Source organism: Perissodus microlepis, chromosome 16, assembly GCF_051167445.1.
Source record: "Perissodus microlepis isolate ML-2025 ecotype Zambia chromosome 16, ASM5116744v1, whole genome shotgun sequence".
NCBI classification, from domain to species: Eukaryota; Metazoa; Chordata; class Actinopteri; order Cichliformes; family Cichlidae; genus Perissodus; species Perissodus microlepis.
The window spans coordinates 198,832-269,780 of NC_140476.1; the positions used below are offsets into that span (position 1 = coordinate 198,832).

Genomic DNA, 70,949 nt, shown 5'->3' on the forward strand with positions numbered 1-70,949 from the left:
AACACAATAGAAGTCAGTAGACTAAAATAGAATAGAAAGTCTGTGTGACGATGAGTGGAGCAGAGGGCTGAAATGAGAGTCCAGATGTTGGTCTCACAGATGTGCTTTGGGTGCACAGTGACATGAAGATGGAACACGATGATTGGCTGATTGCTGTAGCTCCATGACTCAGCTGAACTGTTCTGCACAGTCTCAGTCTGGCTAAGCAGTTTACAACCTCTGACACAGTTTGTGATTCAAAGCTGCCCTTCTTGTATACAGGCCTGTTATTAAAATACATAAAACAAAATACACAGCAAATAAGCACTAGAAAATATATTTTTCCTTAACAGCTTCAGCTGCCTTTGCTGTGGTCAGTTATCCATCCATACCTGTTCTTCCTGTTCTCCAGGTCTCAGGTGGCAGCTTTTTAAGGAGATACTTCCAGACATCCCACATCTTCTCTAAGCAACTCCTGGATATTTTCTGTGTGGACACACCTGAACTTTGACCTTTACTGTATCTGATGAAAGGTTTCTTACAGTGTGCAGAGGTGAAATGAGGACCCGAGCCTGCACATCCTTCATCCTGCTCACTCTGCTGGTATTAAAGAGGAGCAATAAGACTCTCCTTCTCCTTCACCACAGCCTGGCGCTCTGTCTACCTGCCGGGCTTTTCACAGGTACAAGTTAATCCTCCTGCAGGCTCCTGCTGAGCCGCTCATGCTAATTGAAAGTCAAAGCGTTTGAAAAGCTCTGCAGCTTTTACTTGGGAGGACAAAGTAGAAGAGGAGGCTACAGTGATGAAGGTTGGAGCCCAGACAGAGGAGGTCCATCTGTAAACCTGCTCAGGGATTAATGGGACTGATGATTGATGCTGTACACGTTAGATATCAGAGGTTTGGAAGGTTAACTCCTCGTGTGTTTTATACTGTTTTTACTTCCTGTAACCCTTGTTATTGTCTGACTGAGTTCACCTCATCATTCGCTTCAAGTCTTCAATTCAATTCAATTCAATTCAATTTTATTTTATTTATATAGCGCCAAAACACAACAACAGTCGCCTCAAGGTGCTTTATATTGTACAGTAGATCGTACAATAATAGATACAGAGAACAAACCAACAATCATATGACCCCCTATGAGCAAGCACTTTGGCGACAGTGGGAAGGAAAAACTCCCTTTTAACAGGAAGAAACCTCCGGCAGAACCAGGCTCAGGGAGGGGCGGGGCCATCTGCTGTGATTGGTTGGGGTGAGAGAAGGAAGACAGGATAAAGACATGCTGTGGAAGAGAGACAGAGATTAATAACAGATATGATTCAGTGCAGAGAGGTCTGTTAACACATAGTGAGTGAGAAAGGTGACTGGAAAGGAAAAACTCAATGCATCATGGGAATCCCCTGCAGCCTACGTCTATTGCAGCATAACTAAGGGAGGATTCAGGGTCACCTGGTCCAGCCCTAACTATATGCTTCAACAAAAAGGAAAGTTTGAAGCCTAATCTTAAAAGTAGAGATAGTGTCTGTCTCCTGAATCCAAACTGGAAGCTGGTTCCACAGAAGAGGGGCCTGAAAACTGAAGGCTCTGCCTCCCATTCTACTTTTAAATACTCTAGGAACAACATAACGCTTCCTTGTAACGCTCTGTGTTTCTGGATTTGCCTCCTGTTCCTATCTGTAACTATAACAGTATCTGCAACTGTAAATATAATTGTAGATGTACCTGTAACTGTAACTATAACTGTAAATGTAACTGTGATTATAACTGTAGATGTAACTGTAACTGTAGCTATAACTATAAATGTAACTGTAACTATAACTGTAAATGTAACTGTGATTATAACTGTAGATGTAACTGTAACTGTAGCTATAACTGTAAATGTAACTGTAACTATAACTGTAAATGTAACTGTAACTGTAACTATAACTAGAATGTATGTATATATATTTATAGAACTATAACTAACAGCATAACTCTAAATGCAACTGTAGATGTAACTATAACTGTAGATAAAAGTGTAACTATAACTGTAACTATGCAGATGCAACTGTAACTATATAACTGTAAATGTAACTGTAGATGTAACTATAACTGTAGATACAGTTACATCTACAGTTACAGTTACAGCTATAGTTACAGTTATACTTACAGTTATAGTTGCAGTTGTATGTGAATAGTTACATTTTATCTGAACAGTTACAGTTTTAACTATAACTGTAGATGTAACTATAACTATGCAGATGCACCTGTAAGTATAGCTGTAACTATATTCATAACAATGACTATTGGAGGACAGAGAGTTAGAGAGGTCCAAACACTTCCCAGGAAGTTATCCTGTCTGCATTGAGGAACTCAGGAAATCAGGAAGTCTGTCTTTAGCCACAGGTTGACTTACACCTCCCTCAGGGCCCCTGGGGGCCCGCGTGCCTCACTTTAAGCACCGCAGGTTTTTATGTACAGAACAAACAGCTCAAACCTTTAACAGGTCACATGACCTGATGTTCACCTGTTCTCGCTGCCATGCAGCTGCAGATGATAACTGAAGCCAGATGTGACCACGCTCCTGCTGTAAGCCTAATGGGACATTTACAACTGTGATTAGTGTAATACCCCTTTAATACCCCCACCCCACCCATACTCAAACCACAAACTGAGGTAATCCACTTCTCATCACAGATTATCACCCACCTGTGTGACTCCGCCTCCCACCCATCACATGACTAACTGGTGCCGGGACAAGAAAGGAAAGGTCAAAGTTCACCTGCAGGAACAGGCAGATGATCAGGATCAGGTGGGTGGGGGGGGTCACTGGAGAGAGAGTGTGTGTGTGTGTGTGTGTGTATACCATGTTTAGACATCTGTGTGAGGACCAAACACCGACATGCTCCTATACTTGTGGGGACCAGCAGTCCTTATGGGGACAAAGCGCCCGTCCTCACAAGTTTGAAGGTCATTTTAAGGCTCAAAATGTGGTTTTAGTGACAGAGTTACAGTTATGGTTTGGTTTAGGCTAAGAATTAGGGGTCTTTTTTGATGGTTAGGGTAAGCATTATGTCAATGCCCCACAAGGATATGAAAACACGACTGTATGTGTGTTGAGCACAAAGATTTCGGATGGATTTCTGGTGGAGCTGCAGGACAACGACGACGATGATGATAAAGAATCATTCAGTTCTGTTTTTATTTCTTTTCTATTTTTGCTTTTTTATGATTCTTTTAACAACTGTAAACAAAATGTTTACATCTTTATTCCGTTGCATTTTCATCTCTTTTAAATAAAGTAAGTGCATTTTTACCAGATAATATAAATGTATACAAATATATTTCATGTTGAATTTAGCATATTTTTACCGGTATTAAAATAAAAGACATATTTTATTATCGTTATAAACGTATTTTTAGATTTTCTTTCTTTGCAGTCAAAACTTTTTTAAAATATGATTTTACGAATTTAAATAATATTTTATTAACAAAGTTTATTAGGGTTTTTTTCATTGTTGAAATGTAACGTCAGCTTCTTTCATCTGTTGGTCAAACTAAAAAAGAACCACGTGACCACTGTTCCAAGTGAGAAACACCTGCGGAGTTCGGAGCAGTCTGCGCGTGCTTGTGATCTGCAGCTCAGTGAGCGCAGCGCGTGCCTCTGCATATAGCGACTTCACCTGTCCAGGTAATCTACCTGTGAGCCAATCAGGTGCAGGCTCAGGTGAGCGCGTATGGACACAGGAACCTGCAAATTAAAGTGTGTGTGTGTTGGGGGGGTCATTATTCCTCCTCGCGCAGATAGGTGGCGCGTGCTGCCGAGGCTCTCGCGCTGTTTGTGATGCGGACAGAAAATCGGTGACGGCGGGAGGAGCACGCGCACACCGGAGCAGCCCGACCCGCAGCCCGGACTCTCCGCTTCGACTCAGCGGGACTCTGTGGCCGGACTCTGGTACCGCTCTGCGGGAGGCTCTCCTGCCTCCCTGCCGCCTCCTCCCGGAACCGAGCAGCCTGCCGGTAGGTGGCCGTTCCTCCTCTCCTCCAATCAATGCGCTCTGCTCACCTGCCTGCTCTACCTGTCCGGACAGGTGAGCGCAGGCGGGCGCGCTCCCGCCACCAGGTATTATCCGGATGCAGGTGTTGAGCCTGCACTCCGGGGCCGGGAGCGGGTGGATGGAGGCAGGCTGGCCGGGGAGGATGAGGTCGTTCCCGGCGTGCCTGCGCTCCGCTCCCCGCTCTCGCTCCGGATGAGATGGGAAATGTTGACCTGCGCGCGCACGATTATACAACTGCAGGCCTGAATGTTGAGCTTATATAAGCGCGCTCTCGGCCTGATACTCTAATATTGATCATGTATCGATGAGTGATTGGTTTTAATTTTACACCTAAAATCAACAAGTTCACTGACAGGAGGAGGGACCGAGAGTGTATGTTTGACTTGTGTGTCAGTATGAGTGTTAGTCTGTGTGTGTGTGTGTGTGTGTGTGTGTGTGTGTGTGTGTGTGTGTCTGTGCGTGTGTGTGTGTGTCTCCTCCTCCTCTGTCACAGCGGCACACACTCCGCTCAGATCAGGCGGACGGGCACGCGGGGCGGAGGTGCGCAAACTCCCAGAAAGTGAGCGCAAAGTGTGCGCACGTTAGTGTGAGCGCGAGGTCCGCGAGGAGCTGCTGCTCCGGGATTTACTGTGTGTGTGCCGCCGTCAGCAGGAGCAGCAGGAGCAGCAGGAGCCGCGGACTCAGTGATCAATGAAGCCGGAGATCATGGCGGAGGGTCCCCGCTGCAAGAGGCGAAAACAGGCCAACCCCCGGAGGAAGAACGGTACGAATACACACACCGACTCACACACTGACTCACACATTGTCACGGCCCCGGGCACGGCGCGTCCCGCCGGCCTCAAACTTTCTGACGGGACCGGGAGGCGCTGCTCCGGGCGGGGCGGAGGTCTGCGCTCAGCCGGGCACGAGGACCGTTACCCGCGCGCAGACCTGCGGGTCCGCGCGGAGCCGTGGAGTTCATTTCCATGTTTGTTTATTTTATGTGAAAACAAACAAACGGACAGGTGAGAGGGACCGGAAGTGAAAGAGAGTTTGGGCTGTTTGAGTTTTTGTGTCACACTTTGTGAATTTTGGTTTAAACATTTAAACTTTCATTTCCTCGAAACACGTTTGAGCCTCACAAACGCAAAATCCGTGAAAATCAAATCATTTGTTTTCATTAGATGAGATACAAGATAACTGTTTACTGTCTCTGCACGGTCATGCACAGTGTATGTGTGTGAGTATATATACATACATGTACAATAGTACAACGAAATATTTTGTCTCTTGTGTTTTCACGCTGCCGTGGTTTGTCCCTGTCTCTGGATGTGGCTCGTCTCCTCCTCTCGGGGCCCTGGGGGGTGGGTGGGTTGTTGTTGATGGGCTGGAGGTCACAGTGACGGTTGGGGGGGGGGGGTGTAAGAGGATCTGAAGGGCCTCCTCCACCTCTGGCTGTCTCATCCAGCTGTGAGGCTGCAGCTGTTTGTCCCGCTGGTTTTTCTCGGAGTCTCCGTGGTTTCTTCTCCTCCTTCTGAGGAGAAGGAGGAGGTCACATGTCATAAAAGTGCACATGGGTTTGTTTTTGGGACACGTTTAAATTTAAACGGAGCTGATGTGGTGAAGAAATCACAGGTTTGAGTTCAAGTCTGTCTGTGTGAGTTGAGGATTCCTGCACAGCCGAGCCGCCGGCAGCAACAACTCTGTGTGTGTGTGTGTGTGTGTGTGTGTAGGGCGACCCCCCCTGCAGCCGTGTCAGGCTGCCTGCTGCACCATTCATGCCACATGTCTCACAGCCGTGTCATTGTGCCGGCGGTGCAGGAGCCGCTTTAAAGCAGCATCTGTGACACAAACACAGAGCAGAGCCTGGACCTGAACTTGAACCAGGACCAGGATCTGGAACAGGACCAGGACCAGAAGGTGGACCTGGTGGTTTCAGCCTCGTAGATGTGTGGACGCAGCAGTGTGCGGCTGATGGAGGTTTTTGTGGATTATGTGGCGAACGCTGAAGGCGAGCTCTGATAAACCTCGCCTCCACATGCGATCCAACATCAGCAGAGGCCATGCACACTCTGCTGTGTTTGTGTGTGTCTGCCGTCACAGCTGAGTGTTTCATGTTGGTAAGGTTTTTATTCAGAGACAGAGATGCTGTCAATTTACTGAAATGTGTCGGACACTGAACACGAAGCATGCTCGCCGCTCAAGACGAGCTGTAAATACGCACAAACACACAACTGAAATACTCAGAAACACGCTGAGGCTCAGACTGTTGGTCATCACTGCAGGCCCGAACACCTGTAACGTTTGGAGTCAGCTGATTCCAGCATTCAGGCGGATCCCAGATCAGCAGGTGACCCCTGACAGGTCAGTGTGTGTGTGTGTGCACTCAGTGCATGTGCCTCACCACTTCGGGGGGATTTTACTGACAGCTCTTCATCGTTCGGTCGTCAAACATTTTCACTTCCTGTGTTTTACAGTTTTGTGTGTGTGTGTGTGTGTGTGTGTGTGTAAACTGGCTGATGTGTTGACCCCCCCCTTAGGACCTGCTGTGTGCCTGTCCATTGGTGATGGTCCAGGTTTACGTCCCGTAAAGCTCCCTGGTCCGTTGCCGTGCCATCACTCTCCTCCTCCTCCTCCCTGACCTCAATGTCTTTCATATCTGCCCCCTCCTCAGTAAGCGCCCCCCTGGGGGCAGAACAAAGAAAGCACTGCTCTCTTCATCCTTAATCAGCACTCAGAGGCTGCAGCGCCGTCGGGGACGCTCGCTACGCCGCCTCACATGAAAAGAAAGATGGAGGGCAGAGAAAAGCAGTGAGGTTAATAAAAGAAAGTAGGAAGGTGGATGAAGGTGTGTGTACGGCCTGCATTAAGCCCCTCCCCCTACGATTTGCGCTCAGCTTCGTTTTCCTCGCCCCCGACTCATCCTCTGAACTTTATGGCGACCCTTAAACACGCAGCTGTCAGCTGACGGGGTCGGGGGATGTTTATTAAATGTGTTCATGATGTCACAGCTTTGGTCCCGCCCATCGCATTTGTTTCAGTCTTTCGTGTTTTGAATATTCACGGTGGGATGTCCTCCTTTTCTCACCTTTACTTTTCTGTGTGACACAAAATATATTTTATTTTAAATGAATCCTGTTTTTGTTTTTCTGGATTTAATTTTATTTTTCATGTTTTTCTTCTGGTTTTTGTTCAATTTTGATGATCAACACTCGTCAAAGAATAATTTCTACAAGAACGACAAACGAGGATTTAGAGAGCAGCTTTAATGTGTTTAAATGAACGTGTGTGCGTGTGCGTGCAAGTGCAGGATTGCCCGCCTGCCTCCCTCGTCCGTCCGCTGTGCTGCAGCATCAGCAGCTCCCTCACAGGTCAGGAATCAAGTTTAAAATGCAGCATGTGATATGAATCCCTCATTTTTGAGCCCGTGCCCTCCCAGTAAGCTTTTATTGTGAAAGACAGCAGATTATCCCCCCCGGCAGGATTTGAGCAAACACCTCTGGTGGGACAGGGAGGAGGAGCCCGGTTGGCTCGCCGAAGAACGGGCCCTTTGTTCAACTTGTATTAACAACACGGAGTCTGCTTAATGCTGTCCCGCCAAAATAAAACATCCCAATCACAGTGACATCACTGTCACATGACCAACAGAAACGGTGACTGCAGACTGATGCGTTCATCGTGGATGAGTGTGATTAAAGTTCATTAAAAATAGAAAGCACCTGATTTCTGATTTCTTCAGACTTTTGTCGTTCTGTCAGGCGTGAGTGACATTTTTACTTTAACATTTTTATTCAGATATCTTTCTTGTTGTTCAAGGCAGACGTGCGTTCTCCTGCATTTCTGTGGATCGTGTGTAAGTTGTAAAATAGGTCTTTACGAACAGTCCTGTGGACGTGTCTCTGAGCTGAGATCGGCCTCTCGGGTTCCTCACACGTTCTGCCGGAGTGCCGTCGGCCCGCTGTGGGCTGTAACTCCTGTCTGTGGTCGAGTGAAATCCTGATGAGGTCAGCGCGTCAGTTTCTGAGATGAAGTTGCGCTGCAGCGTTTCTTGTTCTGAGGCTGATTTCTAGAAAAGGAAGAAGTGGGAGGTGAGACGTGTCGGCTCTGTGGAGGCGTGTTCGCTCTGGTGATGTCATCGCTCCTGAGCTCACAGTGGGACTTCAACAGGTGACTGTGATGCTCAGGTTGGTGTGCAGTGGAACAGTGTTGGTGGTGAACTTCTCTGCTGTTTGTCGTGTTTCAAGGTGACTGACACGTGTGTGTGTGTGTGTGTGTGTGTGTGTGTGTGTGTCCCCACCGTGTTCCATGTGCACATTTTCTTCATGAGTGAGCGATGAGCCGTCCGGTGACGCTTTGTCGCCGTTAGCCTAAACACACGTTCACCGCCAAGGTCACGGCCGAGGTCGGCGTGCAGATAACACACAGACACAGACACACACACACACACACACACACACACACAGCTGGACCGGCCGGTGGACCGATGATTTTTTTTTTCTTTGTAACGGTATAAACAGTGAAAGGTGGTGGATTGGCCAGATGCTGGCAGATGTGTAAAAATAACTCAGTTGTTTGGTGGTGGCTATGGCGGAGCTACAACAGCAGGTGGATGAGGGAAGGGGAGGCAGGTGGAGCAGAGACCCGAGGCGGCCGCTGGTCCAAGTGTCAGGTGAACTGAACTTCAGGTAAGAAGTTATGAGCTGCAGTCTATTATTATTATTATTATTTTCGTTGTGCTGACTTTTTACAGTCAGTTACAAAAACTCGTACTGCTACTAGCTAGCATGATGGAGTTTCTATACAGCTGGGTGGGTGCTATGATGTTACTGATAGTGAACTTTATTTTATTCATAAGGTTAGTTAGTAGTTGCCAACCGTCCCCTAAAAAACAGAATCGTCTCGTATTCAGAGAAAATATTACAGGTTTCGTGTTGAGCTGAAAAGGAACAGTTTGTCCCGGACTTCAGCTACAATGAAAAAGACACAAAGCTGGAGTTTTTCTCTGTCTTTACGCTGCAGCTGCCTCTTCTTCTCTCATTCTCTCCCCTCCCTCTCCTGTTGCTACTTCAATCATGAAACTGATCAATGATCAGCTGATCGGCTTTTCTCTCTTGTTTGTTTATCGCCCACTTTGCGCCAGAAAGAGGAAACTAGCGGAGGTCGAGTTAAACAACAGCAGCACGTTTGATCAGCTGTTGTTAGAATTTATTTAATATTAATTTCTAGTATCAGCTGATGTTTGCTGGAGCCACAGCTGTAAAGCTGCTGGTCATGATGTCGGTTTGGATATGTGGTGAGAGGGAAACATGAAGATGAAACCAGGAGACGTCCTTACTGAATCATCAGAGCTGAACAGGTGATGGAGAAACAGGTTTACCTTTTAGGTGACAGGAATGAGTTGAAGGGAAGTTATGAACTGTTTCTGAGAGACAAATAACACCAGGATCCTTTTCTATGTAGCTGACAGCTGGTAACTGTGCAGGGGCGGATCCAGCAAAGTTTTGCCAGGGGGCCAGGTAGGGCATTAACAGGGAGAGGGGGGCACAAAGAAATACTTTCTTATTCTCATTTAAAATGTCTCGCTTTTAACAAATAATTATCTGAATCTTACAACCAAAGTTTTTATCTGATGTAAAATGTACAGAAATCACACACATACCAACAAGACTGTACATCACTGTCACAATGGGCAGTGATGTACGCTGTGGGCCGGTCTGTAGTCAAAATGCCCGGGCCAATTTTTTGTCCCAGTCCAGCGCTGGACACTCTCACACACACACACACACACACACACACACACACACACACACACACACACACACACACACACACACAGACTGTATAACAGGTGTGAGAATCATTAAAAGATTTAATTTTTTAATTTAATTTAATCTTTTTTAACATAATTAAAACACAAAAATCACAAAATTTTTGTTTTGGATGTTTTGACTTTAGTATTTTTTTATAATTCTGATCATTTGCTTTATTTGTTATAACTTTTATTTTTAAAAAGAAAGAAAGTTTCATTTTTGTAATGGTTAAACTTGTATTTATTTTTGTTTGTACTTCATATTTTTACATTTTTTTTTAATATATTTATGACTTTAAAAATAATTTCATGATTTGTTGCTGTTTAATTTACATTTATACATTTTAAAACAAGGTGTTATGTGTTTAAGATTTTTAGTTAGATATAATTTTACGTTTCTTCTTATAAACTTTGTGTGTTTCTCAGTTTTTCTTTTCTTTTTATTCTTCATTTATCTTGAATTTCACTTTTTTTATTTTTGAATGTTTACATTTGGTCGTCACATGATCAGAGCCATTCGCTCTGCTGCACTCACACTCTCATTGGCCCCTCCCTCACAGCAAAGGTTTGTTTGATTGGGTCCTGCGGCAAGGTCACACACACACACACACACACACACACACACACACACACACACAGGGGGAACAATCAATAACGGATGGCTGGATTAAGGTGTCAGGACATCTGTGTGTCCAGCCAGCGTACAGCTGAATAACTCTTGAACACACACACACACACACACACACACACACACACACACACACACACACACACACACACAAACCTCCATATCCAGCTTTAGGCCCCGCCCAGTTCCTATTGCCTGCTGTCCATCACCACGGCCTGCTCACGGTTCTGATTTAAACCACTGAGGCAACCAGAGCTCATCAGCACATTAAGAGATGGTACTGGTATGGTACTGGTATGGTACTGGGCCAGGTGAATCCTGAGGCAGTTCAGACTGACTGAAGAGGCAGTGAGTTAAATTGTGGGCGGATGCTGATCTTCAGCTGAGTGGGCTGGAGGTCCTACAGGGCCTCAGGCAGAGAGTGTGAGAGACGAGCCCGGCAGCCGTTTGGAAATGAAATACTGAACTACGACTACCGAATGTTTGTGACTCCGATGGCCCGTCTCTGACCTCTAAACAGTTTTTAAAGGGGCCTGGAAGGAGCACAGAGTTTGCTCTCCTGCCCGTCTCTCTGAGTTTGTGTCTCGCGAGGACTTGGCTCACTTTCACCTCCAGAGTTCAGGAGGATTTTCCGTCCACTCGGACAAACGTCCTCGGGCCACGTCCCGGTCACTGATCTGCCAAGAAAAGTAATGAGGCGCTGCTCGGTGCGAGCTCACTGCCTCGGGCCCGGTCCTGACGGATTGCCCTCAGAGTGTGAGATAATGGAGCTGACGCTCCTGTCAAAGCTGCTCGAAGAAGCTGGGCTGAGGGAAACTTCTCCACCTCTGCGGTGCTGTGAACACCCGAACGCAGCGAGCCACAAGAGGCGAGCCCGCTCAGTTAGAAGCACCGAGTGTGTAGGCAGGGCCTGGGTGGGTGTGCTGCAGGTTCATTACGTACCCCGAGCCTTCAGCTTCATCGGAGTCATCAACCTGGAGCATCGGGCTGAAGGTCATCGTCCAAACACACACAGACTAATGAACGCTCAAATAATAAATCTTTTACACTGTGTAAAAAAATTTGAACAGGAAGTCCACCAAGAAACACAGAACATGAGTCTGAGTCCTTACAGTTCTCACCAGCATGTTAAATGATTGGCTGCATGAGTGGGCGTGGCAGTAAAGGTGGGCGTGGCCTCAGGGCTCATCGGACTCTATGTGTGTGTGTAGTGCTGTGACAGCTGAAGGCTGATGAAACCTTCTCCTTCTTCTTCTTCTGTGTCTGAGCGCCGTGACGGCACAGTCTACGTTCGCCTCGCTGCTGAGAGGATTCATACAGCCACGGGTCAGTGTGACGCTGAAGATGAAACATCGTCGCTTACACAGGCTCTTTTCAGGTTTCCACTGGAACAGTCATTTGATTAAAACAAGACCATGTGATCAGGGTGACATCAGACAACTTCCTATTTAAATAAAGATTGAGAACAGGACGCATTCAGATCTTTTTGTAAAGTCTCGGTCTGCGTGTTCGCCGACACCACACCGCCTCCTCACACCGATCCCACAATGCCTTTCACTGATTTCTCTCCCGGCCTCGGTTCCCACGGTGACGGGCTGATCGGTCGTCCACCTTTGAGCCGAGAGGCTGTGAGAAGTCTCGTGCACGGCCTCTGTTTGCCGTGGGATTATCAGACTTTGGTGTGGGTGGGGGGCATAAAGGTAGCCATGGGGAGGACCTCATGTGGGCCAGGAATGCCGGTCAGGTCAGGGGAGGAGAGGCCGGGGCGGCGAGGGACACTCGGGGATGGGGCAGGTGCCTTTGTGAGTCTGTCAGCCATCAAAGGAGCAGGCGCAGCTGAAAAGGTTAGGGGGAGAATAATCCCCCTCCCAGCCTGACAGACGCTTCATTCTCCCTCAGCCCGCCACCTTTGTCCACGCCGCCTCATTACAGCTCAACACACATGTGTCAGAATGCATCGGGCGACGTACGGTGGCTCAGAGTCATTGGGACGACAAAGTCACAGCAGCAGGATACACATGCAAGCAGAAATAACCTGTCCTCATAGATCCTTTTATCATCGTCCACGGGATGTGTGTTAGTGATCAGAGTGTGGAACGGTCCTGTAACCACGCTGAGCCGCGGCGCCGTTACAGTCAGCTGTGACCTCTCTGGCAGCACGGGAGAGCAACAGGAAGTCTGGCTGCCGAGGAGGAGGAGGGCGATGGGGTGGGGGGTGTACAGGTTGCGTCATGGGACCCGAGGTGTCCCTCTTCTGACCCTTTTGTGCAGCCTGTCAAACGTGGTTAACATGCAGCCATGCCCCCCCCCCCTCCATATGTGTATATATATGTTGATCCTCGCACCACCATAAACAGCAGAAATCACAGGAAGCTTTCAGGCTGACACCAGATCAGTTCCCACTGTCTGCAGCCTGTTTCTGCTGCTCGGCCAGCTGAACAGTGGAGCAGAAAGCAGGTCGTCAGTCACTAAGTGCATTCTGGGTAAAGGTTCAGGATCATTTTTCCTGAGCTCGACTCAACTTCATCAGCTCACACTCATCAAAACGAGCTGAACCATCTCCATCCTCTGACGGATCTCACATCTTGTGTGGATGGATTTCCTGGTGAGGCGAGTGCAGCATCAGAAATAACAGCTCCTCTGAGGCTCAGTCGTGGACGAGTGAGAGGAAGCCGCGGGACAGAGTCTCATTGTGTCGGCGCCGAGCACAGGCGCAGCGGCTCGTCCTCGGCTGCTCGCCTCAGCCCTAATGTGGCAGATAAACCCCGGCTTTGATACGGCCTGCTCCAGTAAGCCCCTCAGCCTGCCAGCACCTGCCAGCGGGGAGGTATGCATTCATGCCCCTAACAGGATTACGCTGCTCTGTAATTGATTCGTTTGCAGTGAGGGGCGGAGACAGCACTTTGCAGGGCAGCGTTTAGGTAACGGCACCCCAGAATTCATCCGACTGCATGTGTCAATTTTATTACATCAGTCCAGATGAACTTGAAAGGCCGGCTTTGTGAGCGCCCACTGGCTGCATGCGCCCGGCTCGGTCAATAGAGGTCATTGATGTAAGCGTGCTCTTTCTTCCCTCGCCGCTCGCCGTGTTGTGTTTGCGATCGATCGCTGTGACACACATGAGGCGTGTTACAGTCTGGGTGGCTTCACACATGGATGGAGGTACAGCAGCAATGGTGTGACAGTACGACGGGCGTAACCGGGTCAGTCGATGAGGCGCTGTGATTGCGCCCGCATCCGGTTGCACATGTAGGTTAAAGCAGCACGCTGTGATGGAGAGCGTGCTTGGGGACCACCGGTGACTCACTGAAGGCACCTCATCATCATCAGTGCTCTGAACATGGCTGATGTTCAGAGCACTGAACTGTGGTGTGCGCCATCATTCGCCATCGGACAGTGCGTCAGCTGGCTCATGCTAACCCTGACGCTACAGAGGCGTTGGCACAGGAAGTGACATCAGACGTTTAGCCTGCTGCTAACAGCGTTGATGCTAACAGGTTGGCTGATGCGTGGCTCTGTGGGGACGCCTGGACGCGAGCTGAACCTGCAGCTGGGAGCTGCCTGTGGCGTGAGTGTGCAGCTCTTAGTGGTTATATTGGGAGTCTGTCCAGTTGCCGGGTAAACCAGTTCACCTGAAACTAATGATCCCACCAGGCTGGCCTCCCCACACAACCCCACCCCTCCTTGCCTTCACCACTCTAATGAGCCTGGGAAAAGCCCCTCCCCCCCATGGGGCCGAACTAGGTGACACAGTGGACACAGGCCGCCTCGGGGTATTGGGGGGGGGTCGCAGCAGCCTCTTTTGTCCTGGGCGTCTGGCACGCTGAATGTGAAGACGGTGATTTATGGCTGAGCGTAGACCAGCAGAGATGAGGCGCGCACAAAGACTGCGTTAAGACCGCTTCCTGTCCCCGTTTCTCTGACAGTCCTCTTTGGTCCCAGAATCTGGGTTAAATGCAAATTGATCTGAGCGATGGCAGACAATAATCGCCGTCGGACTCATGTATTCGTGCAACGGACCAGAAGAGAATTTAGTGAAGTCCCAGCTCGAGTCATCGACCGTAGCCAAAGAAAGGCCAGCGGGTCGATGGGGATGGGCAGCAAGATTCTCAGAGCAGGCCATGAGCTTTCTGCGGCCGCTGCGGCGAGAGGAGGAGGAGCTGGATGCTTCATGGTGGAGCTGTTTGAGCTTCACGCAGGATCACAGATGCCTCGAGTCGACTCGCAGCCTTCACTCTGCTGTCTGACTGCACAGAGCCGCCATCAGCCCGCCATGAGCTGTAAGCCGGGCTGTACCAAATCTGTCATGATCCATGTGTGACTCCTGTCTTTGACGGCGTTTACTGAGCGAGCTCAGTTGGAGCATGGCTGAGTTTTGGCATGTTAAAGTGAACCTGACCTGAGTCTGCCTGGGTCACCGCCTGCTGTGGGCCACATCTGGGCCATGCACTCACATCTGTGTTTAAAGCCTATGTTCTCCTCTCACCTGTGCAGACCGGGTTTGATGAGCAGGTTAAAGATGCTCCTGAACTCAGTGCTCACAGGAACTTCTCCCTCCACCATCCATGAATAACTAACATGTGGTCTTTAAACTCGATGGCGGTCTGCTCCCTGACTTCCTAAGCCCGAGCAAGAAGTGCTGAAGGTCTGTGTACTGCTGCTGGCCAGACCTGAAGTCTGTCATGAGCCTCAGCAGAAACTCTCTGTGAGTATTTGCAGTAGCTGAGTGCTCTGAGTATTCACTGGGATGGGTTGTGGCTATTTTCTGGTACGGCTGTGTGTGTTTGCAGTGTTTCTCTCTGCTCACACTCTAATTCTGCTTCTTCTTCTTCTGCTTTTGTTTTTCCGGTGCGGCGCGGCACTCGGACGTGTGAAAGCAGGTAAAAACGAGTGCAGATAAACAGTCACACGGCCGGCTTCCTCTTTCTCGTGTCGACACTCGGCTCGCCGGCCCTCACTTCCCTCTGCTGCGATGTGCTGACACACCGTTTCTCCGGGCTTTGGCGACCTCGTCACCGCACTGTTGCTTCTTCTTCTATTTCTGAGAACACACACACCTCCCGTTATGCCCTCACACTCTTCTTCTATTTCCTTTTCTTCTTTTACACTTCCCAATTCTGCTCCGCTCACCTCCGCGCTGAGGCTGAAGGTTTGAACCTTCAGCGCTGTGTGGGTCGTGTCTTAGAGCGCACTCAGTGAGTTCACGCTGAGTCAGCTGATGAAACCTCGTGTTTGTCCAGCTCCTTTAAGTTTGAAGTTTCTGCTCAGCTGTCCCGTTCACAGACCGGAGCCTCAGACTGGTTCCTGCTCTTGTTCTCGATCTGGTTCCTGGGTGGTGTTGGCAGTGTTCAGCCCTCAGTGTGTTCGGACAGTTTTCAGACAATAGTGTTCCTGCGGATCTGCATGGACAGCATGTGTTTGTCTCTTTCCTGTTTTGCTCGGACAGTGAGGTTGTGACCTCAGGACCGCTTGGCAGCCATAGGCCGCCTCACGTCCCTGGAGTCGGGGACTGAGGGACATTCGGGCGTTTGAAGCCCAGGAACATCTGACGTGGTGGCTCGACTGAACTTGCGCATGCACTCATTCAGTCTGTGGGACTTTACGTCAGTGAGTAAAGAAGAAATATGTAGAAGTTCCTGTGAGCGAGTGAGGATGCCACACGTTTGAGTTTCACACTGTGAGCATTTATTCATGTGTGCACTCATCAGTAAAACTCAGAGGCTTCACAGGCTTCTGCACTCAGCTCCAGCAGGAATACAGGAGGACGACTCCGTAACATCAGAACCATCTGAATCATTAGAAGCATCCGTATCTTTAGAGCCAATAGAACCATCAGAATAAACAGAACCACCAGAAACGTCAAACCTGCTGCCTCTGACTCTTTGCTGCAGATGTCGTTTTAAAGTTCCTAGACTCAAAGAGTAAAAATGGTGACATAAACTATGAAGCTGTCACCTGTCAGAGTGACCCTGAAGGAGTGGAGTATTAGAATGCTTGAATATGACACTAAATGTTTTCATCCATATTTACGAGTTTAACTATGAGGGTAAGGTGAGGCTGAGACGGAACAGGACAGGGAGGTGTGCAGTGAAGGTCGAGCTCCCTGAACAGAGAAGCCTGTGGACTCTGGGCGTACCTGGGCAGGCCGAGAGCAGAGCCCTGCGGGACACCACCTCAGACTTCACATGCTCAGATGGAGGCGCTCGCTCTGACTTTCTGTAAATGTGCTCAGAGCAGGAGAAGAGCTGGAAATAGATCAGTAGTGTTGAAGCTGGGGTTTCGGTGACACACAGGGATTCCCCCGCTATCAGAGGGCTGCGGTGGTTTCTGGGCACAGGAAGGAAATTTTCAGTTATTTTAGGTTTTGCTGACATTTGTTAGAGTTTCCATTCTCAGAGTGATGCCAGGGACGCACACAGGAACTGGGTTACCTGTGTGATGCCAACTCACCTGTCACCTGTCTCACCTGCTTCCTCTCTGTGGTTCAGAACTCAGCATCTCCTGTGTCCCTGCTTCTGATTGGTGGGTGTCCTCGGAGTTTGTGATTAGTGAGCGGAGCTCCTTCTCTCACAGCCTCTTCAGCTCGTTGACAAAGACAAACTCTTCTTCATCCTCCTCTTGTTAACATGGCGCTCTGTCACACGCTCCTCCTCTCATTAGTGTGCTGTTGTCTCACACTCGGGGTGCAGAATGAAACCCGATGACGTATCAGGGATGAAGTCGCTTTGGTTAAACGCTTTAATTCGTTGACAGGATAAAGGACTTTTATTTTGAAGAGCAGTGAGAGCGTGACTGGGGAGGGATAGAATGATGAAGGCTGATGAAGGCTTTTCAGCCTCAAACTGAGGACTTGAGGCAGGTCTGACCTGTTGTGAGCCTGCCCATGTGATGCTGGGTGGATGGAAGGATCGGGTGTTCCTAATAAACTGGTCTCTCTCCCCTGGTTGATCTGAAAGGGATTGTCCATTAGAGTTCAAAGGTCACTTCCAAACTGCGTCAGAACCTGAAATAATCAGGTCTTAGCTTTGCATGCAGTGTGTTTCACACTTGCTTCTCGCTGTGACTTCCTGGTGCGCTGTGGGGAGCGTCTCAGAGGGAGGAGCCATGACTCTGACACACAGGCGTCTCCTCACACCACGGACCTCATTCAGCGAGCGGGCTGGGCCTCAGAACCACCAGAGCTCTTAGAACCACCAGAGCTCTTAGAACCACCAGAGCTTTTAGAACCAGCGGACCGGTTTTAAAGGGTCAGAGGAGGAAAGTGGATGAGCTGCTGTGATCACACAGAGCAGCCACATTCTTGCTTCCTGCAGGGAGGGGCTGGTGTGTGTGTGTGTGTGTGTGTGTGTGTGTGTGTTACTGTGTGTCTGTGTGTGTGTGTGTGTGTGGACTGAAATAGTAGCTTGTCTCTCCGTCTGTCTCTATTCATTCCTGACTCATGCTGCATCGTACTGGCTTTAGACCACACCTAACACACACACACACACACACACACACACACACACACACACACACTGACACACACACACACACTGACACGCACGCACACACACACACTGACACGCACACACACACGCGCACACTGACACACACGCGCACGCACACACACACACACACAGACACGCGCACACAGACACGCGCACACACACACAGACACGCGCACACACACGCACGCGCGCGCACACACACACACACACTGGCACGCACGCACACACACACACACACACACTGGCACGCACGCACACACACACACACTGGCACGCACGCACACACACACACACACTGGCACGCACGCACACACACTGACATGCACGCACGCACGCACACACACACACTGACATGCACGCACGCACGCACTGACATGCACGCACGCACGCACACACACACACACACTGACATGCACACACACACACTGACACGCGCACGCACACACACACACTGACATGCACACACACACACACACACACACTGACACGCGCACGCACGCACACACACACACAGACATGCACACACACACACACACACCTGTAGGTGGCTCTGACAGAGTTGAGTGAAGTTTTCTCCCCCCACACTGGAATCAGCTGATCAGCAGATGAACCTTTGAGAGGCGGTGATGTCATCACTGTACAGTGACGTGTTACTGTTACCAGGTTACAGGAGTTCTAGTTTTCAACACCTGAGCATCAGTTGGTTAGTTGTGACCTCACACTGATCAGCTGATGCTCCTGTGGGCATGATATACACCACAGCGGTGTCGGCAGGTGTCGGGACAGCTGTTGCTTTGTTGCGTTACGTCAGTGCCAAGGATGTGATGGTATCAGAGGAGGCGGTCCTTGTGAACACCGGTGTGGCCTCAGATTCCAAAAACGGCTCCACGAGAACCTCAAAGTCTGGATGGTTTGAGTTATGACAGATGTGTCCACAGGACAGCTGTCCACTGTGGGGACGTCTGGGGTCAGGTTCTGCAGGGTCATGTGAAGACTTTAAGAAAGAGGTGAATAAAAGGATTAACGATGAAGACGATGAACTCATTAACCCAAAGAGTTTTCAGCTGCTGCTCGTACATCTCCTCTCAACTCTAAGCCGAACTTTGAAATTGTGGTTTCAAGGCCCGGGTTCTGCCTCGCTGCTCTGAGCGGGTGTTGCTCTCTCTGAGACCTCGGAGCAGAGAGCATTATGGGTCGTGGTATTGTTTGAGGTCTTCCCCGCCTCCCCGTTATTCACAGAAGACGGAAGTAGTTGTTTTTCAGCTGCGATCAGGTAATGAAGCAGACTTGTTGTGCAATCAGAGTTTTCAGGAAGTTGAGGCAATGCTCATCCTCGCCGCTCATCATGTGATCTGTGTGTGCAGGTTTGAGACGCACTGGGTTATTGTCTCTCGGGTCAGTGTCTAACCTGAGCTGGACCTGAACCCTGATCTGAGAACCAGTTAAAACTGGTCCATTACCATCAGAGAGTCACAGAGGAAGCTGCTGCTGCTGCGCTCGAACACCTGCTCAGGTGGTCTTACATGACTGAACGGTCTGTCGGTGTGAGGTGTGTCTGTGACGCTGCCAAACACAGAAAAGTCTCCGTTTGTGAGCCCGGTGACTCCTTGATGAGTGTGTGCATCCTGATGTCTGTGAAGGTTCTCAGTCATCCAGGTCATTGTAGTCAAAGGAGCTTGCAAAGAAAAGCGTCTGGACTTCCTGATGAGGGCGGGGTCTTTCATTTCCTCTCTGATACAGAGAAATGGAGGAAAACGTCGTCACGCCGTCAGGTGATAACTGCGGAGGCTGAACGGTTCACAGACGTTTCTTCCACCGAGCGTCACGGTTCTTTCTCTTCAGGGAAATGTCACTTTCACTTTCCTCATTTTCTAACGTTTCTATCGGGCAGCGAACGCCCCGTCGCCTGTTGGAAATCAGCTGATAATTGATCTTTCTCTCATTTCCCACGACCACTTCCAGTAAAACACGCCGTCCACTTTGCAGCCGCTCGACCGCACGCTCGCCGTTAACGTCACGAGGACGAATAAAAGACGAGGAAGAGTAAAGTGCGGCGAGGACTTAAAGGCTCTGAGTGCCGCCCGGCGACTCGCTCAGCCATTTGTGGTTTTTAAGCAGACAGACGAGGGAGGCTGCGGGTTCACAGCAGAGAGGCACCTGCTGCTTCAACACCACCAGCATCATCATCTACATACACAAATATGGAGATGAAGTGAGCGTCTGTAGTTTGTTCGTGTTGTCTGAGGTGTGATGGTCATTTGCTGAGGATCAGCGGGTGCTGGGTTCGGTTGGAGTTCGGTTGGAGTCGAGTGTGTGACGGGAGCTCAGTTTGAGCGGTCGCCTTTTTCCTTGTAAAATGAGGGCGTTTTTTTTTTTCCTTTGAGCCGCAGCAGGAAGTGGAGACCCCTGAGAGGTCTAATGGAGACCACAGCGCCGTAACACCGGGCTCATTGTCCCGCCCCCACCCAGCTCCCGCTCAGGTCAGCAGCATCACAGCGACTCGACTCTCTGCGGGCACGCCGGCGTGCAGGCTCAGGAGTACACAGGAAGTCAAATCACTTCTTGTGTAGTGATGTCACATTTTATTTAAGTATGTGGACAGTACGCTCCACCCACACTCCCTGCTGGTTGTAACTGGGACCAGTAAGTGTGGAGCACCTGATGATGACATCACTGGATGCTCAGGTGTCAGTCACCGTCAGTCCTGTGATTGGTCGGTGATTCACAGCGAGGAGCGTGCGATGCATCAGAAGTCATTTCTTTGATTTGTGTGCCCCGCAAACGCTCGGCCACTTGAGTGGAAAGTTCGACCCCGAGGACAGAATGCCTGTCAGTTCCCGTCACCTCACTGGCTGCTCCTTGCTGCCATCGATGGCGTGCAGTGAGAGCAACTGTATGGGGGTCGCAGGTCACGTGGTGGATGAGCACATCTGTGTGTCCAAAGGTGCGACCGCGAGCGCTGACCTGCTCTTATGACACCTCACTTCCTGTCTGTCCTTCACCCCTGAAGGCAACAATGGCGGCAGCTACTTAGTGTTAATGTTACTCTTATTATTCTTTCTGGGTCGAAAAATCAAACTTTTAACATATTTTCAGGTGAGAAGTTAGCTGTGTAAACTCTAAATATCTGCTCGGTTTATCAAGACATCGCATATTTGCAAAAGTGTTCCGACGTTTTCGGAGACGTCTGTCACTCAGTGGTCTCTCGACCCGGCGAGAGCAGCGGACTCGCGGCTTCATCGTTTTCAGACCCCCGCTCTTTCGCTACTCAGGTTAAACATGATATATAAGTCATTAAAAAATGTAATTGTTTGGCTTTTGTTGTTGTTTATTTGTTCCGGAGTAAATCGGTTTGACTGAGATCAAAGTTACTAGATTAGATTAGATTAAATAAAACTTTATTAATCCGCCGGCTGGGTTCCTCCGGGATTTTCACACAGCTGATTAAACAGAAGTGTGAGACGGTCGAGAATTTACGCCCGTGTCCTGATATATTTTAGATGGCAAGGAGCAGACGGCCGAGTTTATTAAACTCCACCGAGACAGCGGTGACGCAAATCTGAAGGCTCGACCGTCCCATTTCACAGCCTCGCACTTCCGGCCTTCTCCGTCTTCGAAGGAACCGGCCCACGCAGACCGCGAAGGCCGGGTCCTCCCAAGGATGCGGCCTACGTTTTGGGACACAGCTAATGTGTTCAGCTTGTCAAATTTACATAAATCTTCGATCGCCAGCAGTGTGACAGTGAAGTGCTGTACTGTATGTTTATAAGTTTGCTCCCCAACAAACACACCAATGTCGACGAAACGTCGTCACCTCCAGGTGATTTTGGTTTCATTCTATAATACTGGACTTATTTTTCTACGGAGGTTTGAACTTTGAGAGTTTTTAAACAGGAGAGAAAAGTTTAATAATTGTAAAAAATAAAGCTGGCTACTTCGTAGATTTCACCGATCGCTGGTTATATTTAGAACGTAACTCCCGTGATAAACGAGGGACCAGTGTACTTCAGGGAGAAGTCATGTCTGAAAAAAGTAGTTCTCAATTATAAGTTAGATTTAACAAGTATGTAAGATTGAGTTTAGAGGTTCATTCAGTAATTTAATTTATTACAGATGATGAGGGTAAAATATATTTTATAACCAAGCAGGTAACAAAGAACACATGTAAATAATGTCATTATTGTAGGAGAACGTTCTGGAAAAGGTCAAATGACCTTTGGATTAAGAAGATTTAAAGACGGCGTTTAAACTGACCTCACAGCTACAACAATCACAAACACGTGTCCACATCTGCCTGCAGCCGCTCTGCTCGTCAGGCCTGAAACCGTCTCATTGGCTGCTCTTCTTTTGCTTCACTCTTTATTTGCTCTGATTGGTTCTCCACACTCTGGACTACTCTGCACAGCAGCACCCTGCATGCTTCTCTGCATGACATGGATCAATGCTCCACCTGTGAGCCGTTCAGCTGGTATAATTATTCATCACTGTCGTGTACAGTTTACTATGTATGCCATTAAAAATGGACTGGAATCATTACTTCAGAACAAACGTCAGACAGTTTATAAATGCGATTTCTTTGTTGTTAGCTTTGTGTTTACTCTTTAACACAGTCGGTGTGTGGGCATGCTGTTCTGACAGCTACACTCATGTATAGAGGATCAGGTTACTTCATGATTTCCCATATGGAAAAGATATATATAAATCTTATAAAGTTTGTATCTGTCTTGTGTGAAACTTGTATGAAAAGCATACAAGAGTGAAAACAGATATAAGATCCCTTGAAAAATTATATAATGAAACTTGTATGTTTTGGATACTTACTAAAACAATATATGAAAGTAATGAGAAAGTGGCCACTTTCATGAGTAAATCATATAAGTTTTTACTATTTCTTTTCCATATGGGTTAGCTGTAGTTTACAGCTGCTTGGCGCTTTCTTCTAAGTGAATTAGTTGACTTACTATAAGATAGCATAAAGTACGGTAAGATAAGCTAGGTTTTAGCTGGTTACTCGTGCTAGCTAGTACTTAAAAGTTAACCATTATATGTTAGCTCTGCTACGTGCTAACATTTAACAATTAGCTAAAGGTTAACCGTTACATGTTAGCACCTTGCTACGTGCTAGCTGCTCTGGATTTGGTTTTACTGTTAGCAGTCAGGAGCAAACAGAAGCCTGTGAAATGGTGACTCTGGGTGAACTGTGAATGTGCTGACAGCAGCGGTTTCTTCTTCTGCTCCTCCGTGCCCAGCGGCTGTGTCCGGCGGCAGGTTGTGGTGGACAAAGGTCTTGTGAGTCAAAGTTAAAGTGACTCCATCAGCAGTTTCACTACCTCAAACTGTTCCAGGAACGAACCTAAAATACCTCCGAAGTCCAGTCAGTCCGCAGTGAAGCAATACCTGGAACAGACGTCGCAGATGTGAGTCATGTGGTCAATCAGCTCGTGAAATGGCGGCCTGTGTTGTTACAGTAACGGACTCGTGTCTCAGTACACCTGCTGACTTTACAGCCTTTGATTCATGTGATTGATCCCTTACCTTCTGTTGTTTATGGGTTTATTAAAGTGCCATTTTTTACTGTTTCACTTACACTGAGCTGACGGTCAGACTCAGCACAGGCCCCAAACTGAGCGTGGGTTTGATGCCGCTGCCTGCTGGTGGCAGAGGTTTGACTGGCTGGTGTTCAGCTGAGTGTTGGAGGGATGTGTTCGGGTTATGTTGCTCGAGTTTCAAGTGAGTGTTGGTGTGATGTGGGCTCAGGTAGGATCAGGTGTTGTAGTGAGTCCGGTCCCTATATGGGAGCTCTGTGATCCGGATTAGGACCGTTGCTGTGTGAAGATGGTCCTGATCCAGCAGCGAGTCGGTGAGTGTGACGGCAGAAACTGACAGCGAGCTTTAAGAAGCAATGAGACGGGCGCGCACCGCCTGTTGTTTCCCAGAGCGGCGGGAAGTTAAAATACCTGCAGTCGTGAATTATTGGAGGGAAAGTTTTAGTAACGCTGCTGTGAGAAGGTATTCATCAGAGGGATTTAATAACCGTCTTCTTCCTCCTCTTCGTCTTTTGTAAAGACTCATCCTCCACCTGGGAAGATGAATAATTCAGACACCCGCACCCCGAGAGGCTGCTGGGCTGTAAACCCTCAAACGTCCTCAGTGCTGCCTCCATCCATAATTCACACTGAAAGTCTGACTTTCTCTTAAGGTAACCTACATTTTACTGGTGGGGGGCTCCACGTGCCCCCCCCCCCCCCCCCCCCCCCCCCTTCCCCAGCAGCCACAGGCTGATGATTAATTAAACACTTACACAGAAACATGAAGTTTGACAGGCTTCAAAATGCATGTAGAACAAGATCCTGTGTGTGTGTGTGTGTGTGTGTGCTTGTGTGTGTGTGTGTGTGTGTGCACGCACTCGTGCTTGAACTGTAGCAGAAACAGCAGTGAGGCAGAGCGCCGTTCACACCTCTGACCTCCTTGTCCTCCTTCGGTTGGTGTGGGCTGTTATCAGTGCTACGCAGCCGCCGCCTCCTCTCTGCTGCGTCTGTAATCAGACGGCACGGCGAGGCGGAGCTGCTGATAGGAGTAACGTTAGCTGTCAGGTCGAGGCCGGCATCACCTTGGCACCTCCTCGCTAACCGTCAGTGAAGCTGCTGAACTGATGGAGCGAGGCCCGGTGTTTGTGAGTAACCAAGGCTGTGACGGCGTCACGGCTCTCGCACACTGAAGTCATAAACACCTGCTCATGTATGGATCAATCATCAGCACATCTGTCCGTGGCTCTGATTATTTCCTTTAACCTGAGGAGCGATCAGAGTTCCTTCCTTCAACTGTAAACATCATTCAGCTGCAGAGAAATGACCGACCGATCGATGAATCAACCGATGTCTCTGACTGACTGACTGATCGATCGATCGAGAAAAGTGAAGGCTGTGAGCCTGGCACTGATACAAAGGTCTTTTAAGTTGTTACATTAAATTCACATGATTTACACAAACTGAATGTTTGATGTTATTTTTCTCATTTCTGTCTCTGTGACAGACAGGAAGTGACGTCAGCGTGCTGCAAGTGCTGCACTTATTCCACGTGCACTACATGTTCTATATGTTTGACATGTGACACTCGCTCAAAGATGAGTGTGTGTGTGTGTGTGTGTGTGTGTGTGTGTGTTATCTGCTACTGTATCTGGGTGGAGGTCGACGGCCAACGCGCCGCTGTAACCGACCTGAACACTCAAGGTGCCAAAACTTGATTAACAGTTTCAGAACCGACGCTTCAAAGAGGAACTGCTGCTGTCACACCTTCACACTGATAACAGACACACACAGACATGTTTTCATATCCTTGTGGGGACATCTATTTGATATAATATTTTCCCAAACCATCCAAATGAAGTCCCACATGTATTTGGTGGTTTGAGGAGTAAGTGGAGTTGCTGCTGGGCTTTGCTGACCACGATGCTGTGTCCTTTGACCAGGAGGGATCTTCTGAAATGTGCACACCCAGGAACTTGGTGCTGCTTACCCTCTCCACAGCAGCACCATTGATGGTTAGTGGGGTGTGCGTGTGTGTGCGCGCTGACTCCTGCTGATAAATAAGAATGAATTTAATTCACCCCCCCTCCCCTCCCCCCTCCAACAGCAGCAGATGAAGTCATTAAAAATGCTCCAGCAGCACCAACACGGTCCACAGGTGCAGCTCGGGTGGAGGTTTGCTTCGTCAGCAGAAACGTGTGAACCTACGGTGGGATTTTCACCGTTTGAAGCAGCCTCTACTGGGCGTTAGAGGAACTGCAGGGTTGGTGCTTCAGGTGTTGATTGGTGCGTTCAGAGGAAGTCCGTGTGCAATGGACCGATCATGTAATCCACACAGGCGCCATCACAGCGTGTGAAACCAGTGTCATGTCGCACGGCCTGCTGTCCACATAATTTTGACTCGGCCATCTTTTGAATATGTACGTGTTACACAAGCAAAAGTGTGCGTTCAGGCTTTGGTCGAATCCATACAGATGTTGTTAGCAGTGGACCATGTGTCCAGATACTTTTGGTGACTGGGTCACACAGAAACACTCACTCAAATATCAAAACTATGTGGACAGATCTTAAGGCCATATCCATTTAAACATTATATATGTGAGTCCTGAGCTGTCCACAAACTTTAGGCTCTGCAGTGTAATTATTAGCTGAAACTATTGCTGTGAGGCTTTGTCCATTTAAACCATATGTGAGTGTAACATCAGGTGTCCACTTACTTCTGCCCATATTCACCTATGTGCTCTCTCTATGATGATTCACTTCAGCTCTTAGCCGCTAGGCAGCGACCTCATTTCCTCAGCGACGTGTGGCTCCCCCCCTCCCCCGTTACTCAGGTGATCTGCTCTGAGCGAGGAAGCGAGAGAGTGAGAGAGAGTGAGAGAGGAGGCAGAGCTGCTTTCATTACCTCACAGCGAACGACAGGAACCGGACGCAGCACCTGCATGGGGACGCCCTCTGTGACCTCATCGATGTTGATCATTGATGGCTGGATGTTACGAGAGCGGCGGAGCGTGTCAGAATGATCAAGCCTGCAGGGATGAAGCAAACATCTGGAGGTCCCATTTCAGCCCGAGAGCTGCTGTGGAGGCACTGTGGAGCCCCGCCCACTCATCACAACAGATGATTGACAGCAGATATATGTCTGTGAAGGTTCTCAGTCATCCAGGTCATTGTAGTCAAAGGAGCTACAACTTAAAGAAGCCCAGACGCTTTTCTTTGCAAGCTCCTTTGACGACAGCAGATATAGAGCTGTGATTGGCTGCCAGAGATGACAGTCAGGTGGAGATTTCCATGAAGCTGTGACACTCCTGCAGGAAGTGATCAGTGGTCAATCAGTCTGATCATGTGATCAACAGCTGATCTGAGACACGTAAACAGGAAGTAGAACCTGCCAGGTGAGCGCTCCGTGCAGGCAGTTTGACTCCGTCGTGTTTCTGTTGACGTTTCTTCTTCTCTGTTTTTTTTTTGTTTTGCTGTGTGTGTGCCTGTGTGTTGGGTCAGCTGACTGATGTCATCATGAATGATGTAAGTGTGATGTTCTGACATCGTCGTGTTTCGTGTGTGAGTCGACGGATGGACACTTGAGCCAGTGTTCGATCTGTCCTTCCCCCAGTCTGACAGAAATGTTGGAGCAGGAGGAAGATGAAACCCGGGGAGGAGGAAGAAGGCGGGGCTAATGTGTCTTTGTATGAGGAGGAGCGGCGCTCTGTGATGAGTCTGTTTTGTCCCTGAATGGACTCAAAGACCCTCTGAAACCTGGTGGGGGGGTGGACGCGCTGTCTGCGTTGCCCCCGGTGACATCTGCCACTCTGCCTCCGTCATGTGACCTGGCAGGCAAACAGCAGCGTGAATGGCCTTTGTTTGGGAGGTCAGTGCCTGCTGCCCACCGACCAATCAGGGCACGGGACCCTCAGCCTGCTGCGGCATTCTCTGCTTTAAGGTGGAATCATGGTGGGGAGGATTTAAGGTGGAATGTTATCCTTGAAGTTTAAGGTGGAATTCTAAGCATAAAGTGTTTATTTCCTTGCTCTGTGACGGTGTCCACAGGAAGTGGAGGAATTGTGTGTGTTTGTGTGTTTACCATTAGCGCTCAAAGAAAACGAACGCTCTGGTTTTTAAAGTTTAACACGAGTGATAAAAGGCACTGGTGCTTATCTGCAGGTAACCAGACCATCAGCCACATATGTGGGCGGAGCTTTAGCCTGTCACATATGTGGTTCAGAGCTGAGAACAGGTAGACTCTGGCCCTGCCCATTCTGCATCACTGATGATGATAAGCTATTATTGAGGAGGTATATAAAACACACACACACACACACACACACACACACACACACACACACACACACACACACACACACGCATGTTTAACACTGCAGATGAAAGTTTAGAATGGAAATCAGGTAAAAACTAAAAGTATATGGACACACTGGGCCTAATATAGAGTGTGACTGTCCAGATACTTTTGGCTCTCCTGTGTTTAGATATTCATTCATGGATATGGATGTGATGGCACCTCATCCATACAAGTGTTATTCGTGTCCAGGTGTGCACATACCTGGCTGGTACTGCTGATGTGCTGAATGAGGGTCTAAAGATAGACGTGAGCATATCCTGTGGACTGTCCACAGACTGATAGCAGGCCGGGCTGTGATTGGGGGATTCCTTCACACGCTGGTGTTTATATTCTGACCCAGAGGAGCATGAAGCTGCAGTCACGGTTTGTTGCCCCGACCCTCCCCCTCAGACACTAACAGCTGAGCCAGCTTACACAGGCTTTGTTTGAATCCCCCCCCCCACCTCCCCACCGGGGTCCCCCAGTTAAGAGTCCTGGGGACACCCCTGTCCTATTGATTAGATGATCCTGGTTAGTGATCGATTGATTGTGTGCACCCAATCTCACACACACACACACACACACACACACACACACACACACACACACTCTCTCTCTGCTATTGTGTTTTCTGCCTTTGGAGTGAAAGAATGTGTGTGTGGGTGGGGCCTGTGTCTGATGTCTAACGTGTCCTGGGACCACACAGCAAGCCTGTTTGATCACAGAGGGTTAACCCCCCCACCCCGTCCTTGGTATTCAGCCCGGGTCAGCAGATTTCTCCGTCGTGCTTTTTCATCTGCACCTGTTGTGCAGTTGTCCGGGAGGCTGCAGACAAAGATCATATTATGAACGGGCTAATCTGCGTGTAGCTGGAGGAGGATCTGCGCTCTGTGGGAACCCGCCGCCGCCTGCCGCAGGAAACGCCATCAGAGCCAGATTAACCCGTTCCCATGATGTCAGCGCAGTGTGGCCGCTCACATCAGAGCGCAGAACAACTGCAGACCAATCACGGACACCCGACTCTCACTTCCTGTTTAACACTTGTTAAAGAACATATGCCGTGTTTACAAACACACTAAGGTCAGAGGTCACTCCCTCTTCTTTTGTGTTTCAGTGCTAAACTATGAGAACGTTGTGGAAACTACCTCAGACACCGATGACGAGGACAGTTTCGGAGGAGGTGGAGCAGGAGTGGACGAGGAGGAGGGCAGTCCGGCAGGCGTGCCCGCTCTGGAGGCGTCGCCCCGGGTTGGCCACGCCCTGCTGTCCCACCGTGACCAGGAGAGCGCCGAGAGCGGAGATGGGTTCCAGGACCCCCACGCCTGGAGACGCATCGGTGAGTCACGTGGTCACCTGTGAGTTGGTGAGGTCAGAGGTCAACGTTTGGTGTTTTGGGCCATGTTTAAGTGTTTTGTAGTTTTTCTGTTTGATTTTGAATCTGGTTTCACGTTCGGTTTCTGCTTCTCATTTTCTCACTGTTTTTGTCATGAATATTTTTATAGTTGTTTGTAGTTACTGTTATTAGTGTCGGGGGGGTTGAATAGCTAAATGATACCCATGACTCAGGAGGATACAGGAGGAAGGGACCAGCCTCCATCAGAGGAAGAGCAGGGTAAATGATGTGCTCCTGTGTTGTGTTTGAACAGATGGGGGGACGGACGAGTACGAAGCCGTGGGCCCGGAGGCGTCTCCTCACGCCTTGGAAAACAGTGCAGGTGAGATCACACACGATCAATCGTCACCCATCAGCGTCATCGCCGTCAGAAGAGGTTTTATTTATATTTGTCTTATTTTATTTTTAGCTCTGTCTCCATACTTTGCTCCTTTGTTTTTTATACATTTTTTACTTAACTTTACTGTACGGCTCTTTGGGATAATATTTTTTGTCTTTCTTCATCTTTATTTATTTGAGTAATTAAAACTAATTAATGATAATGACTAATGATAATTAGCGATCGTAATTAAAAGCGTAATGTAAAATGTCCTGCTGAATTTATGTCTTTCACATAATTTCCTGAGTAATTAATACAAACTGTGGGATTGCTTATTGGTGTGGGGGTGGCCTACAGCAGGCTGACTTCAGTTTGTTCCTTCGCTGTTGTCGTAACTTTAGAGGAAGTAAACGGCATCCCGGGTCATAATGGTCAATGGGCGGTCAGAGGACCCAGCAATGTTAGTTTAGGAGTCCCTCAGGGCTCAATGCCGGGTCCTCTGAGGTTGCAGTGTGATGATTGGTCCTCTGACCGGACGAGCTTTGTCCCCGCATCCAGGGAAGCGACTAGAGGGCATCCCTGAGCTGGACGAGTACTTCCTGAAGCGTAAACTGGAGGACGGCGACAGTCACTCTGCGTGCATCGCTGAGTACCTGCAGCGCAGCGACACTGCCGTCATTTATCCAGAAGCCCCAGACGAGGTGACGCGCCTGGGCACGCCTGAGGCCACGGGGCAGGAGGAGAGCGAGCACGGTGAGAGACCGAGAAGACAAACTGAGCATTACAAATCGATTATTCATTTTTAAAGAGATTAGTAGTCAAAAAGCTGGCAGCTCAAACATGTGACTCTGAAGCTTTGTAGAGAGAAGTCAACAAGCTGACTTGTTAACGAGATTATAGAAGATTCAGATTTCACTGGTGCCACTCCGACCGCGACCTTGAGTATGATGTGTGTTTCTGTGACCTTCAATCCCAGACTCATCATTTTGACTGTAAAATCATCTTGAAGTTCAAAACAGTTGGGAGCTTCGGTCATGTGATTTTTCTGTCTAAATAAAGGGTTAAGCACATTGTCTCTTTCCTGACTTCTGACCTACAGACCTGGGACCCGACACGCAGGATGACTTCGCCCAGCTGCTCACGTGTCCGTACTGCGACCGCGGCTACAAGCGCCTGACGTCTCTGAAGGAACACATCAAGTACCGTCACGAGAAGAACGAGGAGAGCTTCCCCTGCCCGCTGTGCGCCGAAACTTTCGGCCACCGTGCTCAACTGGACCGTCACATGACCACGCACAAGCCTGCCAGAGACCAGGTAACGCACACCTATTACATCCATTTAAACCTTTATTTAAAAGTCTATCACAGGAGTTCCAGTATGAAACCCATAAAGACACAGTCTTCATACGTTAGGACTGACTCCACGCTGGCTTCACTAACAGACAGAAAACTGCAGTGATCAGAGAAGAAGCTGCCGTCAGGTGCTGACACTGCACTGCATCAGCTGTGGATGCTGAGCAGCGGAGGAGGGAGGCTCGGGGAACTCCATCAGTACATGCGATGACTCAGATTAGTAATTAATCAGCGGCTGTGGTCCCTGCAGGGTAAAAACAGATAAAAATACACCAAGGCTGGAAATTTAAGCTGCGTCAAAAGGAGCAGAGGACCGCAGACGGAGCCCTGAGGAACGCCGCCTCATTCTGTTTCTTTAGAAGGGTGAGAGATCCACGTGGCTTCCTGCTGTCTAACACATGAATGAAGTTCCTCCCAGTTCTTCCAGTCTGCCCAGTCGCTCCATTATTGACCACCTCCGTTCTGGGTGTTTCTCTCAGCAGCTGTAATGTGCCGTGCGTGGGAGGTGTGAGTGCGTTGACTTCCTCCGGCCATCAGACTCCACATCAGCTGCTGTTGCTGGAACCGATTAGATTCACGGCCTTCCTCTGATGCTCGGGCAGCCTCGGTGGCAGGCAGGGTGTCACACAGTAATCTAATCATAAGCTGGTGTTAAATGTTTCCTGCACACGCCTGTTTGCTGGCCCTCATGATCAAAAACTCACATTAGAGTCGGTAACTAAGCACTGAGTCATTCAATTTTCCAATTATGCTGTGATCGTAATGAGATTTCCTGAGTTTAGACCTCGGGTCTCCTCACAGAAGCACAAATAGCTTTCATACCTGACCCCCCCTCCACCAGCCTTAACCAGCACCAGATGGTCTTCTCCCTGCTGGATTGAAGACTCATAATCCTCTAAGTGGCCGTTTATTTGTGTACTTCCTGAGTTAAACTGTTAAAGAGAGAACAGGCATGTGTGCGTCGGTGAGGAGGAAGCAGATAGTCTGTTCAGTCTTCACGGTTTGCCCCTGACAGCAGCGCCTCACTCAGTAATCATTGTTCACAGGCTTTCTACTGTGCTGCTGAGTGCTGCGGTAAAACATCTGTATGGCACGGCCTCACAGCTGTTCAGGCTGTGCTCGCACACCCGGGACTGCTCCTGAGTATGCAGCACAAACACTCACAGCTGTTTGCTTGTGGCTGCTTCAAGCAGTGGCCACACTAATGCAGTTAAATATATATATATATATATATATATATATACAGTTAATCTTCACTGCATGACAGTGTGATAAGGAACACATGACAGTGCTCAGTCAGCACAAACTGCCCAAGCCCACTTTCATCCAGTTTAACCAGTCCTCAGTTCCTGCGTGGATGGATGGATGGACAGGTGGATGGGTGGGAGGGTGGATGGATGGATGAATGGGTGGATGGGATGGTGAATGGATGGATGGATGGGTGGGTGGATGCTGGGAGCAGCAGTGTTTGGTTAGGATGGACCTCGTGCAGGTTGTGTTTGATTTGAGTCCAAACAGGTAAGATTTGCAGACAAAGACGTGATCATTAACGACGGTGGTTAAGAAGTTTTGTTGGTGATTCAAAGCATGTAATTTCTTTCAGCGGTAATTTCAGTTTAAACAAAAACATTTGTGTTTGCGTGTGAGGGACTGGGACAAGCTGGTTCATGTTGGAATAACGAGGTCCTGGCAGAGGTTCCCTGCTGGATCCCAGGAGATCTGCTTTCCTGCATTTGTGGAGTCTCCTCTGGGGTTGAAGTCATGGTGAATGAGTGCAGATCAGAGCAGAGAGTAGAGCGTTTACTTGAAGCTGTTTTCTCTGCTGTAGACGACAGAAACAAGTCTTCAGGTTTGTGTTTCCTTCACCGATCATCTGCATGTGAGACGAAAGGATTTGAGCTCCCACTCAGCAGAGGGGGGAGGACGCTCCCCGACTGTTTGTGTTTGTTTATCTCTGTATTTGCATTTCAAATGTTGGGAATGCACCTCCACCAGAAAGTGTTACCTCTGCACAGCGCCACCCACGCCGTTTCTCAGAATGCCTATCAGATCTGCTTCACTAAATACTATTAAATTCCCCGTTAGCTCGTGCTCCCTCTCTGCAGCGACTCCCACTCCTCCTCCATCACTTCAAATCTGTTTTTCTCTCTGCAGCCACCACTGCTTACTGAAGGAACTGGAAACCGCAAGTTCAAATGCAGCGAGTGTGGAAAAGCCTTCAAGTACAAGCACCACCTGAAGGAGCATCTTCGTATTCACAGCGGTGAGTGGATTTCTGAGGGCCGGATCAGAGCTGAAACTTTCCGCAGACACGGGTCTGATCCGGTCCTCCTCGCGTTTACATCGACTCTGATAAAACGCTGATTGTGTTTCCACATCTGACTGTCTGGCTTCTGCTTTAGCCACAGTATTAATACATCTGACAGTCAACAGTTTCACTTCCCATCTTCATATCTGATCACAAAGCAGTTCAGCTCCAAAAAAGGAACATTTTCATCATGATGGTTTCTATTTTTATTGAAGATTCATCCACTGTTTTTTCCATTGATTTGATTATTAAAACCAAAACCCAAAGCGTCAGTTACTGTATCATACATAGTAATGTGAAGTATACTCATAAAGCACCTCATTAAAAAGAAGTTGTTAAAAAGAAAACCTTTCTAAAATAGAACATCTGGACCGCCTCCAAAATCTCGCTGCTGATCTGTTTGTTCATTTCAATTTTTGTTAGTCAGCAAACAAACAACTATTCAAACAGTTGCTGGTTATCATTGTTGAATTGTTTTAATCAGCGAATGAACCGATATTATGAGCTGTGAATAACAGTGGGGGACACGTTAGCTAAAAGATGTGCCAGAGGGTCAGTTCATAGTAATCCTGGACGTCAGCAGCTGAGATGGTGAATGGATAACATACACTTTGCTGGTGTTGAAGGAGGAAAAGCACCAGCTCCAATTCTGGATCAAAGGTGTAAAGCTCCCACTGGTGACTAACTGTGGACGAATGATGATGTTTTTTTTTAAGTAAATATCTGACGTTAAACTATAGCGCACGTTTGTGGGCTGAGAAGTAATCCAGACGTTGGGCTGTGTTTCAGGTGAGAAGCCATATGAATGCTCCAACTGTAAGAAGCGCTTCTCCCACTCCGGCTCCTACAGTTCCCACATCAGCAGCAAAAAGTGCATTGGCCTGATTGCCCTCAATGGAAGAGTACGCAATGGAAATGGTGGCAAACTCGGCTCCTCCCCCAGCTCTACAACCTCATCACCTGGAAGCCCCGCCCTGGCCCAGCTTCGCCACAAACTTGAAAACGGGCGCCCGCTGGGGCAGCAAGACCAGCCACGTCAGCTGGACATAAAACCTGAGCCGATGGACTTCAACGACTACCGGCTATTGATGGCCTCACAGCATGCGTTTGGGGGACCCGGGGTCTACCTGAACGGGCGGGGGGGGAGCCCCTTGGGTTTTCACAACTCCTCCCAGAGTCCCCTTCAACATCTGGGAGGCATTGGGCTGGACCTCCAAATGCTGGGCTACGTGAGATCCCTTGGCAACAACCTGAGCGAGGTGCAGAAGGTGCTCCAGATTGTGGACAACACGGTGTACAGGCAAAAAATGGATGGAAGCCCTGAAGACAAGCTCAGGTCCTACATGAAGGAGTTAGGTGCCCAGATGGAGGAGACCAAGGCAACTCAGGGTGGCTTCCTGGTGACGGGCGACGGCAGTCCCACCAAGAGCATCATAGATTACACACTGGAGAAGGTCAATGAGGCCAAGAGTCTGATCGACGAGTCTAAGAGGCAAGAGGATGTTAAGAAGGAGAAACCAAGCCATTCTGTGGATCTCAGCAGTGAGGAAAAGAAACATGAAAGCCAGAACCAGTTCCTGCCATTCTCCTGCCAATACTGCAAAGAGACCTTCCCCGGGCCAATCCCCCTGCACCAACACGAGCGCTACCTGTGCAAAATGAACGAGGAAATAAAAGCCGTCCTGCAACCGGCAAACGGCTGTCCCGCTGGCCACCAGGGAGGGATGTCCTCCGAGGTCTCCAGCAACGACCGAGCCACCAGCCCCGTCAGCCCCTTCAAGGATCACGTGTCGTTGCTCAAAGCTTATTTCGCCATGAACACTGAGCCCAACTCAGAGGAACTGCTCAAAATCTCAGTTGCTGTTGGCCTCCCTCAAGAGTTTGTCAAGGAGTGGTTTGCCCAGTGGAAGAGCCAAAACCACCACGGTAAAAGGTCACCACCTCCTGACTGCAGTGGACCAGAAGTCAACCACAGCTTGACCCGGTCTCCAATGTCACTTCCAGCTACAGATTTACACCGAGGCTTCACTAATGGCTTTTGCGAGTCCTCCCACCAGTTTACAACCAGCCGGCAAACAGCAGGGCAAAAACCACTAGAATCATTGGACCACTTGAGAAGCAACACTCCATCACCCCTTAACCTTTCCTCTACTTCCTCCAAACACTCGCAGAGTAGCTCTTACACTCCGAACAGCCTGAACTCGGAGGAAGCCCGCGGGGACACACCGCTGGATCTGTCGCTACCCAAACACATGGCGCAGAAGCGCGCCTCCACCGGAGAGAAGCGGCCCAGACCCAATGGTTTAATCAGAGAGCACAACGGGGAGGCTTTGGGGCGAGAGCAGGCGTCTGGGCCCTTTGATTTGGTCAACATTAAGAAGGAGGTCCTGGGATCTGATGGTGGAGGCAATGCTATTCACCAACTGGAGAAAAGCACCAGTCCCATCTTTGGGATTAATGCCTTTGCTGGCGGACCTGTCTACACCTCCCTTCCACCTCACGGAGCATTTCCCCCACCCACCTTCATGACTCCTGCCCAAGCGACCATCCCAGGCCTCAGGCCCTACCCGGGTCTTGACCCCATGAGCTTCCTGCCTCACATGGCCTACACCTACGCCACTGGGGCAACCACATTCGCTGAAATGCAGCAGAGGAGAAAGTACCAGCGGAAACCAGGCTTCCAGGTAAAAATCATGTAAAGTAAGGGCAATGCGTTTTGTTTTGTTTGTTCTTTCTCCTAAACAGAGCCAGCCAGGAGCCATGGAGGGTCAGTATTCCCAGGTTTTAGTAACCCTGACCTGCAAACTGGCCGTGCATGGCTCATGGTTGGACAGATAACAGCAAAGACAACAGGTGGCTGCTAGTTTTCAGGGCTTTTGTCATCTCCATCACACAACATGGCGGCTGGCAGTCCAAACCCGCCGTCAGCTCCGTTAGCTTTGATCATGATGACGTGTTTGCTCCACAGCACAGAAGTTAGATAAAGGGATTGTTTGTTGGGCTTGGGGCTTACAGCTGTCTGTATAGTGATGTGTTAAAAATATTGTTGACCCAGTCAGTGCTGAGCGTGGAGAATTTTAAAGGGTCTCCCTGCCACGGGACCTATGAGGTGAGCTTCAGCGTTTCCACTGTGGCGTCTACATTTAACTGGTCTCATTATGGGGCGGGATGTGTTTGCCCCGACTGAAAGTAGTCAGAGTTTTCCAGGTTTCATGTCTGAGTATTTTTAAAAATGCAAAGTGTGGAAGTAATGCCAGAGAAAAAGAGGCTGGTTCCACGTAAGACTCGAACGCCTCTAGATTCAGAATTTTTTGCCCTTTAAAGGAAAACCTCACTTCCTGTAAAGAAGGGAAGTTCATCTCCTGAAAGCAAATCACAGATCAAATCTGGATTTAGTGAAATGCTGAGAGTTTTTCACTGTGCCATCATAAATACCGTTTGTCAGCAGCACCAAAGGTAAACAGCTCATAAGTCCCGCCCCTTGAAGCGCCGGTCACCGCTGACTCTTGGATGATTTGTATGAAAGCAGCTGCGTGGACTTTTTGGGAAAGTTCCTGAAATTGAAACTAAAAATGATGGTCAGCGTTTTGTTCCGGTCTCGTGGTAAACCTCTGACCTCAGCTCACCTGCTGTCAGCTGTTATCTGTAAACACACCCCTCTTTCTCCGAGTCTCCTGGGTGAGGGGGACTTACCGGGTTGGGCCTTTAAGCCCTGTCCAGACTTGGGATCACAGAGGCGGTGGGGGGGAGTCTCGTGGCGCGAGGCCGACAGGTGTGGGATTATCGGGGTACTGAAGCTCTGTCTCTGTCTCAGGGGGAGCTGCTGGACGGCACGGCGGACTATCTGTCAGGCCTGGACGACCTGACAGACAGCGATTCGCTGCTCTCCAGGAAGAAGATTAAGAAGACTGAAAGTGGTATGTACGCGTGTGACTTGTGCGACAAAACATTCCAGAAGACCAGTTCCCTCCTAAGACACAAATATGAGCACACAGGTATATATAACACTTGGACACTTCTTTTTACCCACCCAATGCCTCCTTATTTCCTCTGTCCTCACTCTTCTGTTTCCTCACGTAGCTCCCCACTCGTAGCTCTGCTTCTCTCTTTTGTTCTCTGCAGGCCGTGGCCTTTAACATGCGCCTTTCTTTTCAGCGGGGGGTAGGCAGCCTTTAACACAGAGAGCAGTACAAAAACATTCAGCGCCCCAAATATCAGCAGCACCTCATTCACACTGAGAGAGGAGGAGGAGTGCATGTTTGCATGACTGTGTGAAGATCAAAAGGAAATATTAATTACAGCTGAGAGATGGTCCATTTTTTTCCATTTTTAAACTGGAAACAAACAACTTATGATAACACCACAGCAGGAAAGGTGAAGCAGCAAACACTGTTCTTATTAAAGCGTCCCAGTTTACCGAGTCGCCCCGCAGGAAATGTGATGAATGTGGAGGCTTCAGTAAGACTGCAGCATTGTGGGGTTTAATGCTTTCATGAGATTTCTCTGCAGGACTCTTCTGATCCAAATCAAAATCCTAAACGACCCCCCAGCATGTCCTGAATAAAGTCAGTGTTTCACTAAAGTTTGGTGTCTCACCTTCACGCCTTTCGCTGCGTCACGGATAAAGGTAATCTGTGGCGTTAAGCAGAGCCACGCCCTCAGACGACTCTGGCTGCGCGGCGTCAGCTCAGTTTGTCATTTTCTCACTGCTCTGGAGATAAAATCAGTGCTTTTTAAATGAAGTTTGGTTCATGTCCTGCCTCACACATTAACCCACATCACTTCCACTTAATGACCCATTAACATGCAGCATATTTACAGCATTTCATGGAGCTTCCTTTCAGCTGCTCGTTATTAAAGGGAGTAACACATGGTAATGACTTGTTTTCTGTTCTTGAACACTCACATTCATCTTGATTTTACTTGTGTTTTTTGTTTTCTCGTCGTTCTCATGATTTTATTATTTAATATTAAATAGTAATTTTTCATTGACAGACGTCAGACTGATGCTTCCTGTCGTCAGATTCGCTGCTTGTCCTGGTGTTACAGTAAAGTGGGGTTTATGATTTGGGAGTTGGGGGCTCACGGAATGATAATCATGTGTTGTTTGCATTCCTCTGACATGTCATAGAACAAAAACTGAACATGAGAACACGTCTTTGTTGTTCCCATTGATACAGGAAGTCAAACCTGCGTGTTTGTGCTAATATTGGAGTTTGGTTGATCTTACCTGTGTGTCGTCCTCACAGACTCAGACCTGCTCTACCTTCATGTCTTTCACTCAGTTGCATCACCCTCATGTTTCCCTCCCACCTCCAACACTCGAAGCAGGAATCTACCGTCTAAGTTATTTCTGCCGCAGTGTGTGTGTGTGTGTGTGTGTGTGTGTGTGTGTCAGAATGCCAGCTATGGTGGATGTTACAGGCGCTCTGGGTCTATTTGTGGCTATGATCTGCCTGTGTGTGTGTGTGTGTGTGTGTGTGTGTGTCGGGGTAAAGCCATGTTTTTGGTGCATGTGTGCGTGGGACGTGTGATTGGGCAGCATTCAGCCTGCCAGTTGGCAGCAGCTGAAGCATCCTGTTCAGTCAGACATAAGAAATTTCCGCCTGTACAGTCGTAGTAAACCAGCTCTGTGTGTGTGTGTGTGTGTTGGGAGCTGTTACAGCTGTTAGGGTTCCTGCCCCTCCTTAAATTTAAATCCGGAGCTGTGATGTCATCGCAGCTCACCGCAGGCCGATAAAGGTTCGCGTTACCTCGTGGTGTCTCAAGCATGCCTCATTGTTGTTATGGCAACAGACAGACACCGAGGGTGTGATGAAATGTTAAAAGGATGAGTTGAAGATTTTAGTTCAAACCCGTCATGTTTTTGTTGTTTTTTTGTTTTTGTTTTTTACCGTCAGCCAATCACCGCACAGATTTCAAAGATCTGTAGTTCAGTCTTCTGATTGGTGATTGTTTCAGCTGTGTCTTTGAGTTAAGAGATTTTTTCTGGTCCAGCTGTAGATTTATGTCTCTTTATGAAAAAACACGTGAGAGTTCTCCATGTAGATCAGAGCTGAAGTGATAAACCGTGGAAATAGACAACATCACTTCCATTTTTCATTTTTTTAATTTCATTTTTATCATGCCCACATTTCATTCAGCCTAGTCTGGATTAGTTACTGCACTTCATGCCCAGTTACAGCTGTTGTGCTGTGGACCAGATGTGGCCCAAAGATAATTAACATCTGGTTCCATAAAGGTGGAGCTGCGCCTGAGTTTAGGCCAGACTTCAAAATAAAGTCTAAAATCTTCTTACCTGATTAATTAATAAACACCATCCACAGAGTCCAGACAGTTTCCAGGTCTTCATGCAGTTGGAAAACCTTGGAAACACAAATGTTTTCTGGTTCTTTGTAGTGTTTGTACGTCCTCAGTGTCTGTAGCTGTTCAGAGTTTCTTGTTCCTTCATTGGGTTTGTAGCTGTCTGTCATGTGCTGATTCACTCTGCTGTGTGTCTCCATGTCCAGCTGTGTCCGTCCTGACCGTGTCCCACCCTCCATTGTGTTTCTGCAGGTAAACGTCCCCATCAGTGTCAGATCTGTAAGAAGGCCTTCAAACACAAGCACCACCTGATCGAGCACTCACGCCTGCACTCTGGAGAGAAGCCCTACCAGTGCGACAAGTGCGGCAAGCGCTTTTCGCATTCGGGCTCGTACTCGCAGCACATGAACCACCGCTACTCATACTGCAAGAGGGAGGCCGAGGAGCGTGAGGCGGCCGAGAGGGAGGCCAGGGACAAGGGAGGCGGAGGAGGCGTTGCAATTGCAGGGCTGGAGCCCACCGAGCTGCTGATGAGGGGCTACCTCCAGGGGCTGGGGCCCCTTGGATACTCGGACCCAGAGGACCAGCAGGAGGATGGCGGCAGTGCGATGCTGAGGGTCAGCGGTGAGGGAGGAGGAGGACAGGAGGAGAGGGAAATGGACGGCAAGATGTCTGAGGAGGTGACAGAGCGGCAGGAGGGAAGTTTCAGAAAAGGAGAGGAGGAGCAGGAGGGCGACAGCAGGAGCCAGATGGACTTGATGGGGGACGTTGAGGGTAAAGGCTCGCCGCTGCCGATGGACGAGAGTTCACGAGAAGGGAAAACAGACGGCAGGTCAGACCAGGAGGACTGATGAGGAGCAACAAAAGCTTTGGGACGCTGGCTCGATGCAGCTGCTGCTTTATGAGGGGCTGAAAGGAAGACGAGGGCCGGAGGGGACGGCGGTCATCTTCTCACACCAAATTAGTGTTTACTTTAGACTTCCTGCTGAGACTGATGGGTCACAAATGTGTTTATGGTCTGATTCAGCTTCGTTCATGTTCAGCCGACCGAAAACATAAATGATTTTAAAAGGGCTGTAATGTGCAGTTAACTTAGTATTATTAACAAAAGTCGTGGCCTCTAATTTATCAGGTTCAGTCTGATTATTTTCTCCTTCAAAGTGTTTGTTGACAGCTTTTTTTAATGGAGTCCTGTTTCTTTAACATTTCAAAGTTTAAGTTCTGCCGGTAGCTAAAGTGCTGGGATAGTTTCACAGCCAGAAAGGCCGAACTTTGAACCTTGGCAGTTCAGTCTGAAGCTCTCAAACCCTGAAGTTTAAGGTTTCTGCTGAGCTGATGTTAGATTTGATTGATAGATTTTTAGATCTTGGGGGCAAACCCCCAAGACGCCAAGGCACTAGTTTTCAACCTTTAAGTAAAAACACTGAAAATAGAGCCCAAAAAGCTTCTACTTAAATCGGACAAGCAAGCCTGTACAGTACAGAAGTATTTTTTTATTATTGTGTTTGTGAATCCAAGAGAAGACAGGTTTACCTTGAAACCTACTGAGAAACCAGTTTTGTTGTAGCAGAACACCATTTACTAAAGACACTAACAGCAACCTTAGCAACTCTGAATGACGTGTTAGGGTTAGCGATGGTCTCGGTCTAATTAGGGACTCTGTGGAATGAAGAGCAGGTTCAAGTTGTAGTTCTCTGAACACCAGGTGTGGTCTTTGAGGCGTAGCGTCATATACGCGTGGTCGTTAATGATCCCTGCTCGATTTTGCTAGGTTAGCTTGTTTTCATCACCATGATACCTAAACACACATTCAGACCTGTGGGAGGTCTTATGTGAATGAAATAATGATGCTAGCAACATTATTTTGTATGATTTTAAGCGTTTGAGGGTAAATCTTTGGAATCAATTCAATTCAATTTTATTTATATAGCGCCAAATCACAACAAAAGTCGCCTCAAGGCGCTTCATGGATACAGAGAAAAACCCAACAATCATATGACCCCCTATGAACAAGCACTTTGGCGACAGTGGGAAGGAAAAACTCCCTTTTAACAGGAAGAAACCTCCGGCAGAACCAGGCTCAGGGAGGGGCGGGGCCGGGCCATCTGCTGCGACCGGTTGGGGTGAGAGAAGGAAGACGGGATAAAGACATGCTGTGGAAGAGAGACAGAGGTTAATAACAGATATGATTCAATGCAGAGAGGTCTATTAATACATAGTGAGTAAGAAAGGTGACTGGAAAGGAAAAACTCAATGCATCATGGGAATCCCCCGGCAGCCTACGTCTATTGCAGCATAACTAAGGGAGGATTCAGGGTCACCTGGTCCAGCCCTAACTATATGCTTTAGCAAAAAGGAAAGTTTGAAGCCTAATCTTAAAAGTAGAGATAGTGTCTGTCTCCCGAATCCAAACTGGAAGCTGGTTCCACAGAAGAGGGGCCTGAAAACTGAAGGCTCTGCCTCCCATTCTACTTTAAATACTCTAGGAACAACAAGTAGGCCTGCAGAGCGAGAGCGAAGTGCTCTAATAGGGTGATATGGTACTACAAGGTCATTAAGATAAGATGGGGCCTGATTATTTAAGACCTTGTATGTGAGGAGCAGGATTTTGAATTCTGGATTTAACAGGAAGCCAAAACAGGAGAAATCTGCTCTCTCTTTCTAGTCCCTGTCAGGACTCTTGCTGCAGCATTTTGGATTAGCTGAAGGCTTTTCAGGGAGTTTTTTGGACATCCTGATAATAATGAATTACAGTCGTCCAGCCTGGAAGTAATAAATGCATGAACTAGTTTTTCAGCGTCACTCTGAGACAGGATATTTCTAACTTTAGAGATGTTGCACAAATGGAAGAAAGCAGTCTTACATATTTGTTTAATATGTGCGTTGAAGGACATGTCCTGGTCAAAAATGACTCCAAGGTTCCTCACAGCGTTACTGGAGGCCAAGGTAATGCCATCCAGAGGAAGAATCTGCTTAGATACCATATTTCTAAGCTTTTTAGGGCCGAGTACAATAACCTCAGTTTGATCTGAATTAAGAAGCAGAAAGTTAGCGGCCATCCAGGTCTTTATGTCTTTAAGACATTCCTGCAGTTTAAGTCATTGGTGTGTGTTATCTGGCTTCATGGACAGATAGAGCTGGGTGTCATCTGCATAGCAGTGAAAATGTATGCTATGTCTTCTAATGATGCTGCCTAAGGGAAGCATGTATAATGTAAACAGAATTGGTCCGAGCACTGAACCCTGTGGAACTCCATAATTAACCTCAGTGTGTGAAGAGGACTCTCCATTTACATGCACAAACTGGAGTCTATTAGATAGATATGATACAAACCACTGCAGCACAGTACCTGTAATACCTACAGCATGTTCTAATCGCTCTAATAGGATATTATGGTCGACAGTATCGAACGCTGCACTGAGGTCTAGCAGGACAAGCACAGAGATGAGTCCACTGTCAGAGGCCATAAGAAGATCATTTGTAACCTTCACTAAAGCTGTTTCTGTGCTGTGATGAGCTCTGAAACCTGACTGAAACTCTTCAATAAGCCATTCCTCTGCAGATGATCTGTTAGCTGTTTGACAACTACTCTTTCAAGGATGTTTGATATAAAGGAAGGTTGGAGATTGGCCTATAATTAGCTAAGACTGCTGGGTCTAGAGATGCTTTTTGAGTAAAGGTTTAACTACAGCCAGCTTGAAGGCCTGTGGTACATAGCTGATTATTAGAGACAGGTTGATCATATTTAAGATCGAAGAATTAATTAATGGCAGGACTTCTTTGAGCAGTTTTGTAGGAATGGGGTCTAAAAGACACGTTGATGGTTTGGAGGAAGTAATTATTGAAGTTAACTCAGAAAGATCAATTGGAGAAAAAGAGTCTAACTTAACATCAATGGTACTAAGAGTAGCTGTAGATAATATTACATCTGTGGGATGATTACTGGTCATTTTTTCTCTAATGATAAAAATGTTATTTGTGAAGAAGTTCATGAAGTCATTACTAGTTAACTTTAAAGGGATGGTTGGCTCGACAGAGCTCTGACTGTTTGTCAGCCTGGCTACAGTGCTGAAGAGAAAAAATCATAGCCTGAACCTGATGAGTCAAAGGTCATGAGTGTTTTGTGTGAAGTTTGGTTTGATGAGCCCAAACGGAGAGGCGGGTCCACAGGAAGTCTGAATAACACTGGGATCTATTATTGTTATTATCAGTGTTAACGTTTAACTTTTAAAACGTCTCCACGCCCCAGGTAACCTCCGTCAGTCCCTGAGCAGAGACTCGACCCCATGAGCGTCCCCCCCCCCCCCCCCCCGAAGCTTGTGGGACCGTTTAAAAATCCACATTATGCAAAAAACAAAAGAAGAAGAAGTCGTAATGAGTATCACTATAATGAAATGAAGCTGTTTTTAATGTACAGTATTATAAAGGCCTAAAAGCTGTGTGGTGCTATGATGTTCTTAACTTTCGGTGTGTTGTTGTGTTCGAACCTCACTTCAGGAAATTGCACTCCACTCCCTGAATCACTACAAAATAAAAGAAAAAGAAAAAAAGAGGGTATACAGCCTCGAACACTCGGCCACTTCCTGTCAGTGTTATTGTCGTATTTTATCTCCTTTTACTGTGATGTTTTTATTTTTTATTCGACTTTATTATTTTGCCAACTAACCACATGACTTTGGGCCTCCTGATTTGTTTTTTTACGTGGACGAACATTTAAACCTGTGTGATTTTCAAAATAAAACGTGGAGTCTTAAAGCGCAGAGGAAATGAAAATGAAAGGCAGAGCCCTCTGTGTGTTGAATTTTTCTCCAGAGAAAGCCTTATTATATGCAAACCTTTCACCTGTGCCATCCCTGTACAGTGCCACCTGTCCTCTGCTTCAGTATTAAAGTGACGAGCTTACCTGTCCGATGCGTCAGTGTTAGCGTAGCAAGGCGTCAGTTTCTTAGTTTACACGTTTGTGCAATTTTCTGTGTTTCTGTTCACCTCAGTATTTCTGTCAGTATTACTTATGTTTTTAATTTGAGAGTTTGCCATTTTATTTATGTGACTCATTTTATATTTCCTAATTTTATTTATTTCATACTGTAGTGTACAGTATTAGAGTTCCTCACAAACATCTATTTTAGTAAAATGATCGGAGCAAAAACTCTGGAGCTTTTCTTGTTGCTTTCTTTGTTTTTTCCAAACTACTGGAAATTTTAAATTTGGGGAACTTTGGATACGAAGCTTCTGGTGAAAACACTGTATTTAAAAAAAAAAAAAATCCACTTTATTCATCCCACTAAAGAGGTGATGGAAGACGATGAAGGAATTCCTGAAATGTTTTATGATTTTTCATTTTTAATTTCCATGCTCGAATAAATGTAGCCAAAATCAATTTTAATAAAGCTGTGTTATTCTTCTTGTAGCACTGGGGTCTGATTCATTAACGCCTCAGCGACGAAGACGAGCGCCGTTTTTAGCTTCCTCGTGTTACCGTCACATTGCTGCTCGCTCACATCATCGCTCCTCTCTCACACACACACACACACCTGATCGCAGTACACACACCTCGCAGCACGCTGGCTTCAGGCTGGACCTTCGTCCTGAACATGAGCTCAGCACTGACGGATAAACTTTATTTAAACTGACAAACTCGTGTTCCGGGAGCTTAGCCTGTGACAGCATGGCCCAGAAAGGAAAAGAAACACTCTGTAAATTTTACTTCCAGATGATTCGTGTGGTGGAGGAAGACTGCGCAGCTCTCTCGTTTCTCGGTTTTCTCCACATTAGCAGGACGCGCGCTTACAGCCTCTGTGATTTATGGCTTTTATCTGCAGATGCAAACAGGTGTGGTTCACACACAGTGCAGAGAAGAGCTGATCTGAGACCAGCGAGGACCCACACAGCCTGAGGAGAGCTGACACGGATTAAACTGCTCAGAATGAACTCGCGGCTTTTATTTTAGGCTCGTTTCTAATTAATGATTTCCTGAATAAACTATGACCTTTTTGGAATAAAGGTTGTGGTGTGAGTGCTGTCTCTGCACACCTGACAAACAAACATGTCGTCAGTAACTGAAGATGTGATCGTTCACACTCCGCGCCGTGATTCACACCTTCATCCTCCACACCTACCGAGCGGCTCACGTCCATCCCCGCCTCCGCCTCCACCGGGCGAGCCAACGGATGCTGTCATGAGTCCTCTTACCTGAATGATGCTGGACGTCCACACGGCGCTTCACAGCTTTCACTTTAGTCCTGCTTCAGGTGTGTGACGGGGTACGTCCATACTGGGTCCTGTAAGCGTGGCACGCGGACGATAAAGTTAGACTTTGACGTGGTTTTAAATCAGTGTTGGTGCAGTGATCTCTGCTCTGAACCATTCGTCAGAGCGCAGCAAAGCCTTCAAACCACCTGAAACCAGCCCAACGTCACACCTGTCTCACAGGTTTATTAATAAAGATTTATGCAATTTAACAAAAAAGCCAGACAGCAGTCAGCTGACCCGTCATTGCCCTTTGATCACTGGTTAATGACTGTTAGTGAAGCAGAGTGACTCATGCAGGTGAGAACAGGTGTGTCTGGTGAGTGTGAGCTGCAGAGTTTTACCTGCGTAAACACAGTGCAAAGGTTTCCTTTACTGAAGCATGAAGTACATGTATTCATGAGACACGCAGATGTGTGATGAAGATGGTCAGAGAACATCAAGTGACCCACGGACATGCAGCATCATGTGACTGCAGTTTAACCGTTTTATAAAACAGAGAAACAGACTTTATGCAAACATGTAGGCATGACACTCACAGAGGTCAAACGAGCCATCGTTCCATTTTTCAGCCACACCATCAGGGTCAAAGGTTAACCAGGTGACCTGCTGCCTGCTTCTTAAAGCTGCTGATTTTCAAAAATGTAGCCACATTTGTCCCCAGGACAACAGGCGTGAGTGTCCTCTGTAACTTGTGTGAAAATTTGGGCGTGAACAGAAACTGTTGTCCAGGTAAGATAGCACCTGGTCACACATGCTGGTGTGTTCAGGTGAGTCTCAGGCAGGGGTGTAGTTTCCAGGAGGGTTACGACCCCCCCAATAATCCGACCCAACCAATATAACCCCCCCAATAAAATTATGAATTATCTTGCATAAATAGGCTGTTGATTTTCTTTACTCATTTCAGGAATTCCCAGCAAAATAGTTGCATGTTTAATCATCTGGGAATTTACCCAGATTTATTTATTTATTTAGACAGAGATCTTGACCCCCCCCCCCCCCCCCCCCAAATGTTCAGCACAAAGTTACCCCGATGGCTCAAGTTTATTCACATAATAATTAAACTTGGATTAAATTACTGTAAATCCCCGCCTGCTGCTAACTATACTAATGCAGTATTACTGCGGTAATAGCAGTACTGCTGATACTTTACTGCGTACAAAAACCACAGGCTGGTGTCTCTGAGTGTGTAATACTCTTTAAACTGCAGTTTTTAACCTCTGACCTGTCCAGGGTGTACCCCGCCTCTCGCCCCTTGACAGCTGGGATAGGCTCCAGCACCCCCGTGACCCTGAAAAGGATAAGCGGAAGCGAATGGATGGACTTTAATTTACATTTAACTATTTTTTTCACTCAGAAGAAAAGGCGGGAAGAGCGGCTGGCTAAACCGACGTGATGACGTCAGACCGTGCGTATTCTGCTGTGATCCGGGAGATGCTGTCAGAGGTGAGTGTACCGCTGTCGGTGAACTGGCCGTTCGTATGAGGGTCCTCGGTGGAAGCAGACCGGCGGGTGTTCCGGTCCTCCTGCCGGCTGCCAGTGGCGGGGAGTGGGGGGGAGGAGCGGACTTTGCACCGGGGAAGGAGAGCTACCTGATAGCGGCTAGCTGTTAGCCGCTATCGGCTAACTGAGTCCTGGTGATATGCTTTTAGAGCTAACGATGCTAACGGTGCTAACGGAGCTGAACACGTTGCAGGACGGAGAAGCCTAGAAACAGTGCTACTCCAGGACGTAGACAGAGCCCTGACTCGGTGCGTGGGAGAGTGTTCGGGTCATTGCACTCACCACCAACAAACACCGTACCTGCGCTCAGACGCACACTGAGGTACAGGTGATGGATACCTGTGCAGGTGTTTGCTCTGAGAAACCAGTCTGTGGATGAATCAGCTGATGGGTGCACTAGTGACAGGTGAAGGCTCTGGGGTGTCTCAGGTGTGTTTTCATTTTCAGTAAGAAACATGTACCTGCTGGCGTTACTCAGGTACAGCTCCTCCACCTGTGAGGTCCAGGTGTTCTTATTTCCACCCCATCAGTGTCCAGCATCACGTTCAGGTCATCCCATCTCAGATCACAGTGGGTTTTTACTTCCCAGCTCCACAGTAAACTTCCTGTCAAAGCGAGTTTTTACTCCCCACTGTTGTCAAGTGCCTGCTCACAGGGGCCTGACAGCATTATTGTGGGGTCTGTACCTCACAGTAGAAAGCACTGTGAGGCAACTGATGTTGGGATTTAGTGCAACATAAATACATCAGAGTTGAATAAAAAACGTTGAACGGCAAAACAAGCAGTGACAGACTGGGAATGGTTTACGGATGAATTTCACAATACTGCAAAATAACCACATAGAATAATATTTGATTCTAAACATCCAAACATTAAACAGGAACACTGAGACAGATCAGAGAACTGGAGTGAGCCGTTACATTCATTCCACTCATATTCATTAGTTTCGGTGAATTTCCACAGTGGGTTTGATGTTTCACTCTGGTTTTTATTGGTTTCACTGCTGGTTTTGGTGTTTTTAATGATTGTTGTAAGGAGGGCATGTGTCAGAGGCAGATTTATGAAAAGACTTTTAAAGACGCCCACAGTGTCGCTAAACGCGACCATCACCTCTCTGTAGTTTTAGTTTAGTGTTGGTGAGAGTGAGGCAGGCTCTGTGGAGATCCTCTGTACATCAGTTAGTGCAGAGTCACTGTGGGCTGAGCAGGAAAACCCCACAGTGACATTTACAGTGCAGATGGGGGCGGGTGCAGTGCTACTGGGACTGTCATCACATTATTGTCCTCCAACAGGCCTCAGCATGGCACACGCAAAGTATAAAGACACGAGGGGTGGCTCAAGACTTTGGCACAGTACTGTCCATGCTGAGGGTTTAATAATGAGAGGAGAAAAAAACAAACATGTGATTGGTTCATGTCTCAGTCCGATATGACCCCAGGGGTCGTGACCTTTGCTATCAGACGCGATCCGAGTTGCTCTGCAGGGCCGAGGAGGAGCACGCTCAGGCGTGCAGCAGGTGGTGAGGTCGGAGCTCAGCACAGGTCACCTCTGTGGGTTTGGACTGCCGGCTGAGGGTGGAGGCGGAGGGGCAGGTTTAGAGCAAAAGTGATGCTTTGCCTCCGTGTTCATGGTCGTGGAGATTATCGACTCATCAGGGAGCTGCTGGAGAAGAAGCTCCACAGATTAGCCAATGAGTGTGCGGTTTCACAGTCAGACACGCCCCTCGCCGTGATGCCAGTGCTCGTCTTGAAACCTCGTAGCAGAGCTCCTGAAAGCTTTGGGCGATGGGCATCTGTGGTTGTAGATGGAGCTCTGTCCGTCATGGCAGGGTGGAGGCTGGCCTGCCTGATCCTGACCGGTCCGGCCGCTGCATGCTGAGGCTGTCGGGGCTCCGCCCACACCGTGGTTCTGCGGCATGCTGTTTCCAGCCTGACTCAGGCTGCGGGGGGATTCCCTATGGGGAACGCCGCTCGCATTAACCCTTTGTTTCAAGTGAGTCGGCAGCTTCCAGGCGCAGTGGGAGGAAAGGTGTTTAGGTGAGATGAGTGTGAGCTGGAATCCCCCGCCGGCTCCACGGTGGAACCATCCAGCTCACGTCTACTGACACGCTTCCTGCCTCGCCGTCCGGCGCTCTGGCCTCATCTACGTGCCCCTCAAACCCGGCTTCATCGAGCACCGATCGATAATCAGTCTGATCGACCGGTCCCGGTGTGAGGATGTGAATTTCCTCTCTGATCTTTATTAAATCTCACCACTGCACCACAGACCTGATTCTACTTCCTGTTTTCATTAATAGCAGTCTGTGTGTGTGTGTGTGTCAGCCTTGGGGTTGAAATGTCTCTAAGAACATTCATTTATTTTCACGTCACTGATGGAATCATTTATTTACTGATTGAAAATCAGGTAATGTGATCAGACACGAACACGAAAACAGTCCAGTTTCTTTGAACCTGCTTTTACTGTGAAAGGTGACGAGAGGTCGAGTAAAGTAAACGAGGGTCGCTGACAGTTTCGAGGTTCGTGCACACATAACTGAAAAGTAGAAATAAACTTTATTTAAAACAATTGAAACAACACCATCCCTTCATTCATGATTCAGTCATTTTTATTGTCTGTTTGTGCAGATTCATTTGATCAAAAACAAACTGTTAAATATTCTGGTGTAGGGCTGGGCTATATCATACCGTTCACGGTAATACCGGTATAATTTTGGGCAAAGATAGAAAAATGAAATATCGCGATAGAATATGGGTAAAACGCACATGCGCAGTGCCTTTGTTTACATACGCACACGTCGGAAAAAGCATGGCGGCGAAAGCAAATCGTTGAATGAAACGGATGAAGCAGAACTGGTTTGTAAAAATGCTGCAGCTTCACTGGTGTGGAACTGGTTTAGCTTTTGTCCGTCAGACACACAACAAAGCACTATTTTTGGTAGAGCATGCTAGCGGGCCGTCGTTATCACCGTGTTGTTTGGAAAATACGGCACACTTAAAATCAATCCTTTGATTTTTCTGAAAATCGACAGAGCCCCTTATAATCCCGTGAGCCTTATGTATGAATTCTGGTTGTGTTTACTGACCTGGAAACGATTTTATGTACACGGCGCTCGAAAATCTGTCAAATGTTTTAGTACGACTTTGCTAAACTACGAAGCCGCACCGCTTGATGGATTGTCGGAGCATTACGGCTATCGTAGGCAGGAGCCTCGCGGAGTGATACGTACTGTGCTTCAACATAATATTACCGTATTGTGTGTGTATAACCTCTTTTTAAGTTTTGTGGATGTTGTGCATGGTTATGCTGAGGATATGTCGGCCAGTTTCCACTGGAAATGACTTTTGGTTAGACTGTCAGCAAGGAATTTGCATTTGCACTGTTACGTTTTTATATAACTTTAATTCACATAAAAAAACAGCTGCTTGTTTAAGTGAAAATACATTGATTTTTTTTTTTTGCACTAATAAAGTTGTGGAGTTGTAAAGTATTTTGTCTAGTGTCAGTTATATCGTTATCGCAAATTTTCAAATGTATATCGTGATAAATATTTTTGATCATATCGCCCTGCTCTAATCTGGTGTTTCCAACCTCTGGCTCAGGGCCTGGTGAGGGCCCAGAGCTCAGTGTGAGAGGTCAGCACAGCAAGACAAAAGCAACTTCTTTGTTTTTGTAAATAACATTGTTATTAATGATGATCAGAAATCTGAAGGTTTGTGGGGAGGGGGTGGTCAAACATGTGGTCCCAGGGCCCAAAGAGGTCGGTGCTCCTGATCAGCAGCTCGGAGACGATGACAGGAAGCTGTGGAAAGTTCAGAGAAGAGGTTTAAGCTCGTGTGATGTAAACATGGAAACACTGATGACATCAGGCTGATTGTTGTCTGATTTCTGAATGAACAGATGTTTGACAGGAAGCGGCGCTTCGGGTAGAGCGCTCTCGGTTTCTGGGTTCCTGCTGTGTGTGTGGGCCCGGCTGCTCTGAAGGTCGCGGCGTCCTCCGACTGTATTAGACAGGAAGTTGCTTTCAGAATAACGGCCGACATTGTGCTCAGATTTGTCTGCATTAAATCGGCTCATTGGCGGTGCTGATTGCCGCGCCATGCCCGGTGATATGGACTGATTGAGCGTGTGCGGGCGCGCTGAGTGCTTTGTGGGCAGCTAAATGGAGGCGGACTGGAAATCATGGGCAGGGGATTCAGCGGAAGCCGCTGCTGCGTAAACTCCATAATGGATCCATCAGCACGCATTGTGCTGAGGGATGAGCTGCGAGCGCACACAACACAACGACAGCAACAACAATGCAGCGGCAGCTAATCGCCCTGCAGCGCACCGCCATCTCCTCCATATCTGCTCCGGCGCAGCAGCCCGTGTGATCGGTTCAGCTCGCGTGTCAGCAGATTGGTGCAAAACTTCTGCTCCGTCCAAGTGATGAGCAGGAAAACTCCATCAGCTCCATCAGCCTGCACGCACGCTCACAAAGCCATCGCTCTCCTGTATCGCTGTGATCAATATGATTGATGGACCATCAATGGGCCTGACGCACCGACCCCACTACTTCCTGTCTGACAGGAAGCGCTGCAGTGCTGCGTCACAACACGCATGGCAGTAATGATCACAGTGATAATAATCATCAGTGTTATTGATCATATTGATCATGTTGGTATGAGTCATTCATGGTTTGTAAACAGTGATACACACTGTGTGTGTGTGTGTGTGTGCGTGTGCGTGTGTGTGTGGCTGTGTGTGTGTGTGTTGCTGTGTGTGTGTGTGTGTGTGTGTGTGTGTGTGTGTGTGAGATTGGAGTCCCGGGTGACGTCACACACCTGAGCATCATCACACACAAACGCTGACAAGCAGCTTTCAGTCACAACAGAAATACACTCTAACATCTGTCCAGCTGCTTTAATACACCTGAGCAACAGGTAATCAGGGTCTTGGGGGCAGAGCCTATTCCAGCTCCACTGTTTAAGCTTTTCCACTTTCCGCTCTGACAGTTCAAACCCTCCTGATTTCCTGCTGTGACAGCCCGGTGCACATGTGTCCTTATATGGAGCGTGTGGGCGTGGCTGCACACAGACGCTGAGCGTGCACCTGTCGCTTTACACCGAACCTGATTCACTGACGCTCAGGTGTTTCATGACTCTGAAGAGTGTATGAAGAGTATATGACTCCATCTGTGAGTAACAGCTCTCATCTGCCCTCACAGGAGACCCCGCCTCCCGCACAGGAGACCCCGCCTCCCCGCATCCTGCTGGTGGAGGCGTTTTACGGCGGCTCGCACAAACAGCTTATGGACCTGTTGAAGGAAAACATCGCAGGCTGCTCCGTCTTCACGCTACCTGCCAAAAAATGGCACTGGAGGGCAAGAACAGCGGCGCTCTACTTCAGCCAGACCATCCCCGCCTGCCCGTCATACAGGTGAGACCCAGACAGGTAACACAATCCACACTTTAACCCTCACTGTGGGGTGGCTGTGGTTTAAACCTGCATTTAAAAGTGCATTTTCTGAAGAAACTGCAGTGTGAATGCTGAAATCTCAATGTATGCACTGAAATTAATTAATTGCTGAATTTCAAGTTAAAAATTTTGAATGAGATGAAAAATACAGAAATTTTCACTTGAAAACCAAAGTGCAGAACTTTTGAAAGCTGATGTTCACACAGCAGAAGTTGGAAAATAGCTGAAAATGTTTAAATGTAAATTAGAAAAACTTAAGTAATGGGAAATGAAAATTTAGAGTCAGAAAACATCTGAATGAATATTATGATATGAAGTTCATATTCTTTAAATCACTGAATGACTAAAATGTGATCCCTCCACTTGGATCCACACAGTTTTGAAAGCTTTGAAAGACACGCTGTTGGAAAGAGAACAACGATGGCGACGTTGAGGGTAAAATGATGGCTGTAGAGCAAACACTGTGGACACAGCAGCAGTTGAAAGAGAAGTGTTTAAGATGAATCTTGGCAGAGTGAGAGAGAGCTCGTTAAGCAGGTGTGAGCCTGGTTGCTATAGTGACTGCACCCAATGGCTCCATACACACGCACACAGACATGCACCTCACTTCTGCTGCTTAAAATAAACAGGAAAGTCAGCCCGAAACAAATCGTTCCCAAATCAAAAGTACACGTCGTATTGAGAAAATTCTTTCACCGTGAGCACCAGCAATGTCTAGTCTACTGAATTCTCAGTTTTCATGCCTGTGGAGTTTATTATATGGGCGTGACGACAGTGTAAAGACAGCCTGTACTTCTGATTTTCAAACGAACCTTCTGAGCCATTTTAACATTAGTCTATGGAAGAGTTGGAGGGAGGAGGCTGTGCATTGGTGACATTTATGACAGAACCATAACACCTATTACAATAATAAACACATTGGATGAAAGAGGACAGCGATGGCTACATTTTGAGGGTAAAATCATACCTGTAGAGCAAACGCTGTGGACACAGCAGCAGTTTAAAGAGAAGATTTCAAGATTAATTTTTTCGCTCCTCTCACTCTAGCAGTTGAGCTGTCTCACTCTAGCACCAACATTCCGTCCCATATACACCCATTATAAACTCTGAAATGGGTGAAAAAAAGCATGACACTTTGTGTTGCTCTGAGGAGATTTGCCAAAATTCTGTATCTCCCACAACAATGATAGTGTCATTTTCTGAAAGCCAGCAAAAATACCTACGTTTTGATGTATAATTTGTGGGGGTTGAGGGAAAATTGAGCAAGTAGCAAGTTGTTCGGACATGAAGAGAAGATTGAAAAAGGACAAGTGGCCCACTCAAAGCCAACTGCATAGCAACCATAACAACGCATGTATTTTCTGAAAAATCACAAAGATGAAACTCAAAACTTAAAGAGGGATAAGATGAAAACGGTAACAGACATGAAAAAGCTGAATCATACATGAATAGCCCAATAATTTGTGAACATTTTAAAGTGTGAATGGAGTTTCTACATGAAAGTATGAGGAAGTAGTTAAGTTTCAAAAACGAGCAAGTTTTAGCAGAATTGCGGAAATTTCCCATTCATTTTGATGGGACAAAAAATTGCACAAAAAGCTTAATATTTTAAAAAGTATAATAGCTATAACTACCAAAAGTCATAGCACCCATCTCCAGAAATAGCAGAATAGTTTAAAGTTTGAACGGTGAAAATAGCACAAAAATTGTGGGAGTAGTTAAAGTCCAAAAAACGTACAGAAGCAACTAGAAAAATAAAGAATAAAGAGAAACAGGAACTCAATAGTGTGGATGCTTAATCAGCATCCACACAATAAAGATTTGAAGAACAATACTGTGAATGCTTTTCAAGCATTCACACTAACTACACCAAGGCTGGAAATGTAAGCTGTGTCAGAAAGAGCAGAGGACCGCAGACGGAACCCTGAGGAACCCTGCCTCGTGGAACCTCTTTAATGAGCGTGCTCAGATTAGGTGTCATGCGATTTGTTCTGATAAAGTCCATGTGACCAACATCAGCACCTTTGTCCTTGTGCTGGTAGCAGCGAGCTACACATCCGCTCAGCAGGCCGTTCCAACAAACCAACCAGCATGCTTTGCAGTCTCACAAGGGCTAGTTTGAGCGTTTGTTTCTAACACCTTTAGCGTCCTGTGGAGCTCGGGCTGGTCGGGCGCTCAGCTCAACATTTAGGTGATGTCATCAGTAACTGCAGCAGCAAACAGAGCTTCGAGTTCCAATCCAACTTTATTTATAAAGCACTGTAAAACAGCCAGCACAGGCGCAAAGTGCTGCACAGGACATAAGAACAGCAGATACAAGGAAACGGCAAAAGAATAAGCTCTACATTAAAAAACAACAACATCCAGTCAACTGAAAGCCATCGTCTCTCTGGGTGAAGACATTTAAAAACAGAGGCCCGTCTAATCTGTGGAGGCAGATGGTTCCACAGTGTTTCATACAGACGTGTCTACAGATGTCATCACATCCCAAACTCTCTGTCTGACGTGTCCACAGCGACTCACCGTAACCAGGCAGGGATCACAGCGACCTGAAACTGCCACTCTGACAAGCTGCTGATTCATATCTGATCACATCAGAGAGTGCAGATCAATACCACCGTTCTTACAGGGACAACGCTCTGACTCATCCTCGGAGCAAAGATTCATCATCTCGCCACGCTGACCTTTGACCTCCTACTCCTTCAAAACACCGAGGTGTGACGAGCCACCGGCCTCTGATCTCTCTGTGTGGGTTAGACTCTGTCACCAACTGTATGAGGACATGTCCGTGTGTGTGCCCCCCCCCCTCCCAGAGCATGAAAGAAGCAGGGACTTTTATTTTGAAAACTCACTCTGACATTACTCAGCAAAGCCACGAACCATCACTCAAGCATCCATGTGAGCCCTGAACGCTTACTGGCCCTCTCCATCAGTGCAGCCCAGGAGAAGGAGCTCCTCCTCCGGCCTTACACCATCACCTGCTCGAAGCAGGAAGCAGGCGTCGGCTCTGCAGTTCACTGAGGATGAGATGATCAGCTGAGCTGCTGACACGCTGTCTGCACCTCCTTCATCGTCTCCTCTTTCTGCAGGCTCCTCTTCAGCAGCTCCGTCCTCAGCTTGTGTGAGCTGGCGGCTCTCAGACCGGATCTGGCCCGGCTCAAGAAGGTGCTGTACTTCCACGAGAACCAGCTGCTTTATCCGGTCCGCCGACACCAGGACAGGGACTTCCAGTACGGCTACAACCAGGTGCTCTCATGGTGAGTGTGTTTGTACGGGGTGGGGGAGTCCATGTCGTGCTGCGTTTGTAGAGCCTAACCAGAAGGTACTGCTGGGTCCAGGGTGTGGGCTGTGACACCATTAGGCTGTGAGGGTGATGCAGACAGCAGCAGAAACCATGTGCTTCGGTAACTATCATTACCGTCATTGGAGCGTGTCAGCTGGTCTGGGGTTTGTGCTGGTCTGGAGCTGGCGGTGTGCCACAGAAAGCTGCCGATCAGCTTCCTGTCAGCTGTCTGAGTAATGGCTACTCTGATGTTCGTACTGCCAGCATCCAGCCCGTAAACTGATTATTGATTATTAGCTGATTGATGCGCTGTGCTCTAGTTTGCCTTGGTGAGGCAGTGTGTGATTGGTTAATGAGCTGCTGGGATGCGATTGGTTAATTGCAGGGGCTGTAGTGTTCATTAATCAGCGGCGGGACAGTAACGAGCGGCAGAAAACTGATTGTTGTTGATCTGCGGGCAGCTCGTCAATAAGCCGAGCCGCTCCGTCTCCTCTAACGTGGTTACAGTGCCATCAAATAACACAGCAGGGATCGTTAGCAGATGTCTGATTGGCCCGCGCCCAGCGGTGTCCGCACGCCTCCCCGCAAAGCCTCAGTCCAAACTAATGTATCTGATCTGGATCACTGCATGGAGGCGTGTCTTCATGTTCACCTGAAGCTTAAACGTGACCTATGTAAACCTGCAGACAGCGGGTCCTTACGCTCCTGCCCAGGTTCTCCTCAGAGTTAGTCTGAACTTCAGGACGTAAACACAGGTGTACCTGTTCCAGGACGAAGCTCTGACCTCAGGTCAAAGTTCACGTTACACAGGTGTGTATAGGTCAAAAGCTCCAGGTGCAGACACGGCTACACACTATAAGTAAATAATTTCTATGTGAGGGCAGCCAATCAGAGTTTAGTTGTCTTAAAGTGGGAGGAGCTACAGCAGCTTGTTTCAGACAGGTGAGCTGAATCTCAGGTAAACTGCAGAGCGCGGCCTTCAGTGATGGAGCTTCATGTCCTCTGTCTCACCTGTGAACGTGTGTGTGTGTGTGTGTGTGTGTGTGTGTGTGTGTGTGTGTGCGACACCAGCCTGGTGGCAGATGTCGTGGTCTTCAACTCCCGCTTCAACATGGACTCCTTCCTGTCATCCATCCCCTCCTTCATGAACAAGATCCCAGACCATCGCCCCAAAGACTTGGACCGCCTCATCAGGCCCAAGTGTGTGGTCCTGAACTTCCCGCTCCAGTTTCCTGATGTCAGCAGGTCAGTACACGGCAAACCTGCAGTCCCCTAACTCCTGATTGTCCTGTAAATAGTTTGAATAACTTTGCTGTTTACAAATCGTGTGCATAGGTTACTAAAATGTATAATTTATATTTACATTTCAAGTTATGCAAATGATTCGTTAAACATGTTTGTGTTTGTTACAGTATCCTTTTTCTACTCAGATTTTATGTTTTTGCCTGATTTTTAGATGAGCTGTGTTGATACAGTCAGTAAATTCAGACCTGAGCTTGTGCTGAAAAGACTGACAACAAACAAGGCGAGGAAACTGTTTTTAAAGGTGAAATTTAGAGGTCAGAAACAGCCAATTATACTCCAGAGAGTTAAAGTAATGCAGTACATTACTTAGTTACTCCAGGATACAGATGTTTGATATACTACTGGTTACTTTACTTCCATGATCTGAAACACTGTCACTAATCACCCTGTCGTGATGAGGACGTCTGCTCTGCAGTGTCTCATGTGTCTCATGCTCCGCCCTCACACTGTGAGGAAGTGATGACACGGCCGCCATCCTCCACGTCCTCCTCCGCCATGCTCAACACAGGAAACAGGAGTGTTAACGCTCAGACTGAGGAGGAAGCAGAGAGCTCCATGAAATCTTCATTTCACTGAATAACATTTAAACTCTGTTTTCATAAAATAAAGAGATGGCAATCATCATGTTCTCGGTCAACTCGCTCCGAGAATGTGTGAGAGCGGAGAAACACAGTACAGCTGCCTCTGAACACACCTGAGCACAGCTCCCCTCTGAGACCAATCACAGCTCTGATTTAGCTCGTTAGCAGGTGTTCCTCGTTCTTTTCTGTGGCACAAGAAGGACGCCGCTGCTTGTTGGAGCGCGTGCAGTGTGGTGTTTGTGGTCTCCATCCATCAGGCGGCTCTGACAGGTGGACTCGTGTAACTGGATAGTGATTGACTTGCGGCGGTGCACAGACGGAGCATCCATCACGGCGAGGAGGATCAATGAGCGCATCACGTGAGCAGCAGGTGTCCTCCTGCCCGCAGTGTTTGCTCTTCTAAGCTTTGTCTGCTTTCATAGTGGCTGTCACCTCCTGCAGGTCAAACTCACTGAGTGGAGAACGACAACAGACCAACGAAGGTCTCTGACGCGTCCTCCTCTTCCTCCTGCAGCCTCGGCCTCTGCCTGCACCCACTGAAGTTGTCCAAAAAGTCGATACTCTGATATTAATCAATACTAAAGTCATATAGAATTAAGACATCACAATTAGGGCTGGGCTATATCATACCGTTCACGGTAATACCGGTGTAATTTTGGGCCACGATAGGAAAATGAAATATCGCGATAGAATATGGGTAAAACGCGCATGCGCAGTGCCTTTGTTTACATACGCACATGGCGGCGACGCAGAACGAGAAGAGCAAAAGCGGATCGTTGAATGAAATGGATGAAGCAGAACTGGTTTGTAAAAATGCTGCAACTTCAGTGGTGGAACTGGTTTAGCTTTCGTCCGTCAGATACACAACAAAGCACTATTTTTGGTAGAACATGCTAGCGGCCGTCGTTATCACCGTGTTGTTTGGAAAATACGGCGCACTTAAAATCAAACCTTTGATTTTTCTGAAAGTCGACAGAGCCCCTTATAATCCCGTGAGCCTTATGTATGAACTCTGGTTGTGTTTACTGACCTGGAAACGATTTTATGTACACGGCGCTCGAAAATCTGTCAAATGTTTCAGTACGACTTTGCTAAGCTACGAAGCCGCACCGCTTGATGGATTGTCGGAGCATTACGGCTGTCGTAGGCGGAGCCTCGCGGAGTGATACGTACTGCGCTTCAACATAATATTACCGTATTGTGTGTGTTTAACCTCTTTTTAAGTTTTGTGGATGTTATACATGGTTATGCTGAGGATATGTCGGCCAGTTTCCACTGGAAATGCCTTTTGGTTAGACTGTCAGCGAGGAATTTGCATTTGCACTGTTACGTTTTTATATAACTTTAATTCACATAAAAAAACAGCTGCTTGTTTAAGTGAAAATACATTGATGGTTTTTTTGCACTAATAAAGTTGTGGAGTTGTAAAGTATTTTGTCTCGTGTCAATTATATCGTCAGTTATATCGTTATCGCAAATTTTCAAATGCATATCGTGATAAATATTTTTGGTCATATCGCCCTGCTCTAATCACAATATCAATAACAACAGTGTCGTCTTTGCCTCCTCCATCTCTTTCTCTCTCTCACTCTCACTCACACACACACACACACACACACACACACACACACACACACACACACACACACACACAGTGTTTGGATTTCTAGCACAACACTGGCAGACCTGTTAACGTCCGCTCTCAGGGCTTCAGTGGAGCAGGTCACCTTTAATCACTCACAGTCACTGTGCACTGATGATGTGACGGTTCTCAGGTCGGTGAAGGGACAGATAATCTGTGTTGGTGTAAACAATGTGTGCGTTTAGAGTAGGGTTAGAGTATTGTCACTGATTTCAGTTTGGACGCAGTCAGAAATATTATAATTCTCATCATTTATCAGCACATATCCATATTTTATATCTATGTATAAATCAAAGCTGACACTGTGAGACTTCAGAGGTGTGAGCATCACAGCAGAGGCCTTTGTGTCAAAGTATTAGTCCTTTATTTATCCAGGTAAAAAATCTCATTGAGATTAAAAATCTCATTTTCAACAGAGCCCTGGCATCATGGCAACAAAGTAACTGAGGATAAAACAAAAACATGAAGGACATGTTCCTGGTCTGACTTTTTTTATAGCCGATAACCTTAAAATAAAACCATGAATCGACATGTAAACATTACCTGATGCTGCTGAAGTGCAGCAGATATAAGTCACAGAGGTTTGATTAGACACAGCTGAGAGTTTGTAATCTGAAAAAAAGTTTCTTCAGTTTGAACAGCAGAAATGAGGCTTTATTGTTGGAGGCCGACAGCAGTGAACACAACAGCAGACTGGTGCATAATGACCAGTGAAGAAAACAGAGATTTGTGATGGGAAATTGTTCTCTGAGTGCACTGAGAGAGAGAGCTGTGCAGGAAGTGTGATTTATCGTGGTGGAAGGAAAAACAGCAAAGTCAGGGAATTCATGACGATGTTTATCAAATGTGAAGCGTAGTTTGGATCTTCTTTTGCTGCTGGTTCAGTGGATTTTGTTTGGAGAGTCGCACACCTGTAGCATCAGAATCTGTGAGCTGTCGGCTTTCAGCCCCGACGGCGTGTCTGTGCGAGTAAGCCGACAGCTCACAGATTCTGATGCGTCGGGTCGGCGCTTTGTGTTTACGTCTTTGTGCCGAATCCGTGTACCTGCTCTCATTTACTGTTTTAGCTGTTTGGTCGTTGTTGAAATAGTTTTGTGAGCTTCAAACTGAGATTCTGGACTTGCTGATAAAATTCATTTATATTTAAAAATTGAGGATTTAATGAATCAATAACTCTTTTTTTTTTTTTCCAAGCTAAAATTGATTTTAATCGGAAAATCAATTTTTTTAAACCCACCCCTATTACAGAGATCCAAACACTGCGATACATCGGGGATCACTGACAGCAGCTGTTGTGTTCATGATGATCACACAGTAAAAGGACCACAGTCTCTGAGTCTTTGAGCTCAGGTGTAGAAAACCTGCACGCAGCCATGCACTGTGACAGAGCACAATCTGAGGATCAGCTGTCAGTGTTACTGCAGAGTCAGGCAGGAAGTGTCAGCCTGGGATGAAGTCGGTGTGCGTTTGGCGCTCTGGGCCGGGATGAAGTCTGTGTGCGTTTGGCGCTCTGGGCCGGGATGAAGTCTGTGTGCGTTTGGCGCTCTGGGCCGAGATGAAGTCGGTGTGCGTTTGGCGCTCTGGGCCGGGATGAAGTCGGTGTGCGTTTGGCGCTCTGGGCCTGGATGAAGTCGGTGTGCGTTTGGCACTCTGGGCCTGGATGAAGTCGGTGTGCGTTTGGCGCTCTGGGCCTGGATGAAGTCGGTGTGCGTTTGGCACTCTGGGCCTGGATGAAGTCGGTGTGCGTTTGGCGCTCTGGGCCTGGATGAAGTCGGTGTGCGTTTGGCGCTCTGGGCCTGGATGAAGTCGGTGTGCGTTTGGCACTCTGGGCTGAGGTGAAGTCGGTGTGTGTTTGGTGCTCTGGGCCGGGATGAAGTCGGTGTGCGTTTGGCGCTCTGGGCCGGGATGAAGTCGGTGTGCGTTTGGCGCTCTGGGCCTGGATGAAGTCGGTGTGCGTTTGGCGCTCTGGGCCTGGATGAAGTCGGTGTGCGTTTGGCACTCTGGGCTGAGATGAAGTCGGTGTGCGTTTGGCGCTCTGGGCCGGGATGAAGTCGGTGTGCGTTTGGCGCTCTGGGCCGGGATGAAGTCGGTGTGCGTTTGGCGCTCTGGGCCGGGATGAAGTCGGTGTGCGTTTGGCGCTCTGGGCCGGGATGAAGTCTGTGTGCGTTTGGCGCTCTGGGCCTGGATGAAGTCGGTGTGCGTTTGGCACTCTGGGCTGAGGTGAAGTCGGTGTGCGTTTGGCGCTCTGGGCCGGGATGAAGTCGGTGTGCGTTTGGCGCTCTGGGCCTGGATGAAGTCGGTGTGCGTTTGGCACTCTGGGCTGAGGTGAAGTCGGTGTGTGTTTGGCGCTGTGATTATTGGTAATGAAGTAAATGCGCCGCAGTGATTTTTGACCTTCATTCCTTCGTGTTTAATCAGACTCAGAGGTGAGGTCATCGTCCTGATCACTGCACATTTATCAATAACATAATTACACCCCCCACCCCCACCCCACCCCACCCCCTGGCGTGGACACGCTCATGTTTTTATTGTCTCCAGTCAAACATCTAATTTATAAAATGGATTATTGAATCAAGTTTTCCCAGAAGCTTTAGAGGCAGAAACTCCACTGAGAGGCCGTCCAGCTCTGTGGGGAGGAGGAAACGACCTCCAGACACCCCCCTCCCCCTCTCGCCCCTCCCCTCCCCCCTGTGTTCCCACGTAAACTTTCCTGGAGCCTCTGCAGGATCTCAGAACAGTAACAGAGCAGCGTGCTCAGAGGAAGTGATGTCACCTTTGACAGTCCCCACTATGGGTCACTGTTTTCTAAATCTTAGGGGAGGGGCTTCCAGCTCTAAATGTGTCTGATTGGTTGATGACTCACAGCGGCTGCGGCTCATCAGGGGAGAAGACCGTTGTTGATGTGACAGCAGGACCCGTTAGCTCCTGATGCTAACGGGTCTGAAGTTTCTATCTCTGTGGTGGACACTACCTGCTCTGAGTGCGCTGCAGTCTCCACTCATTTCCTGTTTTTCTTTCTTTTTCAGGTTCTTGCCTAAACACAAACTCCTGCAGCGGCCTACTGAGCAGTCTCGTGTTGATGATATCATGTTGCAGGGCGAGCAGCAGCAGAGCAGAGCTCACGATGAAGATACGCCACGGTACAAATCCATCTCTGGTAAAACTCAAAGACTCAAAGAGTTTTGTCTCACGTCAGTTTGTGACCCGACAGGTGTGAGCAGCCTGCAGAGGGGGGCGTGGCCAGCCAGGTGAAGCCTTTGCACATCGTGTGGCCTCACAGGTGGTGAGTTCAGTCTGAAAGCCTTTACTTTGAAAACTCTTTTGAAAACTCTTTTAAACCAAGGCAGCGAAACAAAATAAAACACATTTCAGAATAAAAGATTTTACTATTTTTACTTTGAAAATGAAACCAGAATGAGACTTTTATATCAGCTGTAAAATAAACTCATGGAACATCAGACCTGAGCTAAACTGCCACAATAAACCTAAGAAAACAAACCTCGAATAAAGCTGTCATTTTAATTCAATGCACTTTTATTTCTACAGCGCCAAATGAAAACAACTGTCGCCTCAAGGTGCTTTATATTGTAAAGTCATTGTGATCATATGACCCCCTATGAGCAAGTACTTTGGAGACAGTGGGAAGGAAAAACTCCCTTTTAACAGGAAGAAACCTCTGGCAATGGCAGGGATAGCTCAGTAGGTAGAGTGGTTGCCCCATGATCGGAAGGTCGGGGGTTTCGACTCCACTGAACGGCTACCCTGAGGTACCCCTGAGCAAGGTACCGTCCCTACACACTGCTCCCCGGGCGCGGCACTGGTGGCTGCCCACTGCTTCACTGGCTGAATGGGTTAAATGCAGAGGAGTAATTTCCCTATGGGGACTAACGCATACACATTATTACATATTATTATTATTATTATTATTATTATTATCCAGCAGAACCAGGCTCAGGGAGGGGCGGGGCCATCTGCTGTGATTGGTTGGGGTGAGAGAAGGAAGACAGGATAAAGACATGCTGTGGAAGAGAGACAGAGATTAATAACAGATATGATTCAATGCAGAGAGGTCTGTTAACACATAGTGAGTGAGGTAGAAACACCCAGTGCATCATGGGAATCCCCCGGCAGCCTACGTCTATTGCAGCATAACTAAGGGAGGATTCAGGGTCACCTGGTCCAGCCCTAACTATATGCTTTAGCAAAAAGGAAAGTTTGAAGCCTAATCTTGAAAGTAGAGATAGTGTTTTAAATACTCTAGGAACAACAAGTAGGCCTGCAGTGTGAGAGCGAAGTGCTCTAATAGGGTGATATGGTACTACAAGGTCATTAAGATAAGATGGGGCCTGATTATTTAAGACCTTGTATGTGAGGAGCAGGATTTTGGATTCTGGATTTAACAGGAAGCCAATGAAGGGAAGCCAGTACAGGAGAAATCTGCTCTCTCTTTCTAGTCCCTGTCATTTATGTTATTTTATTATGAAAAGTTCTGTTATATTGAAAGGAAAGCTCTTATTTTGAAAGTAAAAAACAGCTAATTTCACAGAATCTTCAGCTTTTATTTTGAAGCTTTGAGACAGTTTCCTGCTGTTTGTCAGGTTGAGTGAGTGAAATGTTAATGAAGACGTATAAAAAGTTTCACAGCGTGAGGCTGCAAGTTCACTTTCATTAAAACACAAATCCTCTATCATCATGAAGTAATCAGACTACAGTTACAGCAGGTGGAGGCTTGTAAACATGACGTGTTGCAGTGTGAGGCTGATGGTGAGCGTCGGCGTGTGCACCTCACCTTGCGTTGTATCGGTGACAAAGCGGCGTGCTGTAAGCTGCTGTGGTGGCACAAACACAGATGGATTACGGCTGCGGCGACAAGGATTTCCTGTTAATCTCTGATTGAAGCTGCAGCTCATCAGGCTTTAATCTGAGCCTGGCCCCGATCCTCAGATTACAGCCTCTTACTGCTGAGGGGGGGCTTCCAGGTGAACACGGTGCTGGAGCTCGATGAATATTAATGAGCTCTTGGCCCTTCACTGAGCATGCACACAAAAAACTGAAAACAGACTGTCAGCAAATGGGGCTTTTATTTTGAAATTATGCTTTAAAGCAGCCTGCTAAATTCCTGTAACTAAATGGTAAATGGTGATTTTATTTATATTTTATTATTTTATTATCTGATAAAATAATTGACTTTTCACTATTGTAATGTTCTCTAACTAAGGCCTTTTATTTTGAAAAACAAATCACCCTACTTTCTATAACTGACTCTTACTGTGAAAGTCTTGACAGTATGAACTATCTAACTGAGCTTTTACTTTGTAAATCTGTCAGCAGTATTGAGTCTGAATAGATTTTATTGTGAAATTTGAAGATTGCTGTGATTGATGGATCAGTTTCATGTGACAGGTGGCATGTTTCTGGTAGTTTATAGATGTATGACATCATCAGTGTGAGACCTGATTGGTGACTGGAGCATTATTGGTAGGCGATCAGGATGATTGCGATCAGTTTTCGGGCTGATGGCGGACGCTGCAGCTTCCTGTGTGGATGAATTTGAGGGTTCTGGTGACTGAGAGGTTGATCCTGTTAATTACGCTCTCAGACCGAGAAGGCGGGGGTGGTAACTCTCTGTCCTCCCCGTCACGGCGATGCTCGGGGAGGAGGATTGGAGGCTCGCTGAAGGACTGAAAGGTTTGCGGGAAATGAGGGAATTATCTGAGGCTGGCCGGAACGAGCTACGAATTTGTTGCCGCTGCGGCTGCTGTTTGACCTTCACTGTGTAAGCAGAGGATCAGGTGGAGGCGACCACCAACACCTGACGCCACACAGAAAGTCACCTACATGCAGGAAACAGGAAGCAAACAGCAGCTGGGCGTGTTCTTCTGTTGGCTTGTCCCAAGCACTGCTGACCTCTGACCTCTGACATCACAGCCACCTGACCACCTTCAGACTTCACATACATGTATTAAAGTGTGTGTGTGTGTGTGTGTGTGCGCGTGCAGGGAGCATGATAAAAACCCTGAGCTGTTCTTCAGCACTCTGCTCAGACTGAAGGAGCGAGGACTCGACTTCCACCTGTCCGTGCTCGGAGAGACCTTCACCGACGTGCCCGGTACACACACAAATACACGCACACACACACGTGGGAAGGAAAAACTCCCTTTTAACCTCCAGCAGAACCAGGCTCGAGGAGTCCAGCAGCTTCTCCTCTCACTGGTTCTCAGGCGGCAGTTGAACCATCTTCTAAGGGTCAAAGGTCACTGCTGCCCCTGTGTTTCTAACGAATTGTATCATCAGCTGATGATGTGATTGTGTGTGTGTGTGTGATATTAAAGTTTTAGAGCAGCCTTTAAATCAGCTTCATGAGCACTGAATTTAATCCCATTAGGACGACTCTAATCGACTCTGATTGGCTAAGAGGGTCACAGTATTGATTGTGACACGCACACACACACATCTGCAAGTTATTTCATTCTGTTTATGACCTTCTCCTCCTTCCTCTCCTCCTACTGCAGAGATCTTCTCCTCCTCCAGACTCCTCCTGGAGTCCCACATCTTGAACTGGGGTTTCCTCCCCTCTAAGGAGGACTACCTGAGGGTTCTGTGTGAGGCTGATGTTGTTGTCTCCACTGCCAATCACGAGTTCTTCGGCGTCGCCATGTGAGTCACCTGTTTTACCTGCACCAGGGTTGATCCCATGCGCCTTTATACAGATTTACTCTCTGGTGTTCTGCAGCAGGAAGTTCCTATAGACAGAATAAAACCATAGTTTAATTATAATGTGAGGGTGACCAAACAGCAGAATTTTAAAGTAAAGGTCTTAGTTTTAAAATACAGAAATAAATTTCACGTGACCCCCCCCCACAGATTTCTGTTCTTCCACACAGTGTAAAAGCTGAGGCTTTTATTTTGTTGACATTTGCAGACACTTTTATGATGAAGCTCTTATTTTGGTGAACTGTGTCCTAATGCTGTTGTTTTGACCAGCTGTATGATGAAGCTTTTATTTTGGCGGGCCGTGTCCTTCTGTTGTTTTGATGGGCTGCATGATCAAGCTTTTATTTTGGCAGGCCGTGTCCTGGTGCTGTTATTTTGATGGGCTGTAGGCTGTATGAAGAAACTTTTATTTTGGTGAGCTGCGTCCTGTTATTTTGGTGGGCCGTGTCCTGTCATTTTGATGGGCTGTATGAAGAAGCTTTTAGTTTGGCGGGCTGTGTCCTTCTGTCATTTTGATGGACTGCATGATCAAGCTTTTATTTTGGTGGGCCGCATCCTTCTGTTATTTTGACGGGCTGTACATTGTATGAAGGAAGCTTTTATTTTGGCGGACCATGTCCTGCTGCTGTTATTTAGTGGTCATGTCTGAGTTTGTGTCCTTTAATAATTCAGCGTGAGCTGCTGCTGTTCGGGGTGCGTTTGATTCCACTGCAGGCGTCGCAGCGGTCGGTGCAGTCCTGATCTGAGAGTCTCTGCATCCCCCCCAGGCCTCAGAGTCTTCACTCAGGTGTCACATCAAGGACTCTTTGAAAGCGTCCAGAGTCCAGCAGAGTCCTGCAGGTGTGACTTCAGTCAGCCCGAATCAGCCAATCACACAGTTCGGAGCATCCGTATGATGTTCACCTGATTCATGTCAGCTCTATTGATCCCAGATGAGAGAAACGAGCACACACGAGGACTCTGCAGCACTGAGGAATCCAGCTAATGTTCAGACTGTTCACAGCAGTAATGATCGGGTCATTAGCGATCACATTATTGATCAATCGCTTCAGAGCAGCTGAACTCTCAGGCAGCAGCTCGCCTCTGCACTGATTGTTAATGATCAGGTTATTGATCAGTGAGTCACATCAAGGCAGTCACATGACCACATGGTCAAAAGTTCCTCTGCTAAAGAATCCTGCACTAATTACAGCAGAGAAGAAGAAGAGCGCCGTCCGAGGGGGCGATAGTGCACGCTAGTGTTAGCATGCTAACAGGCAGAGTGCTACTTAATCACTCAGACCTGCTGACTGAACAGGAAACTCAACAAAATAAAAACATCAGCAAAATAAATGCCTGCATGTAGATAGAAGGGGGGAAAGTACAAGTTTATTTTAACAAAATAAAAGCCTCTGTAAGGTGATAACTGAGGGGAAGTCAGTTCTGTTTATTCCTGGTTTCTCATTGGTCAGGACTCTCAGGTAATGGTAGCTGGTACAGGTGTGCAGAATGCTCTGCTCTCTCATTGGCTCTCAGGTGAGTCACGTGTTGAATGTGTTGCAGGTTGGAGGCGGTGCACTGCGGCTGCTTCCCTCTGTGTCCGAAGGCGCTCGTTTACCCCGAGATATTTCCAGGTGAGCACACCTGTGTCTCTGCAGCTTCTTCTTCTGCTGTCCTTAAAGGAGCACACCTGAACTACTACTTGTTCTCTAATGCAGCACAGTACCTGTACTCCACACCTGAGCAGCTCTGTAAGCGGCTGCAGGGACTCTGCAGGAAGCCCGACGTTGCCCGTAGACATATCGTCAAGGTAACAGCATTTCACCGATTAACTGTGTCGTGCGGTGACGACCTCCTCCGTCAGCATGTGGTTCTGATTCTGCAGGTGGACACCTCAGCCTACTCCTGGGCCGCCCTGAAGCCGCGTTTCCAGGATTTGTTGTCAGCCCCGTGTCCCTGAACACACCGCTGCCGCCATCGCGTCTGACCTGCGGCGCCACTGAGCTCAGAATCAGAGCCAACTCTGAGCCCACGAGTCTGGACTCGTTCTGGTCTCCTCAGACTGGGTTCTTGGAGGAGTTCTGTGCTGGACCCACAAAGAGGCCAATTCTTCCTCCACAGGACTGATCAGACTGGACCAGGTCCTGGTCTTGATCCTGGTTTAACTCTGGGTCCTAGTCCTGATCCTGGACCTGGTCCAGGACTCTGAAGTTTGTTTGTGGTTCTGCTGAAGATGCTGTAAAACTTTTCTGATATGTTTTAAATGGACTCGTTTGTTATTGATAAACATGACATAAAATCAGAATTAACACAATCACACGTTGTGTTGTTATTCAGGTATGGAAGCCCATTTATGCCAAAACACTGAGACAAATAAGAAAAACAAACGTTTATTTATTTGAAGTCATTTCTGAACCGTCACGCAGCCTTGAGCAGAACTGCCGTTATTGATCCGATTGATCGGTGGCAGAGACGCTTCACTTTTAAATTCAGTTTGATTTTGTTTCAGTAAAACCAAAAACCAGCCGCCGTACGTGAGTGAGGCGCTGTGCTCATGTGACACATGCTGTTTGAGAGCCGCGGAGGCCACTGCTTCCTGATTGGATGACCCCATCATCACTGCCAAACATTGTCTTGTAAAAACTGTTCTGGTCATGTGATCAACACCCAAACCTGGCCCAGGTGTTGGTCCTGGAAATTCCTTGAGGGGCGGAGCGTCAAAGGTTTAAAGAAAATGAAAGTCGGGTTTATTCTGAACCGCAGAAAGAACCTGAACAGACCCCAGACGAGGCTCCCGCCCTGGAACAGGACGAGAAACAGCGTGAAAACACATCACTGTGGCCATGGCCGTGACGTCTCTGCGGTGGGCTGAGTTTTGACTCGTGAACCTTCACCTGAGACGATCTGGTGATCGCGAACTGATCACGCCGGAGGAAGTGTATAAACCTGATGTGAAAGCAGACAGTGAACGCCTCAGGACTGACGCTCTTCTTCTGTGGTGTAAATGTACGTAGTGACTCTGTTCTGGCTGTCGTGTCTCTAACGAGGTCGGCATGGCGCCGTCACCTTCGAGGACTCGCCCACTAAACGGTTGATGGCGGGCAATGTTCGGCATGTTGGCATGCCATATGTCATCAGTTCCGCGGGCAGAGCAAGCGTGTCATGAATATTCCCGCAGCTTATTACAGAGCCGCGTCCTGACGCTCATCTGCTCTGACACCATCAGCACCGATCACATCAGGACGCCATGCTGCTGTGTCTGACGACAAGGGCGGGGTTTGAACACGCAGGAGCCGACCTCTGAGCCGGGGTCACAGACCCAGACTGAACACGAGAGGTCAGAGCGAGGCTCCTCAGATCGCTGAGCTTCGGCCCACATCTGTGAGGTCAGAGGTCACAGGTTTGATTGCTGAGCTGTGGGAAACGCGGTTCTGGTCAGCCGCTGAAAACCTCTGCTGTGAATCATGTGACTGGTTTCCTGTGAACAGGTCACATGACGCGTCCGAATCGACGAAGTCAGTTTGAGCCACAGTTGTGGAACGGCGTTTTCCACTGTCAGTAGAAACAGACTCTAATGTGTCGACAGGTGAAGGAATAATCAGACGTTCACACAACAGCTGACGGCTCACCTCATCCATCTTTTATGTACAGTCTGTGGTTGTAATCAGGCTCATTAACAACCTGTCACCACTTCCTGCGTCAGCCTCGCACCTGAGACAGGAAGTAGCCTCGATCAGCTGACAGACACAGGTAAACTCCAGCTCCTGACATGTTTAATGCAACAATGACAGTGATGATGAAGAGTCCCTGTGAGCGTGGTAGCTTTGGCGTGCACAGCTGAGCGGTCGATAAATGAGGCCTCGGGTGTGTGTGAGGAGGAGCGGGACTGAGCGCGCTCAGTGCCAGCCGCAGGGCTGATGTGATCTGGATCACTGTCGTCCCCGCACAGCCCGACAGCTGCGTGAAGATGCCAGCGTGCATTAATTAGCAGCTGATTTTACTGAGCGGGGGTGGGGGGCTGGACCGTGATGCCCCTCCTGACTGCAGGGCTCCCACTAATTGGATCAGGATCACTGAGTCCTGAAGGATTCGGGGGGATGGCGGGGGAGGCGGGGTGCTACGTGAACGCTTCAGTTTGAGCTTCTGTCTGCTGTCACATGACCTCTTCGTCCCTTTGTCTGACCCCGAGGGTCTGCTGTATTCACCTTCATGCAGGTGTGCTCTCTCAGAGGGCCGCCCCTCCCTGAGCCTGGATTGGCTGTCGGTTTCTTCCTGTTCGAAGGGAGTTTTCCTTCCCACTGTCACTGTGACTCATCCACGGGAGGTCTGAGTGTCGAGTTTCTCTGAATTACCGGAGCGCTCTACAGTATGAAGGACCTTTAAGGAGTCTTGGCTCTAAGGTTCTTCTGTCCTCTGATTGGTCAGTTTTAAAACAGCCTGTTTGGAGTTCCCATGAGCAAATACCGCAGTGTGCTGGTTCATGCCCCATCATGCTGTGGAGGAAGTGAAGTCACGGATGAAGCAGGTGACTCTTCTTACCGAACACAGACTGCGACACAGTGTGTGTGTGTGTGTGTGTGTTTACAGGAGTCTCCACAGCAGCGACGCGCGTGCGTAACCTTCATCTGTTCGCCCGTTAACGTCTGAACAGCTCGGTGGGGCTTTTACTCTGATTAGTTTGACTGTTTTTCAAAATAAATCTCACTTCCTGCTGCAGACGCGAATGAGAATCGTCTGTGAATAAAACCAGCAGAAATGATCGTTTCCATTGCGAGTGGCTTCT

The 70,949-nt window shown here is 47.9% G+C and overlaps 2 protein-coding genes across 9 annotated transcripts; both read left to right on the plus strand.

The window, feature by feature from the left end:
- Positions 1-3,784: 3,784 nt before the first annotated feature.
- zeb2a (zinc finger E-box binding homeobox 2a) lies at positions 3,785-44,866 on the plus strand. 4 transcript variants are annotated; one of them, XM_084954886.1, is made up of 10 exons: positions 3,785-3,979; positions 4,666-4,780; positions 28,896-29,117; positions 29,428-29,496; positions 30,052-30,246; positions 30,593-30,807; positions 33,000-33,108; positions 33,943-35,837; positions 36,968-37,148; positions 39,709-44,866. In XM_084954886.1, the coding sequence occupies exons 2-10, from the start codon at positions 4,708-4,710 to the stop codon at positions 40,305-40,307; spliced, it is 3,558 nt and encodes a 1,185-aa protein (XP_084811012.1). In that variant the 5' UTR covers positions 3,785-3,979; positions 4,666-4,707; the 3' UTR covers positions 40,308-44,866. The 4 variants fall into 4 exon arrangements, with proteins under 4 accessions (XP_084811012.1, XP_084811013.1, XP_084811011.1 ...); XM_084954887.1 differs by having other exon boundaries at positions 4,669-4,780; XM_084954885.1 differs by lacking the exon at positions 3,785-3,979 and having other exon boundaries at positions 4,511-4,780.
- Positions 44,867-47,075: 2,209 nt separating this feature from the next.
- qtman (queuosine-tRNA mannosyltransferase) lies at positions 47,076-68,480 on the plus strand. 5 transcript variants are annotated; one of them, XM_084954875.1, is made up of 11 exons: positions 47,076-47,151; positions 52,412-52,623; positions 55,752-55,919; positions 57,017-57,190; positions 62,500-62,613; positions 62,685-62,756; positions 65,473-65,582; positions 65,986-66,130; positions 67,730-67,800; positions 67,885-67,976; positions 68,052-68,480. In XM_084954875.1, the coding sequence occupies exons 1-11, from the start codon at positions 47,101-47,103 to the stop codon at positions 68,124-68,126; spliced, it is 1,284 nt and encodes a 427-aa protein (XP_084811001.1). In that variant the 5' UTR covers positions 47,076-47,100; the 3' UTR covers positions 68,127-68,480. The 5 variants fall into 5 exon arrangements, with proteins under 5 accessions (XP_084811001.1, XP_084811004.1, XP_084811002.1 ...); XM_084954878.1 differs by lacking the exon at positions 47,076-47,151 and adding an exon at positions 47,216-47,456; XM_084954876.1 differs by lacking the exon at positions 47,076-47,151 and adding an exon at positions 47,464-47,637 and having other exon boundaries at positions 68,065-68,480.
- The last annotated feature ends 2,469 nt before the right edge of the window (positions 68,481-70,949 follow it).

What these genes read in the sequence shown, in the direction of transcription:
- zeb2a (XM_084954886.1), top strand. Translation starts at nt 4,708, where the DNA reads ATGAAGCCGGAGATCATGGCGGAGGGTCCCCGCTGCAAGAGGCGAAAA. An exon ending in CGCCTTGGAAAACAGTGCAG is followed by an intron (nt 29,497 to 30,051) that starts GTGAGATCACAC and finishes CCCCGCATCCAG; the next exon opens with GGAAGCGACTAGAGGGCATC. An exon ending in AGCGGAAACCAGGCTTCCAG is followed by an intron (nt 35,838 to 36,967) that starts GTAAAAATCATG and finishes TCTCTGTCTCAG; the next exon opens with GGGGAGCTGCTGGACGGCAC.
- qtman (XM_084954874.1), top strand. Translation starts at nt 47,584, where the DNA reads ATGAATCAGCTGATGGGTGCACTAGTGACAGGTGAAGGCTCTGGGGTG. An exon ending in GACCTTCACCGACGTGCCCG is followed by an intron (nt 65,583 to 65,985) that starts GTACACACACAA and finishes CTCCTACTGCAG; the next exon opens with AGATCTTCTCCTCCTCCAGA. An exon ending in TTACCCCGAGATATTTCCAG is followed by an intron (nt 67,801 to 67,884) that starts GTGAGCACACCT and finishes TCTCTAATGCAG; the next exon opens with CACAGTACCTGTACTCCACA.